The sequence below is a fragment of the Coregonus lavaretus genome (assembly GCF_964263955.1).
Source record: "Coregonus lavaretus genome assembly, chromosome: 28".
Taxonomy (NCBI): Eukaryota; Metazoa; Chordata; class Actinopteri; order Salmoniformes; family Salmonidae; genus Coregonus; species Coregonus lavaretus.
In genome coordinates this window covers 41,472,878-41,544,966 of record NC_140015.1, presented here as the reverse complement: position 1 = coordinate 41,544,966, position 72,089 = coordinate 41,472,878, and the positions used below count along the sequence as shown (strand labels likewise).

General features: G+C 44.1%; 3 protein-coding genes across 3 annotated transcripts in view; all 3 read right to left on the bottom strand.

Annotated features, from left to right (window-relative positions):
* The window catches only part of LOC311103664 (NACHT, LRR and PYD domains-containing protein 3-like), a 15,712-nt gene extending 10,458 nt beyond the window's left edge, over positions 1–5,254 (bottom strand). The window contains exon 1 of the mRNA XM_084145277.1: positions 5,080–5,254. The gene's annotated coding sequence lies outside the window, so the exon portion shown is untranslated. The remainder of the gene's footprint in view (positions 1–5,079) is intronic.
* Positions 5,255–30,944: 25,690 nt separating this feature from the next.
* Positions 30,945–43,424, bottom strand: LOC311103290 (uncharacterized protein). The gene is made up of 8 exons (XM_084144823.1): positions 43,121–43,424; positions 42,009–42,487; positions 41,747–41,909; positions 34,213–34,506; positions 33,427–34,104; positions 32,910–33,055; positions 32,064–32,238; positions 30,945–31,855 (listed from the first exon to the last, which is right to left on the bottom strand). Exons 1-8 carry the CDS (start codon positions 43,278–43,280, stop codon positions 31,572–31,574), a joined length of 2,379 nt encoding a protein of 792 aa, XP_084000949.1. The 5' UTR covers positions 43,281–43,424; the 3' UTR covers positions 30,945–31,571.
* Positions 43,425–51,536: 8,112 nt separating this feature from the next.
* On the bottom strand, positions 51,537–57,422 carry LOC311103663 (NACHT, LRR and PYD domains-containing protein 3-like). Its single transcript, XM_084145276.1, has 5 exons — positions 57,112–57,422; positions 54,964–56,821; positions 53,040–53,210; positions 52,527–52,700; positions 51,537–52,072 (listed from the first exon to the last, which is right to left on the bottom strand). Exons 1-4 carry the CDS (start codon positions 57,404–57,406, stop codon positions 52,544–52,546), a joined length of 2,481 nt encoding a protein of 826 aa, XP_084001402.1. The 5' UTR covers positions 57,407–57,422; the 3' UTR covers positions 51,537–52,072; positions 52,527–52,543.
* Between the last annotated feature and the right edge of the window lie 14,667 nt (positions 57,423–72,089).

The window sequence follows — 72,089 nt, the reverse complement described above, 5'->3', positions numbered from 1 at the left end:
AATCTCCCACTTCCGACTTCAGTGCTTTCGCGACAACTGGGAAGTCAAAGAAAACGAGCTCTGACTGGGATAAAATCATTTTGAATGGTCATCCAACTCGGTATTCCAAGTCTGGAACTCTGGCCTCTTTCAAGAGGTCCGACCTGAAGATCACTGATGTCATGATTTGACCTCGTTTTTTTCCAAGTCCCCAGTTGTCTTGAAAGCACCATGTGCAACGTGCCATGGGTCTGCCATGCCTTCATTTATCGTTTTACAGGAACGATATGCAGTACATATGAGGAGAAAGCTGAAGTCGTAACCCTTTCACTGATGTAATCCGATCTCATGTCTGATTCCCAGTTCATCCACTAGATCACGGTAGAAGATCAAATGACGTGACTTGGCCAATTGAAACCAGATGCGTCTAGTTTGATCTGGTTTGGGTAGTACCTCACTGTCCGAAAATGACTGAACGGATTTTCAAGCCTGACATCTTAAAATGACCCTAGCAATGGTTCTTTAAATAACTTTAATTATGTTTCTCGAAATCTTTACACATTAATACAAAATTAAATGTCTTGAGTCAATAAGTATTCAACCCCTTTGTTATGGCAAGCCTAAATAAGTTCAGGAGTAAAAATGTGCTTAACAAGTCACATAAGTTGCATGGACTCACTCTGTGTGCAATAATTGTGTTTACCATGATTTTTAAATGACTACCTCATCTCTGTACCCCACACATACAATTATCTATAAGATCCCTCAGTTGAGCAGTGAATTTCGAACACAGATTCAACCACGTAGACTAGGGAGTTTTTCCAATGCCTCGCAAAGAAGGTAAACAAACGATACGTGACGTCCAAGGCAGCACAACACAACATACCTTAACACGGAACAAGATCCCACAACCCACTAGTGCCAATAGGCTGCCAAAGTATGGTCCCCAATCAGAGACAACGAGCGACAGCTGCCTCTGATTGGGAACCACCCCGGCCAACATAGATCTACACATTCTAGATCTAAACATAGAAAACACAACATAGAACATACCACACAGAAAATACACACCCTGACTCAACAAATACGAGTCCCCAGAGTCAGGGCGTGACAAAAATATTTGTTTCTGGAATTTGTCTTTCAGCATCAGTAGAACACCCCTGACTCTCCTCCACCAGTCATACAAGGAGAATGGTCCTGTGCCTCCCATCAGAAAGAGAGCCGGCCCAAGCAAGAACAGGTTACACCTGAAGCACGAGGACTTGCAGCGAGTTGTGAACTTCATCAACAACTACGCAGAGGATAATGCAATAGTAGTACCAGGACGCCACCCAGGACACAAACACTTTGGTGGAAAGCTGCTGCCATCTCATGTGACAAAAGTGTGGCGTCTCTACAAGGAATCGATGACAACACTTGGTATGTAAAGCATAAACAACACGTCTTTTGATTGTTTTAATTTACCTCCAACATGATTGGCACTACTTTTATTGATCTCACATGATTTGTGTATTTTCCAGAGGTACGTGTAGTCGGGCTGTCTTCCATCGGGAATCTGTGGAGAAATTTGCTGCCCCACATCTCAAGCACTAAGCCCAGGACAGACCTGTGCTGGCAGTGCCATAGGAATGACTATTAGGTCTTCAGATCTGCCAGTCTGCCAGAAGATGTTAAATCAGCCAAGCTGAAGAAGGAAGAGAAGCATCTCCTGCTTGTTCAGAGTGAACGGTCTGTCTACCAGAAGATGGTTGCTGACTGCAAGACCACCTGTCAAGACCTGCAGTTGTCTCTGGAGGGCCCTACTGAACCAGCAAGCAAAGACATCAGGATGCATTACTGCTTTGATTTAGCTCAACAAGTAAGCAACATTTCCTCCTTCATACTGATTAAGGACATATATACACTACTGTCACATCTCCTCCTTCACATTGCCTCTTCATATCCTCAGTACTCGTCACAACTACCAGTCAAAAGTTACTCATTCCAGGGTTTTTCTTTATTTTTTGTGTTTTCTACATTGTAGAATAATAGTGAAGACGTCAAAACTATGAAATAACACATATGGAATCATGTAGTAACCAAAAAAGTGTTAAACAAATCAAAATGTATTTCAGATGTTTTCATCTAAATGTTTTATTTGAGATTCTTCAAAGTAGCCATGCCTTGATGACAACTTTGCACACTCTTGGCGTTCTCTCAACCAGCTTCATGAGGTAGTCACCTGGAATGCATTTCAATTAACAGGTGTGCCATGTTAAAAGTTAATTTGTGGAATTTCTTTCCTTCTTAATGCGTTTGAGCCAATCAGTTGTGCTGTGACAAGGTAGGGGTGGTATACAGAAGATAGCCCTATTTGGTAAAATACCAAGTCCATATTAAGGCAAGAACAGCTCAAATATGCAAAGAGAAACGACATTCCATCATTACTTTAAGACATGAAGGTCAGTCAATCCGGAAAATGTCAAGAACTTTGAACGTTTCTTCAAGTGCAGTCGCAAAAACCATCAAGCGCTATGATGAAACTGGCTCTCATGAGGACCGCCACAGGAAAGGAAGACCCAGATTTACCTCTGCAGCAGAGGATAAGTTCATTAGAGTTAACTGCACCTCAGATTGCAGCCCAAATAAATGCTTCACAGAGTTCAAGTAACAGACACATCTCAACATCAACTGTTCAGAGGAGACTGCGTGAATCAGGCCTTCATGGTCGAATTGCTGCAAAGAAACCTCTACTAAAGGACACCAATAATAAGAAGAGACCTGCTTGGGCCAAGAAACACAAGCAATGGATATTAGAACGGTGGAAATTTGAGTCCAAATTTGAGATTTCTGGTTCCAACTGCCATGTCTTTGTGAGACGCGGGTGTATTTTACGGTGTATTTCCCACCGTAAAGCATGGAGGAGGTGTTATGGTGTGGGGGTGCTTTGCTGGTGACACTGTCTGTGATTTATTTAGAATTCAAGGCACACTTAACCTGCATGGCTACCACAGCATTATGAAGCAATACGCCATCCCATCTGGTTTGGGATTTAGTGGGACTATGATTTGTTTTTCAACAGGACAATGACACAACACACCTCCAGGCTGTGTAAGGGCTATTTGACCAAGAAGGAGAGTGATGGAGTGCTGCATCAGATGACCTGGCCTCCACAATACCCCGACCTCAACCCAATTGAGATGGTTTGGGATGAGTCGAATGGCAGAGTGAAGGAAAAGCAGCCAACAAGTGCTCAGCATATGTGGGAACTCCTTCAAGACTGTTGGAAAAGCATTCCAGGTGAAGCTGGTTGAGAGAATGCCAAGAGTGTGCAAAGCTGTCATCAAGGCAAAGGGTGGCTATTTGAATAATCTCCAATATAAAATATATTTAGATTTGTTTAAAAAAATTTTGATTACTACATGATTCCATATGTGTTATTTCATAGTCTTCACTATTATTCTACAATTTAGTTTGAAAATAAAGAAAAAACCCTTGAATGAGTAGGTGTGTCCAAACTTTTGACTGGTACAGTAGATTCCCTTGTTCATGCGTGGTTTGGATGGACCAGTTCATCACCGGGGGCGAGTTCCCAGTCATCTGCAGTGCCTCTATTCACATCACTGTCTGCTAACACACACGTTGCTGCTACTATTTATTTTTGTATCCTGCTGCTCAGCCACTTCACCCCTGATTGTATGCATATAACTACCTCATCTGTCAACAGTATCACTGATATTGTTATTGATAATGTTATTGTACATACTGTATATTATTTTTGTTCTTTCTCTACTGGCATTGACACTATCTATTTTTGATATTGCTACTATGCATGTAACCATTTGGCTGTACCGTTTACACCTTCTGTAGGGACCCATCCACTTAGCGAGATGTGGCTGGGGGTTATAGCATTTCTTTAACATGACCCCATCAATTTAGACAAGGGTGTCTGGGTAAGCGTCATCTAATATTTATAAAATATTTTTTAATCTGGACACTTTCTGTTTACATGGAATTGTTCCTTATTGTAGGCTACTACTTTTACCACTTTTAGTCTTCATCTTTACTACACTACTCACTCTGTTTAGCACATGACCTCACATGTGAATCCTTAAAGAGATGGGTGGGGCTAAAGCTTAAGAGGGTGCGAACGATGATGAATGGGTTTAGACAAAGAAGAGCGTAGGTGTACCAGAACATTCCAGGGCCATTTTTACATTTACATTTTACTCATTTAGCAGACGCTCTTATCCAGAGCGACTTACAGTTAGTGAGTGCATACATTTTTCATACTGTCCCCCCCGTGGGAAACGAACCCACAGCCCTGGTGTTGCAAGCGCCATGCTCTACCAACTGAGCTACAGGGAAAATATTATTTTTTCTCAGAAGTGGGCCTACAGGTTTATCAACTTTCAAAGCAGAATTACTTTCCCATTGTTCCTTAAATGCAGTGTATGATATCCTATTTTCTAGCTCTGTGTCTCTGCTTTTATCCAATGGAAGAAAAAAAACACAATTTCAAATGTTGCTACATAAGACTGAATCAAGGCAGTCGGTCTCATTTTAGAGTGAGGCTGTAACGTAACAAAGTGTGGGAAAAGTCAAGGGGTCTGAATACTTTCCGAATGCACTGTATTTCTCAATGGAGGAGTCTATAGATGTAGTAAAGAGATCAACATAATTTGACTAAAACTATGAAAACGCCACACTCACCCGGTTGGGAAAGATTCAGAATATAGTGATTGCCGGCCATCAAAATCAACCTACATCTAGGCTGTGTATTGCACACTGTGACATTATTTTTTTTTTTATCATAGTATATGTATGGATGTCAACCCCAATATTCATCATCACCAATCAACTGCATTACACTTAAAAATGGCTTTAACTACCACCACCGATTTCTATACCAGCTCACAGTATGAGCATTTAGCAGATTTTTTTTTCTCATCTTGAAAAAGGTACACTTCTAAATGTTATGCAGCGAAAACAGCCAAATATATCCAAATCGGATTTTAGTTAACACTGTGGACCTGTTAGAACACGTAAATCATGACGTATTTAACTGTTAGATCAGATTTTTCAAACGATTTTTCAAATGTTAAAATACACATACACTACCTGTTTATAACTGGTGCAATTGGTATTCCATCGGTCTGATAGGCCTGTTCATTGGGCTAGTCACAAAGCAACACTTTGGTTGTCGGGATAAAGCTCTGTTTCAACGTATCCATAAGTATCCATTAGCTACTGACTGTTCCAACTTGTTCCAACAGTGGCAGTTCACTTGTTATGTGGGAAAGACACAGACACAGGGCAATAACCGCTCTAACCTGTTTTAACACAGATTCTCATTTAGGTGTTTTGCGTTGCACATGTTTACCTGAGCTACAACACTTCCTGAACTAATAGAAACTGGGAAGGGAAAAAACAACGTTGGAGCACAAATACCTCAACTGATGTACAGTTGTCACGCCCTGACTCAGGGGACTCGTATATGTTGAGTCAGGGTGTGTATGTTCTATGTTGTATATTTCTATGTTGAGATTCTAGTATGTCTATTTCTATGTTGGCCGGTGTGGTTCCCAATCAGAGGCAGCTGTCGCTCGTTGTCTCTGATTGGGGACCATACTTAGGCATCCTTTTGGCACTAGTTAGTTGTGGGATCTTGTTCTGTGAAAGGTATGTTGTTTGTGTCTACCTTGGACTTCACGTTTCGTTTCGTATGTTGTTTTGGCGTGGTGTTTATTCAATATAGATAAACATGTATGCATATCACGCTGCGCCTTGGTCCGTCCCGTCTGTAAGCGATCGTGACAACAGTACACCCCCTGGACAGGACACTAGTCTATATCCTGTTTCTGTAGTGAGACAGCTTGATGTACAGTACACCCCCTGGACAGGACACTAGTCTATCTCCTGTTTCTGTAGTGAGACAGCTTGATGTACAGTACACCCCCTGGACAGGACACTAGTCTATCTCCTGTTTCTGTAGTGAGACAGCTTGATGTACAGTACAACCCCTGGACAGGACACTAGTCTATCGCAGGGCCTGTGAACAAAACAGAAGGTAACAGTACCTTCATTGAAGAAACAAGGACAGTGATATAAGCCAAGTATATTCATCCAGTAGGATAACCTAATGGGACTGTACCAAATGGCACCCTATTCCCTATATAGTGCACTATGTACCAAATGGCACCCTATTCCCTATATAGTGCTCTATGTACCAAATGGCACCCTATTCCCTATATAGTGCTCTATGTACCAAATGGCACCCTATTCCCTATATAGTGCTCTATGTACCAAATGGCACCATATTCCCTATATAGTGCTCTATGTACCAAATGGCACCCTATTCCCTATATAGTGCTCTATGTACCAAATGGCACCCTATTCCCTATATAGTGCTCTATGTACCAAATTGCACCCTATTCCCTATATAGTCCTCTATGTACCAAATGGCACCCTATTCCCTATATAGTGCTCTATGTACCAAATGGCACCCTATTCCCTATATAGTGCTCTATGTACCAAATGGCACCCTATTCCCTATATAGTGCTCTATGTACCAAATGGCACCCTATTCCCTATATAGTGCTCTATGTACCAAATGGCACCCTATTCCCTATATAGAGCTCTATGTACCAAATGGCACCATATCCCCTATATAGTGCACTATGTACCAAATGGCACCCTATTCCCTATATAGTCCTCTATGTACCAAATGGCACCCTATTCCCTATATAGTGCTCTATGTACCAAATGGCACCCTATTCCCTATATAGTGCTCTGTGTACCAAATGGCACCCTATTCCCTATATAGTGCTCTATGTACCAAATGGCACCCTATTCCCTATATAGTCCTCTATGTACCAAATGGCACCCTATTCCCTATATAGTGCTCTATGTACCAAATGGCACCCTTTTCCCTATATAGTCCTCTATGTACCAAATGACACCCTATTCCCTATATAGTGCTCTATGTACCAAATGGCACCCTATTCCCTATATAGTGCTCTATGTACCAAATGGCACCCTATTCCCTATATAGTGCTCTATGTACCAAATGGCACCCTTTTCCCTATATAGTGCTCTATGTACCAAATGGCACCCTATTCCCTATATAGTGCTCTATGTACCAAATGGCACCCTTTTCCCTATATAGGCCTCTATGTACCAAATGGCACCCTATTCCCTATATAGTGCTCTATGTACCAAATGGCACCCTATTCCCTATATAGTGCTCTATGTACCAAATGGCACCCTATTCCCTATATAGTGCTCTATGTACCAAATGGCACCCTATTCCCTATATAGAGCTCTATGTACCAAATGGCACCCTATTCCCTATATAGTGCTCTATGTACCAAATGGCACCCTATTCCCTATATAGAGCTCTATGTACCAAATGGCACCCTATTCCCTATATAGTGCTCTATGTACCAAATGGCACCCTATTCCCTATATAGTGCTCTGTGTACCAAATGGCACCCTATTCCCTATATAGTGCTCTATGTACCAAATGGCACCCTATTCCCTATATAATGCTCTATGTACCAAATGGCACCCTATTCCCTATATAGTGCTCTATGTACCAAATGGCACCCTATTCCCTATATAGTGCTCTATGTACCAAATGGCACCCTATTCCCTATATAGTACTCTATGTACCAAATGGCACCCTATTCCCTATATAGTGCTCTATGTACCAAATGGCACCCTATTCCCTATATAGTGCTCTATGTACCAAATGGCACCCTATTCCCTATATAGTGCTCTATGTACCAAATGGCACCCTATTCCCTATATAGTGCTCTATGTACCAAATGGCACCCTATTCCCTATATAGTGCTCTATGTACCAAATGGCACCCTATTCCCTATATAGTGCTCTATGTACCAAATGGCACCCTATTCCCTATATAGTACTCTATGTACTAAATGGCACCCTATTCCCTATATAGTGCTCTATGTACCAAATGGCACCCTATTCCCTATATAGTGCTCTATGTACCAAATGGCACCCTATTCCCTATATAGTGCTCTATGTACCAAATGGCACCCTATTCCCTATATAGTGCTCTATGTACCAAATGGCACCCTATTCCCTATATAGTGCTCTATGTACCAAATGGCACCCTATTCCCTATATAGTGCTCTATGTACCAAATGGCACCCTATTCCCTATATAGTGCTCTATGTACCAAATGGCACCCTATTCCCTATATAGTGCTCTATGTACCAAATGGCACCCTATTCCCTATATAGTGCTCTATGTACCAAATGGCACCCTATTCCCTATATAGTGCTCTATGTACCAAATGGCACCCTATTCCCTATATAGTGCTCTATGTACCAAATGGCACCCTATTCCCTATATAGTGCTCTATGTACCAAATGGCACCCTATTCCCTATATAGTGCTCTATGTACCAAATGGCACCCTATTCCCTATATAGTACTCTATGTACTAAATGGCACCCTATTCCCTATATAGTGCTCTATGTACCAAATGGCACCCTATTCCCTATATAGTGCTCTATGTACCAAATGGCACCCTATTCCCTATATAGTGCTCTATGTACCAAATGGCACCCTATTCCCTATATAGTGCTCTATGTACCAAATGGCACCCTATTCCCTATATAGTGCTCTATGTACCAAATGGCACCCTATTCCCTATATAGTCCTCTATGTACCAAATGGCACCCTATTCCCTATATAGTCCTCTATGTACCAAATGGCACCCTATTCCCTATATAGTCCTCTATGTACCAAATGGCACCCTATTACCTATATAGTGCTCTATGTACCAAATGGCACCCTTTTCCCTATATAGTGCTCTATGTACCAAATGGCACCCTATTCCCTATATAGTCCTCTATGTACCAAATGGCACCCTATTCCCTATATAGTGCTCTATGTACCAAATGGCACCCTATTCCCTATATAGTCCTCTATGTACCAAATGGCACCCTATTCCCTATATAGTGCTCTATGTACCAAATGGCACCCTATTCCCTATATAGTGCTCTATGTACCAAATGGCACCCTATTCCCTATATAGTGCTCTATGTACCAAATGGCACCCTATTCCCTATATAGTGCTCTATGTACCAAATGGCACCCTATTCCCTATATAGTGCTCTATGTACCAAATGGCACCCTATTCCCTATATAGTGCTCTATGTACCAAATGGCACCCTTTTCCCTATATAGTGCTCTATGTACCAAATGGCACCCTATTCCCTATATAGTGCTCTATGTACCAAATGGCACCCTATTCCCTATATAGTCCTCTATGTACAAATGGCACCCTATTCCCTATATAGTGCTCTATGTACCAAATGGCACCCTATTCCCTATATAGTGCTCTATGTACCAAATGGCACCCTATTCCCTATATAGTCCTCTATGTACCAAATGGCACCCTATTCCCTATATAGTGCTCTATGTACCAAATGGCACCCTATTCCCTATATAGTCCTCTATATAGCGTGAGGCAGCTTGATGAACAAGTGCTAATTTAGTGGGACTATCATTTGTTTTTCAACAGGACAATGACCCAACACACCTCCAGGCTGTGTAAGGGCTATTTGACCAAGAAGGAGAGTGATGGAGTGCTGCATCAGATGACCTGGCCTCCACAATACCCCGACCTCAACCCAAATGAGATTGTTTGGGATGAGTCGAATGGAACAGTGAAGGAAAAGCAGCCAACAAGTGCTCAGCATATGTGGGAACTCCTTCAAGACTGTTGGAAAAGCATTCCAGGTGAAGCTGGTTGAGAGAATGCCAAGATTGTGCAAAGCTGTCATCAAGGCAAAGGGTGGCTATTTGAAGAATCTCCAATATAAAATATATTTTGATATGTTTAAAAAAAAAAATATTACTACATGATTCCATATGTGTTATTTCATAGTCTTCACTATTATTCTACAATTTAGTTTGAAAATAAAGAAAAACCCTTGAATGAGTAGGTGTGTCCAAACTTTTGACTGGTAAGCGTCATCTAATATTTATTTATTTTTAAAAATCTGGACACTTTCTGTTTACATGGAATTGTTCCTTATTGTAGGCTACTACTTTTACCACTTTTAGTCTTCATTTTTACTACACTACTCACTCTGTTTAGCACATGACCTCACATGTGAATCCTTAAAGAGATGGGTGGGGCTAACGCTTAAGAGGGTGCGAACGATGATGAATGGGTTTAGACAAAGAAGAGCGTAGGTGTACCAGAACATTCCAGGGCCATTTTTACATTTACATTTTACTCATTTAGCAGACGCTCTTATCCAGAGCGACTTACAGTTAGTGAGTGCATACATTTTTCATACTGTCCCCCCCGTGGGAAACGAACCCACAGCCCTGGTGTTGCAAGCGCCATGCTCTACCAACTGAGCTACAGGGAAAATATTATTTTTTCTCAAAAGTGGGCTTACAGATTTATCAACTTTCAAAGCAGAATTACTTTCCCATTGTTCCTTAAATGCAGTGTATGATATCCTATTTTCTAGCTCTGTGTCTCTGCTTTTATCCAATGGAAGAAAAAAAACACAATTTCAAATGTTGCTACATAAGACTGAATCAAGGCGGTCGGTCTCATTTTAGAGTGAGGCTGTAACTTAACAAAATGTGGAAAAAGTCAAGGGGTCTGAATACTTTACGAATGCACTGTATTTCTCAATGGAGGAGTCTATAGATGTAGTAAAGAGATCAACATAATTTGACTAAAACTATGAAAACGCCACACTCACCCGGTTGGGAAAGATTCAGAATATAGTGATTGCCGGCCATCCAAATCAGACTACATCTAGGCTGTGTATTGCACACTGTGACATTTTTTTTTTTTTTATCATAGTATATGTATGGATGTCAACCCCAATATTCATCATCACCAATCAACTGCATTACACTTAAAAATGGCTTTAACTACCACCACCGATTTCTATACCAGCTTACAGTATGAGCATTTAGCAGAATTTTTTTCTCATCTTGAAAAAGGTACACTTCTAAATGTTATGCAGCGAAAACAGCCAAATATATCCAAATCGGATATTAGTTAACACTGTGGGCCTGTTAGAACACGTAAATCATGACGTATTTAACTGTTAGATCAGATTTTTCAAATGATTTTTCGAATGTTAAAATACACATACACTACCTGTTTATAACTGGTGCAATTGGTATTCCATCGGTCTGATAGGCCTGTTCATTGGGCTAGTCACAAAGCAACACTTTGGTTGTCGGGATAAAGCTCTGTTTCAATGTATCCATAAGTATCCATTAGCTACTGACTGTTCATACTTGTTCCAACAGTGGCAGTTCACTTGTTATGTGGGAAAGACACAGCCACAGGGCAATAACCGCTCTAACCTGTTTTAACACAGATTCTCATTTAGGTGTTTTGCGTTGCACATGTTTACCTGAGCTACAACACTTCCTGAACTAATAGAAACTGGGAAGGGAAAAAACAACGTTGGAGCAAAAATACCTCAACTGATGTACAGTTGTCACGCCCTGACTCAGGGGACTCGTATATGTTGAGTCAGGGTGTGTATGTTCTATGTTGTATATTTCTATGTTGAGATTCTAGTATGTCTATTTCTATGTTGGCCGGTGTGGTTCCCAATCAGAGGCAGCTGTCGCTCGTTGTCTCTGATTGGGGACCATACTTAGGCATCCTTTTGGCACTAGTTAGTTGTGGGATCTTGTTCTGTGAAAGGTATGTTGTTTGTGTCTACCTTGGACTTCACGTTTCGTTTCGTATGTTGTTTTGGCGTGGTGTTTATTCAATATAGATAAACATGTATGCATATCACGCTGCGCCTTGGTCCGTCCCGTCTGTAAGCGATCGTGACAACAGTACACCCCCTGGACAGGACACTAGTCTATATCCTGTTTCTGTAGTGAGACAGCTTGATGTACAGTACACCCCCTGGACAGGACACTAGTCTATCTCCTGTTTCTGTAGTGAGACAGCTTGATGTACAGTACACCCCCTGGACAGGACACTAGTCTATCGCAGGGCCTGTGAACAAAACAGAAGGTAACAGTACCTTCATTGAAGAAACAAGGACAGTGATATAAGCCAAGTATATTCATCCAGTAGGATAACCTAATGGGACTGTACCAAATGGCACCCTATTCCCTATATAGTGCACTATGTACCAAATGGCACCCTATTCCCTATATAGTCCTCTATGTACCAAATGGCACCCTATTCCCTATATAGTGCTCTATGTACCAAATGGCACCCTATTCCCTATATAGTGCTCTATGTACCAAATGGCACCCTATTCCCTATATAGTGCTCTATGTACCAAATGGCACCCTATTCCCTATATAGTGCTCTATGTACCAAATGGCACCCTATTCCCTATATAGTGCTCTATGTACCAAATTGCACCCTATTCCCTATATAGTCCTCTATGTACCAAATGGCACCCTATTCCCTATATAGTGCTCTATGTACCAAATGGCACCCTATTCCCTATATAGTGCTCTATGTACCAAATGGCACCCTATTCCCTATATAGTGCTCTATGTACCAAATGGCACCCTATTCCCTATATAGTGCTCTATGTACCAAATGGCACCCTATTCCCTATATAGAGCTCTATGTACCAAATGGCACCATATCCCCTATATAGTGCACTATGTACCAAATGGCACCCTATTCCCTATATAGTCCTCTATGTACCAAATGGCACCCTATTCCCTATATAGTGCTCTATGTACCAAATGGCACCCTATTCCCTATATAGTGCTCTGTGTACCAAATGGCACCCTATTCCCTATATAGTGCTCTATGTACCAAATGGCACCCTATTCCCTATATAGTCCTCTATGTACCAAATGGCACCCTATTCCCTATATAGTGCTCTATGTACCAAATGGCACCCTTTTCCCTATATAGTCCTCTATGTACCAAATGACACCCTATTCCCTATATAGTGCTCTATGTACCAAATGGCACCCTATTCCCTATATAGTGCTCTATGTACCAAATGGCACCCTATTCCCTATATAGTGCTCTATGTACCAAATGGCACCCTTTTCCCTATATAGTCCTCTATGTACCAAATGGCACCCTATTCACTATATAGTGCTCTATGTACCAAATGGCACCCTTTTCCCTATATAGGCCTCTATGTACCAAATGGCACCCTATTCCCTATATAGTGCTCTATGTACCAAATGGCACCCTATTCCCTATATAGTCCTCTATGTACAAATGGCACCCTATTCCCTATATAGTGCTCTATGTACCAAATGGCACCCTATTCCCTATATGGTGCTCTATGTACCAAATGGCACCCTATTCCCTATATAGTGCTCTATGTACCAAATGGCACCCTATTCCCTATATAGTGCTCTATGTACCAAATGGCACCCTATTCCCTATATAGTCCTCTATGTACCAAATGGCACCCTATTCCCTATATAGTGCTCTATGTACCAAATGGCACCCTATTCCCTATATAGTCCTCTATGTACCAAATGGCACCCTATTCCCTATATAGTCCTCTATGTACCAAATGGCACCCTATTCCCTATATAGTCCTCTATGTACGAAATGGCACCCTATTCCCAATATAGTCCTCTATGTACCAAATGGCACCCTATTACCTATATAGTGCTCTATGTACCAAATGGCACCCTATTCCCTATATAGTGCTCTATGTACCAAATGGCACCCTATTCCCTATATAGTCCTCTATGTACCAAATGGCACCCTATTCCCTATATAGTGCTCTATGTACCAAATGGCACCCTATTCCCTATATAGTCCTCTATGTACCAAATGGCACCCTATTCCCTATATAGTGCTCTATGTACCAAATGGCACCCTTTTCCCTATATAGTCCTCTATGTACCAAATGGCACCCTATTCCCTATATAGTGCTCTATGTACCAAATGGCACCCTATTCCCTATATAGTGCTCTATGTACAAATGGCACCCTATTCCCTATATAGTCCTCTATGTACCAAATGGCACCCTATTCCCTATATAGTGCTCTATGTACCAAATGGCACCCTATTCCCTATATAGTCCTCTATGTACAAATGGCACCCTATTCCCTATATAGTGCTCTATGTACCAAATGGTACCCTATTCCCTATATTGTGCTCTATGTACCAAATGGCACCCTATTCCCTATATAGTCCTCTATGTACCAAATGGCACCCTATTCCCTATATAGTGCTCTATGTACCAAATGGCACCCTATTCCCTATATAGTCCTCTATGTACAAATGGCACCCTATTCCCTATATAGTGCTCTATGTACCAAATGGCACCCTATTCCCTATATAGTGCTCTATGTACCAAATGGCACCCTATTCCCTATATAGTGCTCTATGTACCAAATGGCACCCTATTCCCTATATAGTCCTCTATGTACCAAATGGCACCCTATTCCCAATATAGTCCTCTATGTACCAAATGGCACCCTATTACCTATATAGTGCTCTATGTACCAAATGGCACCCTATTCCCTAGATAGTCCTCTATGTACCAAATGGCACCCTATTCCCTATATAGTGCTCTATGTACCAAATGGCACCCTATTCCCTATATAGTGCTCTATGTACCAAATGGCACCCTATTCCCTATATAGTCCTCTATGTACCAAATGGCACCCTATTCCCTATATAGTGCTCTATGTACCAAATGGCACCCTTTTCCCTATATAGTCCTCTATGTACCAAATGGCACCCTATTCCCTATATAGTGCTCTATGTACCAAATGGCACCCTATTCCCTATATAGTCCTCTATGTACCAAATGGCACCCTATTCCCTATATAGTCCTCTATGTACCAAATGGCACCCTATTCCCTATATAGTCCTCTATGTACCAAATGGCACCCTATTCCCAATATAGTCCTCTATGTACCAAATGGCACCCTATTACCTATATAGTGCTCTATGTACCAAATGGCACCCTATTCCCTAGATAGTCCTCTATGTACCAAATGGCACCCTATTCCCTATATAGTGCTCTATGTACCAAATGGCACCCTATTCCCTATATAGTGCTCTATGTACCAAATGGCACCCTATTCCCTATATAGTCCTCTATGTACCAAATGGCACCCTATTCCCTATATAGTGCTCTATGTACCAAATGGCACCCTTTTCCCTATATAGTCCTCTATGTACCAAATGGCACCCTATTCCCTATATAGTGCTCTATGTACCAAATGGCACCCTATTCCCTATATAGTGCTCTATGTACCAAATGGCACCCTATTCCCTATATAGTGCTCTATGTACCAAATGGCACCCTATTCCCTATATAGTGATCTATGTACCAAATGGCACCATATTCGCTATATAGTCCTCTATGCACCAAATGGCACCCTATTCCCTATATAGTCCTCTATGTACCAAATGGCACCCTATTCCCTATATAGTCCTCTATGTACCAAATGGCACCCTATTCCCTATATAGTCCTCTATGTACCAAATGGCACCCTATTCCCTATATAGTGCTCTATGTACCAAATGGCACCCTTTTCCCTATATAGTCCTCTATGTACCAAATGGCACCCTATTCCCTATATAGTGCTCTATGTACCAAATGGCACCCTATTCCCTATATAGTGCTCTATGTACCAAATGGCACCCTATTCCCTATATAGTGCTCTATGTACCAAATGGCACCCTATTCCCTATATAGTCCTCTATATAGCGTGAGGCAGCTTGATGAACAAGTGCTAATTTTAACCAATTCAAAAATGTATATTGGGGCCTCCCGAGTGGTGCAGCGGTCTAAGGTACTGCATCGGAGTTCTGGAGGCGTCACTACAGACCCGGGTTCAATCCCGGCCTGTATCACAACCGGCCGTGATCGGGATTCCCATAGGGTGGCCCAGCGTCGTCTGGGTTAGGGGAGGGTTTGGCTGGGGAGGGGCTTTACTTGGCTCTTCGCGCTCTAGCGACCCCTTGTGGCGGGCCGGGTGCATGCAGGCTGACCTCGTCGTCAGGTGAACGGTGTTTCCTCAGACACATTGGTGCGGCTGGTTTCTGGGTTAAGCGGGCGGGTGTTAAGAAGCGCGGTTTGGCGGGTCATGACTCGCATGACTCGACCTTTGCCTCCCGAGCGTGTTGCAGCGATGATTCAAGATCGAAATTGGGGAGAAAAAAAGGGGATACATAAAAAAAAAAAAAAAAAAAAAAATTGGTTTGCATGTCAGATCCACTTATGGTAGTGTGGACTGTGAGAGTGTGGACTCCTGTAGCCTAATAACAGAGCCTGGCTGTCCTCCTGTAGCATAATAACAGAGCCTGGCTGTCCTCCTGTAGCCTAATTGCAGAGCCTGGCTTTCCTCCTGTAGCCTAATAGCAGAGCCTGGCTGTCCTCCTGTAGCCTAATAGCAGAGTCTGGCTGTCCTCCTGTAGCCTAATAGCAGAGCCTGGCTGTCCTCCTGTAGCCTAATAGCAGAGTCTGGCTGTCCTCCTGTAGCCTAATAACAGAGCCTGGCTGTCCTCCTGTAGCCTAATAGCAGAGTCTGGCTGTCCTCCTGTAGCCTAATAACAGAGCCTGGCTGTCCTCCTGTAGCCTAATAACAGAGTCTGGCTGTCCTCCTGTAGCCTAATAACAGAGCCTGGCTGTCCTCCTGTAGCCTAATAACAGAGCCTGGCTGTCCTCCTGTAGCCTAATAGCAGAGTCTGGCTGTCCTCCTGTAGCCTAATAACAGAGCCTGGCTGTCCTCCTGTAGCCTAATAACAGAGTCTGGCTGTCCTCCTGTAGCCTAATAACAGAGCCTGGCTGTCCTCCTGTAGCCTAATAGCAGAGCCTGGCTGTCCTCCTGTAGCCTAATAGCAGAGCCTGGCTGTCCTCCTAAATCAGATCAGTCTAGACGCAGTTGTGAAGGCTGAGTTTCTGTTGTTGTTCAACACTTTTTATAAGAATTAATATAAAGTTGATGGATGAGAGAGAGGACATTCTCTCTCTCTCTCTCTCTCTATTCTCTGTCGCCCTCTCTTTCATTCTCTCTCTCTCTCTCTCTCTATTCTCTGTCGCCCTCTCTTTCATTCTCTCTCTCTCGCTCTCTCTCTATTCTCTGTCGCCCTCTCTTTCATTCTCTCTCTCTCTCTCTCTCTCTCTCTATTCTCTGTCGCCCTCTCTTTCATTCTCTCTCTCTCTCTCTCTCTATTCTCTGTCGCCCTCTCTTTCATTCTCTCTCTCTCTCTCTCTTTATTCTCTGTCGCCCTCTCTTTCATTCTCTCTCTCTCGCTCTCTAAATTCAATTTCAATTTAAGGGCTTTATTGGCATGGGAAACGTATGTTAACATTGCCAAAGCAAGTGAAGTAGATAGTAAACAAAAGTGAAATAAACAATAAATAATAACAGTAAACATTACACTCAGAAGTTTCAAAAGAATAAAGACATTTCAAATGTCATATTATGTCTATATACAGTGTTGGAACAATGTGCAAATAGTTAAAGTACAAATGGGAAAATAAATAAACATAAATATGGGTTGTATTTACAATGGTGTTTGTTCTTCACTGGTTGCCCTTTCTCTCTCTCTCTCTCTGTCCCTCTCTCTCTCTCTCTCTGTCTCTCCATCTCTCTCTCCATCCCTCCCTCTCTCTCCATCTCTCTCTCTCTCTCTCTCTCTCTCTCATTCTCTCTCTCTCTCTCTCATTCTCTCTCTCCATCTCTCTCTCTCTCTTTATTTTTCTCCAGTCTGCTATTCTACCCATCACAGGAGCGGTGGTATTCAGTGTCTGACTCTGCATTCAGCCACCATTTCTCCCCAAAGGACAATGTACCGATAAAGTTGGATTGAATCAATCTTTCAGGGCTGTCGAAGTTACTCTGAAGGGAGGGTGGGAACTCATTGTGTCAAATCATTGTGTGCTATAAAACATTGTTTCTTTCCAAATCAAGGCTCAGACGGTGGTGAAACCTTAATGACTGATAGTGCTGACATATTACTATGAGCCATCTAACACATTTCTCCTGCATCCCAAATGGTGCCCTGTTCCCTGTTTAGTGCACTACATTTTGATCAGGGACAATGTGCACAATATAGGGAATATGGTGCCATTTGGGATGCAACCAGAGCTGTGCCCCTCCAGGACAGGATGTAAATATTAATGATTACTCATATTGGAAATATGGAGAAAAAAAAGTCATCATTTTAATGAATAAAAGTGTAATTTAAACCATTTAAATTGTTTTTTTATTAGATTTTGTTTTCATATTAATGCTGTTTCATTCTCATCAATGGACGGTCTGGAGAACCCTGTCTATGAATGAGGACTGGGAGTGTGTGAAGTCATGTGGGTAATAATGATTAGATATTTACTAACGGTTTCATGCGTAGCTGACTGCTTGAATAAAAGTGATTGTGTAAATGAATCCATTGGCTGTTTAATTAAACCCTGAAACATTGTAATAAACTATATTGAACGTAACGGAGCGAGAACACATCAGATCTGGCCAATGAGATTCATGTAATATTTGTGCACAGCCTGTAGGAAGAAACTGGAGGAGAAGAATATATATTTTTTCATACTGTGGCGTTTGGGTCATGGTGGACCGAAAGAGCTCTGTCTGATGAAGATCCACCATGACTGAAACATCCCAGTATTTTAGATTCATTCATAATAAAGTAGAGTTTTTTTATGGAGAAGAGTGTCGTCCACCACTTTCTTGAGATTCTGTTAAGATTTAAAGATGGAGTCCGATTTGGGGAAACAGCCCCACTGTGGTAAAAAAAAAAAAGATTGCACGTGTAAAAAACTGTGTTCGTTGTTTTCAGTAACTTCTTTGTTGTTGTAATATCTCAAACGGACGAGGCAGTTTCACCGTGAAGAAACATTTCACCATTAAGGATTCCAGATTAAAGGTAGCACCTCTTCACTTGTTGTTCAAGCACAAACCCTTATTTATTCTACAACAGCCTGTAGGAAATCTAGTGTGGAATAAACAGTCCACCTTTAGTGAGGAAATGAAATGCACAGGGATGTTCTGGATAGGGACTGGAGATTATCCTGCTTAGGTCACCTGTTTAGGAGAAACTCAGGGCCCTGCAGACAGACCAACCAGACTTTTGGCTGTCTGCAGTAGATCATGGTCAGGAGAAACTCAGGGCCCTGAAGACTGACCAACCAGATCATTAGCTGTCTGCAGAAGATCATGGTCAGGAGAAACTCAGGGCCCTGCAGAGAGACCAACCAGACGTTTGGCTGTCTACAGTAGAATATCTCACCTGCTGGGTGTTGACGAACGGTGGTGATTAAACATGTAGAATCGTCGGGAAATGAATAGAAAATGAAGGCCGATGTTCTGTGGCCCACTAGCCTTAAAATCCTTCATCTGCAGTTATGGACCGCCCTCTTCAATTCAAACCACAGGTTTTCAATGGGTTTCAAGTCCGGAGACTGAGATGGCCATTGCAAAATGTTGAATTTGTGACCAATTAACCATTCCTTTGTGGATTTTGATGTATGCTTGGGGTTATTGTCTTGCTGGATGATCCACTTATGGCCAAGTTTCAGCCTCCAGGCAGAGGCAACCATGTTTTTGGCAAAAACATACTGGTACTTGGTAAAGTTCATGATGCTGTTGACCTTAACAAGGGCCCCAGGACCAGTGGAAGCAAAATAGCCCCATAACATCAAAGATCCACCACCATATTTTACAGTAACTATGGGGTTTTATTCTGCTCATGCATTCTCATTTTGACGCTAAACCCACCACTGGTGTGCATGGACAAAGAGCTCTATCTTCTTGTCATCTGGCCTTAGCACCGGTTCCAATCCAACGCCGTTTAGCAAAACTCCAGGGGCCTCATGTATCAACACGGCGTACGCCAGCTTTCACGTTCACGGTCAGATGTACTAACAGTGAAATTAACGTAAGAATGTGCGTTCTTCCACGTAAACTTCAGGCCTGGCGTACGTACATTTTTGTGATGTTTGTCCGTTGGCGACTCATAGAGGCAATAAAGTGAAGTGGCAAACATTACACTACGAACTGTTCTATCGCACCTGCCAGATATTGCTTATAATTTGTAATTGATAAATGATTTGCCATATTATTGTCACACGAGTCTTATTAGAATATTCTATTAATTATGCAATTAAGTAAGAACATATATAAAGGATGTGAAAATTGATACAACCCGTCTAGCAATGGCAGCTTTGGCTTTATTAGAAGACATTTTCAATGGACAAATCCGGAGAGAACGAGTTTTTAGGGACCACGGTGATTTTCTGGCCCACGACGATGACTGGCTCATCAGCCTTTTCAGATTTCCAAGGGCTATACTCTTGGAGCTCTGCGCTGAGTTGGGTCCGAATTTGGAAAGAGAGACAGTGAGGAGCCACGCATTACCCGTTCCTTTACAGGTGCTTACTACACTTGGTTTCCTAGCAACCGGTTCTTTCCAAAGAGAACTGGCAGACCGCTCAGGAATAAGCCAGTCGTGTTTGAGCCGTGCAATGCCACCTGTATGGGACGGCATCATCCGCTTGTCTACCAGGTATATAACGTTCCCATACGATGCAGGTGACCAGCCAAACATCAAAGCGCAATTTGCAGCGATAGCCGGTTTTCCTAATGTAATCGGAGCGATCGACTGCACACATATTGCTATAAAGGCGCCATCTGAAGACGAATTTGCATATGTGAATCGGAAACATTTCCATTCAATAAATGTGCAGATTATATGTGATGCACAAATGCGCCTAACAAATATTGTGGCAAGGTAGCCTGGGTCAACCCATGATTCATATATCCTTACAAACAGCATGGTTGGGATGAGACTCCAAGCTGGCAGGGTGCGCGATGGGTGGCTACTTGGTAAGTTATGCATTTAAATGTATGGTTCTATCTAAAAGTAAAATGTTTGTGTCTGTAATTATTATTACTGCCCATCAGGAGACAGTGGTTATCCACTAAAGACGTGGCTGTTAACCCCCCTCACCAACCCACAAACTGACCGAGAGCGCAGATACAATGATGCCCATTCCCGCACTCGGTCAGTTGTGGAGCAGGCGATTGGGCAGCTGAAATGTCGGTGGCGCTGCCTTGACAGGACCGGGGGGATGCTGTTATACCGCCCTGACAAGGTTTGCCGCATCATACTGGCCTGTGGAGGGCTGCACAATGTCGCGCACAGGCATGGCATACCCCTTGGTGAGGTGGGGGCACCGCCAGATGACCCTGACCCAGGACCAGTATATGTGCAGCACAATCAACAAGCCATTCAGGCCCGTCAACGTGTAATTGCGACAATATAAATGGTACTCAGACACAAAGTTCATTTTTTGACCAATTCTTTTAATGAATGGCTTATTTCTGTGAGTGCGTCAGTGACATTTTTAAGGTGACTGTTCATTTCTTCAATGGCCCTAACAATTTGTTGTTGTGACTCCAGAACAGCATGCGTCAAGACACGGCCAGATGGACGGGCTTCAGCACTGGGGGGAACATTAGAGACACGGGAGACGCTGGACTGAATGGGCTCTGGCTGCTCAGGTGGTGCGGACTCTGAGTGCGTGCCAGTGGACGTTCCTGCGGTTCCTAAGTCCAATTAAACACAGGCACATCTTAACAGTAATTTGAGTCTGTTCCTTATTAATGGGTACACGCATTTGCAATAAAAGCAGTGGATACGTGAAATCTCTGGTGTACCTTTTGCTATATTGCATGCATTTTAAAATTAAACGGTGGCTGGCTATGTATATCAAAGTTAAGGAAATAAATCTGAGTCACCTTGCTGGCAGTCCTGTAGTATATCCGAGTCTCCTACATCAGCGGATACGATTCCAGAGATTAACGTGTCTCCTACAATAGAGGCAACTCTCTGATCAAAGGGTGCAAGTTCATCGGTCCCTGTACCACCGCCTGTTCTGCCCACACTTTGTCGGTGCGCAGCAGTTCTCCGCTTAACTTCCACCTTTATGTCTGACCATTTCTTCTTCAGTTCATTTACGGTGTGACTCTCAGATCCCACCGCGTTGACGGCATCAGACAAACTCGCCCACTCTTTTTTCTTTCTTTTGTTATTAATTCCAGAGGACAGATTTCCAAATAAAATATTTTTTCTTGTTTCTACCTCTGATAGTAGCACCTCTAATTCGTTTTCAGTGAAATTTCGTTTCTTGCTTGCTTTAGCCATGTTCTTGCAGGTTTCTTTTGCCAAATTGGACTAATTACCATATTTAAATTGATTTAATTGAGGGAGGAGACAGGGTGTGGTGTGGTGCTCGTGCATGTGCGCTCAATTTCGCGTTGATTGGGATGTACAAAGAGAATGTATGTGGAATGCTGCGTACGCAGAGATTCATACATCAGATTTTTTTGGTGCGTACGCACATTTATGGCTTTGTCCGTACGCAATGTTTTAGTATGAATTCAACGCAAGTCTTTGTACATGAGGCCCCAGGCGTTTACATTTGTTGGATGACATGAAGATAAAGCTCTTTGTCCATGCACACCAGTGGTGGGTTTGCATAAGCAGAAAATACCCTAACCCAGAATATTCAGCAACATCACAATCTTACCCCGAGTTAGGATGATGTCACTGTCTCGTCTACGGACATCGATCTAAGGTCAGTTTTGTGCTTCCCCACCGATGGATAAGGTTAGGATTTGGGGAGAATAAACTGACCCTAGATCTGTGCAACTTGTACTCAGAGCCTCTGACCCTGTCACGATCGTTGAGAGACGGGTCAGACCAAGGTGCAGCGTGGTATGTGAACATGTTTATTAAACTCAATAAACAAAACAAGAAACAACATAACGTGACGTGACGTCCTCAGGCTATACACATACAAGCCTAAACACAGAACAAGATCCCACAAACATAGTAGGCAACTGGGCTACCTAAGTATGATCCCCAATCAGAGACAACGAGCGACAGCTGCCTCTGATTGGGAATCACACCCGGCCAAACCTAGAAATACAATTCTAGAATCTAAACATAGAAAACATCACATAGATTCACACACCCTGACTCCACAAACAAGAGTTCCATACGTCAGGGCGTGACAGTACCCCCCCCCCAAAGGTGCGGACTCCGACCGCACAAACCTGACCTAACCGGGGTGGGTCCGGGTGGGCTTTCAACCTCGGAGGCGGATCCGACTCCGGTCGTGACGACCTCTCCCTCCCCGTTGCGCCCCTGGTCTGGTCCTCGACGCGATGCTTCCCCTCTCCTTCCTCCCACGATGCACCAAGCCCTGTCTGGACCCTGGTGGAGACCCCGAACCTGGAGAGGGGCTGACGTCTGGGTCTGGACTGGAGCCGCTGACCGGAGCTGAACTGGACCCCGGTGGAGCGGACTGCTCTGGCTCCGGAGTGGAACCGCTGACCGGAGCTGGACTGGAAACCGGTGGAGCGGACTGCTCTGGCTCCGGAACGGATCCGCTGACCAGGGCTGGACTAGAAACTGGTGGAGCGGACTGCTCTGGCTCCGGAATGGATCCGCTGACCGGGTGTGGATTGGGCACTGGTGGAGTGGACTGCTCTGCTCCGGAGTGGAGCCGCTGACCGGAGCCGAACTAGACCCCGGTGGAGCGGACTGCTCTGGCTCCGGAGTGGAGCAGCTGACCGGAGCTGGACTGGACCCCGGTGGAGTGGACTGCTCTGGCTCCGGAGTGGAGCAGCTGACCGGTGTTGGACCAGGCACCGGTGGAACGGGCATGGGCCGTGCCGGACTGGGAACACGCACCATTGGCTTGGTGTGAGGAGCAGGCACGGGCCGGACTGGGAACACGCACCACAAGTCTGGTGCGAGGAGCAGGAACGGGCCGGGCCGGACTGGGGACGCGCACCACTGGTCTGGTGCGAGGAGCAGGCACGGGCCATACCGGACTGGGAACACGTACCGGGCTGGCAACACGCACCACTGGTTTGGTGCGAGGAGTAAGGGATGGGCCGTACTGGACTGGGAACACGCACCACTGTTCTGGTGCGGGGAGCAGGTATGGGGCGTACCGGGCTGGCGACACGTACCACTGGTTTGGTGCGAGGAGCAGGCACGAGGCGTACCGGACTGGGAACCGGCACCGGAGGTCTACGACTGTACCAGTCCTTTACTCTCCGCGCCCGGTCCTCCTCCAGTGAGGACCCCTCCTTGAGCCGCCACGAGTTCAGTGGTCGGGGCTCTTCTCTATCGATCCCCGACCACCCTTTTAGCCCCCCAAAAATGTTTTATTGGGGCTGTCTCTCGGGCTTCCTCCTTGGGCCGACGCCTTCTGTGATCCTCTCCTGCCTGGGCCTCCTCCTTCGCCCAGGGTCCTTTTCCTGCCGAAAATCTCCTCCCATGTCCAAAAACTCTTCCCCACCTGTGTCCAGGGTGTCTGCTGCTCCTGGGCACGCTGCTTGGTCCTCGTTTGGTGGGATCTTCTGTCACGATCGTTGAGAGACGGGTCAGACCAAGGTGCAGCGTGGTATGCGAACATGTTTATTAAACTCAATAAACAAAACAAGAACCAACATAACGTGACGTGACGTCCTCAGGCTATACACATACAAGCCGAAACACGGAACAAGATCCCACAAACATAGTAGGCAACTGGGCTACCTAAGTATGATCCCTAATCAGAGACAACGAGCGACAGCTGCCTCTGATTGGGAATCACACCCGGCCAAACCTAGAAATACAATTCTAGATTCTAAACATAGAAAACATCACATAGATTCACACACCCTGACTCCTCAAACAAGAGTTCCATACGTCAGGGCGTGACAGACCCACTCTCAAGATTCGAGATTCAAGTTTATTAGAAACATCATTGCATGGAAATATAAAATGAAATGTCAAGTAGAGTAGAAGAAAATATATATATATCACAAAAATAATCCACTCTCTGTGGGAAGCCAACTCCCTGCCTCTTCCAGGCTGATTTGGGATCAGTCGTTACAACCCCGTCTAATATTAATGATGGAGAGCAGACCATTAAACTGACTCTGGAACATGGGTTAATAGCTTTGCTTTACAGCGCGCACACACAAGCACACACACACACACAAGCACACACACACACACACACAAGCACACACACACACAGAAGCACACACAAGCACACACACACAATGACACACACACACTCTTAAAGCACCTGACTGTCGATGGCCTTGTTGACTCAAGGTGAAAGCTGTAATGTTGAGTTACTACCTTTAACCGTAGCCCTGACAGGTGTGTGTGCGTGTGTGTGCGTGTGTGTGTGTGCGTGTGTGTGCGTCTGTGCGTGTGTGTGCGCGTGTATGTGTGCATGTGCGTGCGTGCATGTGCATGTATGTGTGTGTGTGCGTGTGTGTGTGTGTAGTTTAGAGTGGAGGTTGTTCTGCTGACGAGAGTGAGATGCCCCCATAAACCCGGATTGCGTCACAAACAGCACCCTAATTCAACCCAGGTTGCACCTTATTCCCTATAGTGCACTACACTTGACCTTTGACTTGACGGATGTGTTGGACAATAACAGTGTTTAACATAATTTTTTTATGACTACCCCATCTTTGTACTCCACACATACAATTATCTGTAAGGTCCCACAGTAGAACAGTGCATTTCAAGTACAGATTCAACCACAAAGACCAGGGAGGTTTTCCAATGCCTCGCAAAGAAGGGTACCTTTTGGTAGATTAGTGTCCTGTTCAGGGAATAAGGCCCTGTGGTAGACTAGTGTCCTATTCAGGGGATAAGGCCCTGTGGTAGACTAGTGTCCTGTTCAGGGGATAAGGCCCTGTGGTAGACTAGTGTCCTGTTCAGGGGATAAGGCCCTGTGGTAGACTAGTGTCCTGTTCAGGGGATAAGGCACTGTGGTAGACTAGTGCCCTGTTCAGGGGATAAGGCACTGTGGTAGACTAGTGTCCTGTTCAGGGGATAAGGCCCTGTGGTAGACTAGTGCCTTGTTCAGGGGATAAGGCCCTGTGGTAGACTAGTGTCCTGTTCAGGGGATAAGGCCCTGTGGTAGACTAGTGCCTTGCTCAGGGGATAAGGCCCTGTGGTAGACTAGTGTCCTGTTCAGGGGATAAGGCCCTGTGGTAGACTAGTGCCCTGTTCAGTGGATAAAGCCCTGTGGTAGACTAGTGTCCTGTTCAGGGGATAAGGCCCTGTGGTAGACTAGTGTCCTGTTCAGGGGATAAGGCCCTGTGGTAGACTAGTGTCCTGTTCAGGGGATAAGGCCCTGTGGTAGACTAGTGCCTTGTTCAGGGGATAAGGCCCTGTGGTAGACTAGTGTCCTGTTCAGGGGATAAGGCCCTGTGGTAGACTAGTGCCCTGTTCAGGGGATAAGGCCCTGTGGTAGACTAGTGTCCTGTTCAGGGGATAAGGCCCTGTGGTAGACTAGTGTCCTGTTCAGGGGATAAGGCCCTGTGGTAGACTAGTGCCCTGTTCAGGGGATAAAGCCCTGTGGTAGACTAGTGTCCTGTTCAGGGGATAAAGCCCTGTGGTAGACTAGTGTCCTGTTCAGGGGATAAGGCCCTGTGGTAGACTAGTGTCCTGTTCAGGGGATAAGGCCCTGTGGTAGACTAGTGTCCTGTTCAGGGGATAAGGCCCTGTAGTAGACTAGTGCCTTGTTCAGGGGATAAGGCCCTGTGGTAGACTAGTGTCCTGTTCAGGGGATAAGGCCCTGTGGTAGACTAGTGCCCTGTTCAGGGGATAAAGCCCTGTGGTAGACTAGTGTCCTGTTCAGGGGATAAGGCCCTGTGGTAGACTAGTGCCCTGTTCAGGGGATAAGGCCCTGTGGTAGACTAGTGTCCTGTTCAGGGGATAAGGCCCTGTGGTAGACCACAGCCAATCGCATGAAAGAAACAACACTAGTCTAGTTGGCTTGTCTAGCCAAGTTAGCGGCGTTGTTCCTTGCATGCGATTGGCTGTGGTCTTGTGGGCGGCACACAGCCTGGGAGACAGCACTGCCTGTCAGGCATCATTCAGGGCTTAATACCCCACGAGCGCGCAGCAAGCCTGTTTCCTCCTCGTTGCTTGGCAGAGATCTCAGAAAAGGCCAAATTGTGAACACGTGACCAAAATGTATCACATACAATGTATATGTTATATCTCACAATTGATTGGGCTTCCCGAATTTAGCATGTTCGCTGTGACAGAATGTTTATTTTTTTGTTTGATTTGCTGTATTCCACAAAGTTCTATCTAGCGCTGCATAGAGGGGCAGTGAGGGGCAGTGAGGGGCAGTGAGGGGCAGTGAGGGGCAGTGAGAGGCAGTGAGGGGGAGTGAGGGGCAGTGAGAGGCAGTGAGGGGCAGTGAGGGGCAGTGAGAGGCAGTGAGGGGCAGTGAGAGGCAGTGAGGGGCAGTGAGAGGCAGTGAGGGGCAGTGAGGGGCAGTGAGGGGCAGTGAGAGGCAGTGAGGGGCAGTGAGGGGCAGTGAGGGGCAGTGAGGGGCAGTGAGAGGCAGTGAGGGGCAGTGAGGGGCAGTGAGGGGCAGTGAGGGGCAGTGAGGGGCAGTGAGGGGCAGTGAGAGGCAGTGAGGGGCAGTGAGGGGCAGTGAGGGGCAGTGAGGGGCAGTGAGAGGCAGTGAGGGGCAGTGAGGGGCAGTGAGGGGCAGTGAGAGGCAGTGAGGGGCAGTGAGAGGCAGTGAGGGGCAGTGAGGGGCAGTGAGGGGCAGTGAGGGGCAGTGAGGGGCAGTGAGGGGCAGTGAGAGGCAGTGAGGGGCAGTGAGGGGCAGTGAGGGGCAGTGAGGGGCAGTGAGAGGCAGTGAGGGGCAGTGAGGGGCAGTGAGGGGCAGTGAGAGGCAGTGAGGGGCAGTGAGGGGCAGTGAGGGGCAGTGAGAGGCAGTGAGAGGCAGTGAGGGGCAGTGAGGGGCAGTGAGGGGCAGTGAGAGGCAGTGAGGGGCAGTGAGGGGCAGTGAGGGGGAGTGAGGGGCAGTGAGGGGCAGTGAGGGGCAGTGAGGGGCAGTGAGGGGGAGTGAGGGGCAGTGAGGGGCAGTGAGGGGCAGTGAGGGGCAGTGAGGGGGAGTGAGGGGCAGTGAGGGGGAGTGAGGGGCAGTGAGGGGCAGTGAGGGGCAGTGAGGGGCAGTGAGGGGGAGAGGGGCAGTGAGGGGGAGAGGGGCAGTGAGGGGCAGTGAGGGGCAGTGAGAGGCAGTGAGGGGCAGTGAGGGGCAGTGAGGGGCAGTGAGGGGCAGTGAGAGGCAGTGAGGGGCAGTGAGGGGCAGTGAGAGGCAGTGAGGGGCAGTGAGGGGCAGTGAGGGGCAGTGAGGGGCAGTGAGGGGCAGTGAGGGGCAGTGAGGGGCAGTGAGGGGGAGTGAGGGGCAGTGAGGGGGAGTGAGGGGCAGTGAGGGGCAGTGAGGGGCAGTGAGGGGCAGTGAGGGGCAGTGAGGGGCAGTGAGGGGCAGTGAGGGGCAGTGAGGGGGAGAGGGACATAACCCCTCTCGCTCTAGCTAACCCACTCTCCCTGAGTGAGAGAGGTGCACACTTTGACAAACAGTTCAATGCTAAATCGGAGAAGTTCAGGCACTTAAACAATTTCAGAAATGTGCAGTTGTTCCTCTTTAAAATGCACTCCGAAATAGCTTTACCGTTTCAAACACCTTTAAAGCTGGTTTTAGTTCCTGAATACATTTCAAATGTATAGAAACCAGGTTATCAAGCAATTTGACATGCCATGTCAGAATTGAAAACAGAACGTGTTAATCTTGTGTCAAATTTCCGCTAGTGATAGGGTGCATTTGGGACTAAGGGTTAGGGGTTTGGTTAAGGGTTTTGGTTAAGGTTAGTGTTCAAGTGAGGGTCTGTTTTAGGTTTTGGCTAGTTGGGCTATAAATATGGATTGGAAAAGTCCCCTTAGTCTCTCAATCTAGTAATCTACTTTTGACCAGAGTTAGTCCCTCAGTCCCAACTGCCTCATTGATGAACAACAGGGTTGTATTTTGACCAGAGTCAGTCCCTCAGTCCCAACTGCCTCACTGATGAGCAACAGGGTTGTCTTTTGACCAGAGTCAGTCCCTCAGTCCCAACTGCCTCACTGATGAACAACAGGGTTGTCTTTTGACCAGAGTCAGTCCCTCAGTCCCAACTGCCTCATTGATGAACAACAGGGTTGTCTTTTGACCAGAGTCAGTCCCTCAGTCCCAACTGCCTCATTGATGAACAACAGGGTTATGTATTTTGACCAGAGTCAGTCCCTCAGTCCCAACTGCCTCATTGATGAACAACAGGGTTATGTATTTTTGTGGCAAAAGATAAACAAACTCTTAGATACTATCATTCTTCTCACTCATCGGCAACGTCTCCTTATGGCAGTTTGGACTGTGAGAGCCACGTCAACACAAACTACTGTCTCCCCCATGTGGATTTACATAGCAACTACAACCTCTGCAGCTGTAGAGTTACCAGGGAAGGGGGTGCAGGGTTTAGTTCCATACTAGCCAGTGCTTGACTAGGACTGAAATAGGTGCCGGTACTCATGTTGTATGCAGGAACTCCTCAATACTGTTGAGTTAATATTCTATAAGAGGTGCCGGAACTCCTCAATACTGTTGAGCTAATATTCTATAAGAGGTGCAGGAACTCCTCAATACTGTTGAGCTAATATTCTATAAGAGGTGCAGGAACTCCTCAATACTGTTGAGCTAATATTCTATAAGAGGTGCCGGAACTCCTCAATACTGTTGAGTTAATATTCTATAAGAGGTGCCGGAACTCCTCAATACTGTTGAGTTAGTATTCTATAAGAGGTGTAGGAACTCCTCAATACTGTTGAGTTAATATTCTATAAGAGGTGCAGGAACTCCTCAATACTGTTGAGCTAATATTCTATAAGAGGTGCAGGAACTCCTGAATACTGTTGAGCTAATATTCTATAAGAGGTGCAGGAACTCCTCAATACTGTTGAGCTAATATTCTATAAGAGGTGCAGGAACTCCTCAATACTGTTGAGTTAATATTATATAAGAGGTGCAGGAACTCCTCAATACTGTTGAGTTAATATTCTATAAGAGGTGTAGGAACTCCTCAATACTGTTGAGCTAATATTCTATAAGAGGTGCAGGAACTCCTCAATACTGTTGAGTTAATATTCTATAAGAGGTGCAGGAACTCCTCAATACTGTTGAGCTAATATTCTATAAGAGGTGCAGGAACTCCTCAATACTGTTGAGCTAATATTCTATAAGAGGTGCAGGAACTCCTCAATACTGTTGAGCTAATATTCTATAAGAGGTGCAGGAACTCCTCAATACTGTTGAGTTAATATTCTATAAGAGGTGCAGGAACTCCTCAATACTGTTGAGCTAATATTCTATAAGAGGTGCAGGAACAACAACAAATGTAGGTGTCGGTACTCAAGTCAAGCACTGATACCAGCACTAACACACCTGATTCAAAAAACCAACCAATCATCATCAAGACCATGATTATTTTTATTTAACCTTTATTTTATCAGGGAGTCATACTGAGCCCAAGGTCTCTTTTACAGGTGAGCCCTGAATTACATAAATTACAGAAAATAAACGCATCAGAAAAACACGCTCATAAAAAAACAAACACATTCATCAGTAATAAGGTCCTCAATCAGCTTTCTAAATTGCCCTAGAGGCCCCAAAACATCAAATTTGAGAACATAAAAATTAGCTGGATAGTGTTTTTTAGTGCTGTGCTGGAACAAAATCCTGCCCTGCACAGACTCTACTAGGATTTTGCTAGAGCCATGGATTGTTAGGGAGGATGTAGACATTGAAATTATGCAAACAAACTACATATTTATTTACTTTCATAAATGTATACAGAAGAATTAGCTTTAATTGTAGCTTATTTCATTCAATACACCATTATAAGACCACCTCTCTCTCTCTCTCTCTCTCTCTCTCTCTCTCACTTGCTTTCGCTCGCTCGCTCTCTTTCTCTGCAGTCAGGTGAGTTCAGAATAAATGTTTTTTTTATCACACCAAGTTTTGTCCAATAAAAGCCTAATCTCATTTATAGAATTGAGAATGAATCCCCAGAATGTCAGAGCTGAGGGCTAAACTGTTTATACAGTTACAAATGATAGGGTAGAGTGGGGTAGGATAGGGTAGGGTGGGGTAGGGTAAGGCTGCAGGAATAGGGTTGGATGTGGTTTGGGTTAGGGTTATGGTTGAAGTGGGCCGTAGACATTAAATTAAGGTTAGGGTTGTGGTTCAGGTTAGGGTTAGGGTTAGGGTTAGGGTTAGGGTTCAGGTTAGGGTTAGGGTTGTGGTTGTGGTTCAGGCTAGGGTTAGGGTTAGGGTTAGGGTTAGGGTTGTGGTTGTGGTTCAGGTTAGGGTTAGGGTTGTGGTTCAGGTTAGGGTTAGGGTTGTGGTTCAGGTTAGGGTTAGGGTTCAGGTTAGGGTTAGGGTTGTGGTTCAGGTTAGGGTTAGGGTTGTGGTTGTGGTTCAGGCTAGGGTTAGGGTTGTGGTTGTGGTTCAGGTTAGGGTTAGGGTTGTGGTTCAGGTTAGGGTTAGGGTTAGGGTTAGGGTTCAGGCTAGGGTTAGATTGAAACGGGTTACATTATAACCTGTAATGGTTACACTATTCAAATTAGGTCTTTTCCATGCAAAAGTGACATCAGTAATAACAATTTATAAGGCAGATAGTCCTAATCATAAGAAAGCCTTTTGACAGTTTACTCAGTAAACATTGCTTTTCTCTGCAGGGTCTAGAAGAAAGTGATCAAGTACTCGGGATATGCCTGATTGTCATGGAAAATGACAAACATAGATGGCCCTGATGGGTTGTCTGTCACGCTGTTGTAGAGTTCAACAGTTGTAGTGCTTTTAGTTGGAGGCACTTTCATCCCATGTCGTCCTACTGTGAAATCTCCAGTCAGAACCCGACATAGGTACATATACTTCTGCCCTTTGGGATCCGGTCTTGAGTATGTGTTACTGGCTGAGTAGCTGGCACCAACAGCAAAGTATGTTCCATTTCCATATGCTGCAGCTGAACAAAAATTATACATTGCTTAGGTTTTAGACTATTGCAGAGACTGAGTAAATGTCAAGCACAGGCTAAGTATACGATTTCTTAAAATCAAGAAAAACAGAATATTACATATAACTTTTTACCAATAACCATAGGAGTTGGCAGGACAGTAAAAAAAAATCTGGGACCAGGCGACTTGTCCATGGAACATACGTATCTATCTTACCGTTTTTCCCAGCGTAGCTCCGATTGAAGCCATGGTTGTTAATGTGATCGATGGTTGTGTGGCATGTTCCATGGAAGAGCCTCTTCTCATTCTTCTGGTGACCGTTCCTGAGCTCCATGTCCAGCTTCTTGATCTGGAGAGTCCTCCACAGGGTGGGGTTCTGGATCCTCTCAATCTGAGAACACACACACACACACTAACGGGCTAGACCGACACTAATCGAAGTACTCTTTTCACACTATGGGTTCTGGATCCTCTCAAACTGAAATAAATTTAGGGAAAATACTTTATAGGAGTAATTAATAGAATCTAAAATGTATCCTGAATACCTTCCATACATCTTAGATTATTATTGTGAGCTGAAAAAGATCCAGACAAACAAATATCTGGCTAGCTGACCCCTAGCTGACCCCTAGCTGAGCTGCGGTGCCTCATCATTATTTCAAGGCACCGCAGCTCAGCCAGGGGTCAGCTAGGGGTCAGCTTAACTAAATACTAACACACAAAGCCTCTAATAAACAAACCATTTAAAATGGCTGATCTCAAATCAAATTCAAATCAAATGTATTTATAAAGCCCTTTTTTTACATCAGCAGGTGTCACAAAGTGCTTATACAGAAACCCAGCCTGAAACCCCAAACAGTAAGCAATGCAGATGTAGAAGCACGCTGGCTAGGAAAAAAACTCCCCAGAAAGGCAGGAACCTAGTCAGAAACCTAGAGACCAACAGCTGAGTCTAAACTAATCAGCCCATTAGACACACACCCATGCAGAGAACGTCCAGAACATCCGAAGACATAAAAATAACTACAATGGGAAGTATCTTTTGGAAAACAGGTAGCCTACCTTTATAACGTTGTTGGGGCAGGTGGCTCGGAACAGGTTTAAGACTTCATTGTGCTCTGGGCTTCCTGTCTGGATGAGGCAGGACAGGCAGGAGGTGTTGGCTGGCACGGCGTCCCAATGCTGAGGGAGACTCTCAATGGGTTGACCTAGAGCAAACACGGTTATCACTAAGATGGTGAACAGTTAGCATTTCCCCATAAGAAACCATGTCACACTTAGCCATCATGCTAACACTAGCTGGGCATGTGTAGCTGTATACAGGATATGATAGTCAAGCAATCAATCAAACACATTTTATTTATAACGCCCTTTTTACATCAGCAGATGTCACAAAGTGCTATACAGAAACCCAGCCTAAAACCCCTAACAGCAAGCAATGCAGATGTAGAAGCACGGTGGCTAGGGAAAACTCCCTAGTTGCTAACAGACTTCCGGCTAATGGACATGTTGAACTTGAACTTGGCTTATTCCCTTGTTAACTAAGGTTAAAATAACAAATTAACTCTGTTTTGAGTACCTGCTAACTGGTCGATGCATCTGCTTTTTAGTCTGTTTCCACAGGTGTTGGTAGCAGCCCCGTCAGGCAGGATGACCTTGTGCATTTGCCCCCGGACAGAGACCTCCACACGGGGCTGCTTCATCTCCAGCGCCTGCTGCAGATGGATGTTAAGGATGTGGCGGAAGCTCTGGTACTGCCCCCCTGGCTGCCGTGGAAGCTCTGGTACTGCCCCCCTGGCTGCCGTGGAAGCTCTGGTACTGCCCCCCTGGCTGCCGTGGAAGCTCTGGTACTGCCCCCCTGGCTGCCGTGGAAGCTCTGGTACTGCCCCCCTGGCTGCCGTGGAAGCTCTGGTACTGCCCCCCTGGCTGCCGTGGAAGCTCTGGTACTGCCTCCCTGGCTGCCGTGGAAGCTCTGGTACTGCCCCCCTGGCTGCCGTGGAAGCTCTGGTACTGCCCCCCTGGCTGCCGTGGAAGCTCTGGAACTGCCCCCCTGGCTGCTGCTGATACTGCCAATCCACCATGTTGCTGGCCACTTTAATATTCCTGTCTGGATCTTTTAGGGTCAGGTCCTTGATCAGACGATTTACTTGACCCACTCTGGAAGAAATGTGGAAGACAGCCGGATCCACTTCCCGGTCCTCGATGGCAAAGTCCTCATTCTTTTGTGGCTTGTTAGCGATGCCCCAGTTGAACAATGCTGTGTGAACATGGGACACAAAACATTGTGTTTATGAAATAAATATATTTCTATATTCTAATAGGGTATTCTATAGAATGTCATATAGAATCAGTCTCTCCCTCTTACCGTGAGGTTTTACGTATGTAGGCTTTTTGCAGGTGATCAGATATTCAGGTAGAGCCTGGTGACCATTGAAGATGACCCAGGTGTCTCTGCCTCCTTTCACACTATGATACAGGGTGAGTGGGTCTCTGGCAAAGGGAGGTGGCACAATGAGACCAGGACAGCCAACAGTTGACTTGCCAGTCAGCACCTGTGCCTCAATGAAGTACAGGTACTCCTCGTCAGGTGAGCCCTTCCACAGTGTCTCTGCCCCATGCACGCTGCCACTGAAGTAGATCCCCTCTCCAAGCTTTGGCTCTGTGGATGAAACATATTATTGCACTATTGTAATACAATGTAAGAGAAAGTGGACTCCATTGCAACATAAAACCGTTTTGTGATGGTTGTGTGTTATTTTAGCTACACACCAGTAATAGGTATGTGCTTTGATTGAAAACGACTTGTGAAAGTTGCCAACCTGCATTTTATGATTTCGGTAGTTCCACGGATAGAGTAAATGTTGGCTAGCGTAACTATTAATTTCAACTAATTTTAACATTCTGTCATAAAAAGCACATGCTCAACTTCATAAAAAACATGTCTTCCCATCTCAAAGTTTTTAAATAATAAAACAACTAAAGTGCCATTAAAGTAACATGGTTGAGGTCATCATCTTAAATCAGCCATAAATATCTGTCAGGGTGTCAATGTGATGCGGTAGGACGAAGTCAGGCGCAGGACACAGAGCTAATCGAAAACGTACTTTACTCGTAGGTAACGTAAATAACATAACCTCCACGCAGGGAGGAAACAAACCCGCTCACCAGACGACAACCAAACAAGAACAAACATGCACAAAATACAGTGGGAGCCAGACGGTTAAATAGGGAAGTAATCAATACATAATGGGAACCAGGTGTGAACAATAAAGACAAGACAAGTAGAACACAGAAACATAGATCGGTAGCAGCTAGTACTCCGGCGACGACGAACGCCGAAGCCTGCCCGAGCAAGGAGGAGGAGCAGCCTCGGCTGAATCCGTGACAGTACCCCCCCTTGACGCGCGGTCCAGCCATGCGCCGACACCGGCCTCGGGGACGGCCAGGAGGATGCGGCGCAGGGCGAGTCGGATGACGACGGTGGAAATCCCTCAACATGGAGGGATCGAGGATGTCCCTCCTAGGGACCCAGCACCGTTCCTCTGGACCGTACCCCTCCCACTCCACGAGATACTGCAGCCCCCCCACCCGACACCTCGAATCCAGGATGGAACGGACCGAGTACGCCGGTGCCCCCTCGATGTCCAGTGGAGGTGGAGGAACCTCCCGTACCTCAGACTCCTTGAGTGGACCAGCTACCACCGGCCTGAGGAGAGACACATGGAACGAGGGGTTAATACGATACTCAGGAGGAAGCTGTAACCTATAACAAACCACGTTCAATCTCCTCAGGACTTTAAATGGCCCCACAAACTGCCGACCCAGCTTCCGGCAGGGCAGGTGAAGGGGCAGGTTTCGGGTCAAGAGCCAGACACCGGGGCCTCACTGCGGAGGCGGTCGGCGCTCGCCTTTTGTCGCCTGATGGCCCGTTGCAAGCGTACATGGGCAGCATTCCAGGTCTCCTCCGGGCGCCAAAACCATTCATCCACCGCAGGTGCCTCGATCTGGCTCTGATACCATGGTGCCAGGACCGGCTGATAACCTAATACACACTGAAACGGAGACAGGTTAGTGGAGGAGTGGCGGAGGGAGTTTTGGGCCATCTCTGCCCAGGGGATGAAAACCGACCACCCAGACGTTCCATGAACGCCCTCCAGACCCTTGAGGTGAACTGGGGACCCCGATCAGATACAATATCCTCAGGTACCCCGTAGTGCCGGAAGACGTGTGTAAATAGGGCCTCCGCAGTCTGTAGGGCCGTAGGGAGACCGGGCATAGGAATGAGACGGCAGGACATAGAAAACCGATCCACAACGACCAGGATCGTGGTGTTTCCTTGTGACGGTGGAAGGTCCGTATCGAAATCCACCGATAGGATTGTGGAACGGGGAGGGGTTGTAATTTCCCTCTGGGCAGGTGTCTAGCTGCCTTACACTGAGCGCACACCGAGCAGGAGGAAACATAAACCCTCACGTCCTTGGCTAAAGTGGGCCACCAGTATTTCCCACTAAGACAGTGCACTGTCTGACCGATGCCAGGATGACCAGAGGAGGGTGACGTGTGAGCCCAATAGATCAATCGATCGCGGACCTCTAACGGCACGTACATACGACCCTCTGGACACTGGGGGGGGGGAGTGGGCTCTGTACGTAACGCCCGCTCGATGTCCGCATCAAGCTCCCACACCACCGGTGCCACCAGACATGACGCCGGAAGTATGGGAGTGGGCTCAATGGACCTCTCCTCTGTGTCATACAGTCGGGACAGGGCGTCTGCCTTTGCGTTCTGGGAACCTGGTCTGTAAGAAAGTGTGAACACAAAACGAGTGAAAAACATGGCCCACCTTGCCTGGCGAGGGTTCAATCTCCTCGCCGCCCGGATGTACGCCAGATTGCGGTGGTCAGTCAAAATGAGAAAAGGGTGTTTAGCCCCCTCAAGCCAATGCCTCCACACTTTCAGAGCTTTAACCACAGCTAACAGCTCCCGGTCCCCCACATCATAGTTGCGCTCCGCCGGGCTGAGCTTCTTCGAAAAGAAAGCACAGGGGCAGAGTTTTGGTGGCGTACCCGAGCGCTGACACAGTAGAGCTCCTATCCCAGCCTCGGACGCGTCCATCTCTACTGTGAATGCTAAGGAGGGATCCGGATGAGCCAGCACCGGAGCCGAGGTAAACAGTTCCTTCAGGTGACCAAACGCCCTGTCCGCCTCAGCTGACCACTGCAGGCGCACCGGTCCCCCTTCAGCAAGGAGGTAATGGGAGCCGCTACCTGACCAAAGCCCCAGATAAACCTCCGGTAGGAGTTGGAAAACCCTAAAAATCGCTGCACCTCCTTAACCGTGGTTGGAGTCGGCCAATTACGCACGGCCGAAATGCGGTCAATCTCCATCTCCACCCCTGATGCAGACAGGCGGTGACCTAGGAAGGAGACAGACTTTTGAAAGAACAGACATTTCTCCGCCTTGACGTACAGGTCATGTTCCAATAGTCGACCAAGCACCTTGCGCACCAGGGACACATACTCGGCTCGTGTAGCGGAGTATATGAGAATATCATCTATATACACCACTACACCCTGTCCATGCAGGTCCCTGAAAATCTAATCTACAAAGGATTGGAAGACTGATGGAGCGTTCATCAACCCGTACGGCATGACGAGGTACTCATAGTGCCCAGATGTGGTACTAAATGCCGTCTTCCACTCATCTCCCTCCCGGATATGCACCAGGTTGTACGCGCTCCTGAGATCCAATTTTGCGAAGAAGCGTGCCCCGTGCAATGACTCCGTCATACTAGCAATGAGCGGTAGTGGATAACTGTACTTGACAGTGATCTGATTGAGACCCCGGTAGTCAATGCACGGGCGTAAACCTCCATCCTTCTTCTTCACAAAAAAGAAACTTGAGGAGACAGGTGAAGTGGATGGCCGAATGTATCCCTGCCCCAGAGATTCTGAGACATATGTCTCCATAGCCGCTGTCTCTTCCTGTGACAGGGGATACACATGACTCCGGGGAAGTGCAGCACCTACCTGGAGATTTATCGCATATTCCCCTGTCGATGGGGTGGTAATTGAGTCGCCTTCTTTTTACAGAAGACGAGAGACAAATCGGCATATTCGGGGGGAATGTGCATGGTGGAGACATGGTTTGGACTTTCCACCGTAGTTGCACCTATGGAAACACCTACACACCTCCCCAAGCACTGACTTGACCATCCCTTGAGAGCCCTCTGTTGCCATGAAATCGTGGGGTCATGAGAAGTTAACCAGGGAAGCCCCAACACCACTGGAACGCAGGAGAATCAATCAGATAGAGACTAATTTTCTCCTCATGACCCTCCTGCCTCTTCATCCAGAGTGGAGCTGTGACAGCCCTAATCAGGCCTGACCCTAAAGGGCGACTATCTAAGGCATGTACAGGGAAGGGCACATCAACAGGAACAATAGGAATCAGCAACTATGGGAAAACTGACGATCAATAAAGTTCCCAGCTGCGCCTGAATCTACGAGCGCCTTATGCTGGGAATGAGGGGAAAACTCTAGAAATACAATATCAACACACATATGCGCAACAGGGAGCTCTGGGTGAGTCGGGGGCCTACTCACCTGAGACGGTCCACCAGTGCTCTGGCTACTGCCTCGACTCCTTAAAGACCCTCCCCAGCACCGACCAGCAGTGTGTCCTCCGCGGCCACAGTTGGTGCAGGAGATGGCCCTTCTTCCGGTCTCCCTAAGCGCAGCACCTTCGAGCTCCATAGGGGGTAGGGTCGGAGGTGCTGGGGGATGGAATGGACGGCCCCTGATCCGGACGTCTGCGGGTTGCCAACAGGTTATCCAGCCTTATCGACATGTCCACCAGTTGGTCCAGGTTAAGGTTGGTGTCCCTGCAGGCCAGTTCCCGACGAACGTCCTCCCGTAGGCTGCATCGGTAGTGGTCGATCAGGGCCTTCTCATTCCATCCTCCGCTGGCAGCCAGAGTCCTGAAGTCCAGTGCAAAGTCCTGTGCGCTCCTCTTCCCCTGTCTGAGGTGGAATAGACGTTCCCCCGCTCTCCCCTCCGGTGGATGATTGAATACCGCCCGAAAGCGGCGGGTGAAATCTTCATAGCGTACTGACGCTGCGTCTATTCCTCCCCAGTCTGCGTTGGCCCACTCGAGCGCTCTTCCCGACAGACAGGAGATGAGGGCGGACACGCTCTCGTATCCCGAGGGAGCCAGGTGGATGGTAGCCAGGTAGAGCTCAACCTGGAGCAGAAAACCCTGGCACCCGGCAGCTGTACCATCGTATGCCCTCGGGAGCGAGAGCCGAATCCCACTGGACCCAGGTGACGAAGGGGTGGACAGCGGTGTGGGTGGTTGTGTAGTTGGAGGAGGTGTAGGATAACCACCTCTCTCCCATCGCTTCATAGTGTTCAACACGCGCTCTATTGCGGTGCCGAGAGTCTGGATCATGGTCGCCTGCTGTTGGACACGTTCCTCCATTGATCCGGACGAAATGAATGTACCTGCTGACTCCATTTACGGTGCGTGTTTCTGTCAGGGTGTCAATGTGATGCGGTAGGACGAAGTCAGGCGCAGGACACAGAGCTAATCGAAAACGTACTTTACTAATAGGTAACGTAAATAACATAACCTCCACGCAGGGAGGAAACAAACCCGCTCACCAGACGACAACCAAACAAGAACAAACACGCACAAAATACAGTGGGAGCCAGAGGGTTAAATAGGGAAGTAATCAATACATAATGGGAACCAGGTGTGAACAATAAAGACAAGACAAGTAGAACACAGAAACACAGATCGGTAGCAGCTAGTACTCAAGGCGACGACGTACGCCGAAGCCTGCCCGAGCAAGGAGGAGGAGCAGCCTCGGCTGAATCCGTGACAATATCCTTCACTACATTTCTAAAGACAATAATGTACGTTTTACTCCATACATTTTTCCTGACACCCAAAAGTACTCGGTACATTTTGAATGCTTAGCAGGAGAGGAAAAGGGTCCAATTCAGGCACTTATCAATAGAACATCCCTGGTCATCCTTATTGCCTCTGATCCGGCGGACTCACTAAACACACATGCTTCATTTGTAAATTATGTTTGAGCGTTGGAGTGTGCCCCTGGCTTTCCGTAAATAACAAAAACAAGAAAGTGGCGCCATCTGGTTTGCTTATTATAAGGAATTTGAAATGATTTGTACTTTTACATTTACTTTTGATACTTAAGTATAATTAAAACCAAATACTTTTAGACATTAACTCAAGTAGTATTTTACTGGGTGACTGACTTTTACTTGAGTCATTTTTTATTAAGTATCTTTACTTTTACTCAAGTATGAAAATTGGGTACTTTTTCCACCACTGGTGCAAACTCTGAATCTCTCTTACCATCAGGTGGTGTGAACTCCATCTGAATCTCTCTTACCGTCAGGTGGTGCAAACTCCATCTGAATCTCTCTTACCGTCAGGTGGTGCAAACTCCATCTGAATCTCTCTTACCGTCAGGTGGTGCAAACTCCATCTGAATCTCTCTTACCGTCAGGTGGTGCAAACTCCATCTGAATCTCTCTTACCGTCATGTGGTGCAAACTCCAACTGAATCTCTCTTACCGTCATGTGGTGCAAACTCCATCTGAATCTCTCTTACCGTCAGGTGGTGCAAACTCCATCTGAATCTCTCTTACCGTCAGGTGGTGCAAACTCCATCTGAATCTCTCTTACCGTCATGTGGTGCAAACTCCATCTGAATCTCTCTTACCGTCATGTGGTGCAAACTCCATCTGAATCTCTCTTACCGTCAGGTGGTGCAAACTCCATCTGAATCTCTCTTACCGTCAGGTGGTATAAACTCCATCTGAATCTCTCTTACCGTCAGGTGGTGCAAACTCCATCTGAATCTCTCTTACCGTCAGGTGGTGCAAACTCCATCTGAATCTCTCTTACCGTCAGGTGGTGCAAACTCCATCTGAATCTCTCTTACCGTCAGGTGGTGCAAACTCCATCTGAATCTCTCTTACCATCAGGTGGTGTAAACTCCATCTGAATCTCTCTTACCGTCAGGTGGTGTAAACTCCATCTGAATCTCTCTTACCGTCAGGTGGTGCAAACTCCATCTGAATCTCTCTTACCGTCAGGTGGTGCAAACTCCATCTGAATCTCTCTTACCGTCAGGTGGTGCAAACTCCATCTGAATCTCTCTTACCGTCAGGTGGTGCAAACTCCATCTGAATCTCTCTTACCGTCAGGTGGTGCAAACTCCATCTGAATCTCTCTTACCGTCAGGTGGTGCAAACTCCATCTGAATCTCTCTTACCGTCATGTGGTGCAAACTCCATCTGAATCTCTCTTACCATCATGTGGTGCAAACTCCATCTGAATCTCTCTTACCGTCAGGTGGTGCAAACTCCATCTGAATCTCTCTTACCGTCAGGTTGTGCAAACTCCATCTGAATCTCTCTTACCGTCATGTGGTGCAAACTCCATCTGAATCTCTCTTACCGTCATGTGGTGCAAACTCCATCTGAATCTCTCTTACCGTCAGGTGGTGCAAACTCCATCTGAATCTCTCTTACCGTCAGGTGGTATAAACTCCATCTGAATCTCTCTTACCGTCAGGTGGTGCAAACTCCATCTGAATCTCTCTTACCGTCAGGTGGTATAAACTCCATCTGAATCTCTCTTACCGTCAGGTGGTGCAAACTCCATCTGAATCTCTCTTACCGTCAGGTGGTGCAAACTCCATCTGAATCTCTCTTACCGTCAGGTGGTGCAAACTCCATCTGAATCTCTCTTACCGTCAGGTGGTGCAAACTCCATCTGAATCTCTCTTACCATCAGGTGGTGTAAACTCCATCTGAATCTCTCTTACCGTCAGGTGGTGTAAACTCCATCTGAATCTCTCTTACCGTCAGGTGGTGCAAACTCCATCTGAAAGCCCACTCTGCTGAGCAGGTCACAGAATTGCGCAGGCAAGCGCTGGTACATTCGCTGAGAAGAGCTAGACACCTGCAACTGCCTCTTCATGAGGTCAAAGACCTGCTTCAGAGCTTTGTTCTCCACCTTCTCAACCTGTAACGCATCAGCCATGGACATATTTGATGAATTATCAGGCAGTAAATATCACAGATTGCACCTTTAATGTTATTTGTTGTTTCTTGTGACACTCACCCTGACAATTTGAAGCCCGGGAAAATGTTGTTGTCTTTCTTTATAGTCAGAACTGTTGTCATCCACAGGCTTCCTTGGGGAACTGGTGGGAGATTGCGTGCCCATGAAACTCAACTCTTCTTTTGCAAAATCCTCTTGGACTTTGCAGCACAGGGCTTCCACCTCTAACACAGCAGCTTTTAACCATCTAGAAGCCCCCTTGATGGTCATTCCAAAGCGGCCATCTTTAAAGTTCTCCTCGATGGAAACTTCCCTCTTGGTCTGAAGAGAAAGAAGCTCTTCAAACTCCCTCTGGCCAAAGTGCTGGATGAAATTGTTGTGAATGGTGATTATGTTCTTCGAGGCAGGGTTCAAAACATCAAAATACCAGCGTCTGGCCTCCCTCAATGTCTCATGATAGGCACTGCAGAGCTTGATAAACGGTTGAATACTTTTCCTTGCATCTCTGGAGTCGGAATGGACCGTTGCATGCTTAAATCCTTAAAGATGAGACATAGAAGAATAATTGAATTCAAAATACTGTAAGAAACACTAAGAAACACTGTAAGAAATACTGTAAGAAATACTGTAAGAAATACTGTAAGAAATACTGTAAGAAATACTTTAAGAAATACTAATAATCCCGATCATGGTACTCTTGTTTTAACAACTCTCAGTGTTTTAACAATGACGTCTGCACAGAGAGGCAAGGGAAAGTTGAACAGGCCAGAACTGATGGCCACAGACTGCAGCTTCTCTTGATTTACCATCTTTAGAATGCTCATTGCAGTCTTTGTGAGTTCTGGCACAGCATCATCAATATGATATTGCATTGGTTTGTATGGAAAGCATGGACCCACAGCATGAATTATCTTCTTGCACGGTAAGCGTCCAGGTTCGGCAACGATGGCATCTCCCGTTGACAACTTTCCGTAAAAGCTTTGTGTACTGGTCACTCTCTCGCTGGATATCTGGGCCACCGGCATCACACAGCGCCCTGGCGAGACCTCCCGCATGGTGGAGATTCACATTGGCAGAATTGACCACAGCATCTGCTTTATGAGTGGTAAAGTCATATTTCCATACTGATACTTTGAGGCCCTTTGACAGCTGGGCAGAAAACCTTTCCTCACCTGGCATCTTGAACTTCCTTGCACCTGCACCGGCATCAACACCATGGAGCACAGCAGTACATCCGAACTTGCTTTGCAGGACATATGTCAGAGCTGGCCCGCATTGGTCCAGGATGCTCACCATCTCCTCCTCCAGAGGAATAGTCTCCGACCTGGCCATTGCTCACACAGAAAAGGGAATATTGATCTGAGGAATGAGGAGAACATTTCAGATCGATTAAAGATGGACGCTGCGCCACTGTGGTTGTTTTTGTTATTGTTTTGTTGACCAAGCGGAGGTGAGGAGGTGAGGAGGTGAGGAGGTGAGGAGGTGAGGAGGTGAGGAGTGTGAGGAGGTGAGGAGGTGAGGAGCGTGAGGAGGTGAGGAGGTGAGGAGGTGAGGAGCGTGAGGAGGTGAGGAGGTGAGGAGGTGAGGAGGTGAGGAGGTGAGGAGCGTGAGGAGGTGAAGAGGTGAGGAGGTGAGGAGATGAGGAGCGTGAGGAGGTGAGGAGGTGAGGAGGTGAGGAGCGTGAGGAGGTGAGGAGGTGAGGAGGTGAGGAGGTGAGGAGCGTGAGGAGGTGAGGAGGTGAGGAGCATGAGGAGGTGAGGAGGTGAGGAGGTGAGGAGCGTGAGGAGGTGAGGAGGTGAGGAGGTGAGGAGGTGAGGAGGTGAGGAGGTGAGGAGGTGAGGAGCGTCGTGCAACGTGGTGAAAGAAAAACATGTCCCATGATGCAATGATGTCTGAGGGGGGGAAAACACAGCGTTGGTTGTTTGAAGTAACTTTCTTTGTAGTTGTTATACCACAAACGGACGTGGCAGTTTCACCATTAAAGTATTCTAATAAAATAAAATAAAATGTTATTTGTCACATGCGCCGAATACAACAGGTGTAGACCTTACAGTGAAATGCTTACTTACAAGCCCTTAACCAACAATGCAGTTTTAAGAAAAATAAGTGTTAAGTAAAAAATAGATAAGTACAACTTTTTTTAACTAAAATAACAAAGTTTATAATTAAAGAGCAGCAGTAAAATAACACTAGGGGGGCTATATACAGTGGGGAAAAAAAGTATTTAGTCAGCCACCAATTGTGCAAGTTCTCCCACTTAAAAAGATGAGAGAGGCCTGTAATTTTCATCATAGGTACACGTCAACTATGACAGATAAATTGAGAAAAAAAAATCCAGAAAATCACATTGTAGGATTTTTAATGAATTTATTTGCAAATTATGGTGGAAAATAAGTATTTGGTCACCTACAAACAAGCAAGATTTCTGGCTCTCACAGACCTGTAACTTCTTCTTTAAGAGGCTCCTCTGTCCTCCACTCGTTACCTGTATTAATGGCACCTGTTTGAACTTGTTATCAGTATAAAAGACACCTGTCCACAACCTCAAACAGTCACACTCCAAACTCCACTATGGCCAAGACCAAAGAGCTGTCAAAGGACACCAGAAACAAAATTGTAGACCTGCACCAGGCTGGGAAGACTGAATCTGCAATAGGTAAGCAGCTTGGTTTGAAGAAATCAACTGTGGGAGCAATTATTAGGAAATGGAAGACATACAAGACCACTGATAATCTTCCTCGATCTGGGGCTCCACGCAAGATCTCACCCCGTGGGGTCAAAATGATCACAAGAATGGTGAGCAAAAATCCCAGAACCACACAGGGGGACCTAGTGAATGACCTGCAGAGAGCTGGGACCAAAGTAACAAAGCCTACCATCAGTAACACACTACGCCGCCAGGGACTCAAATCCTGCAGTGCAGACGTGTCCCCCTGCTTAAGCCAGTACATGTCCAGGCCCGTCTGAAGTTTGCTAGAGTGCATTTGGATGATCCAGAAGAGGATTGGGAGAATGTCATATGGTCAGATGAAACCAAAATATAACTTTTTGGTAAAAACTCAACTCGTCTTGTTTGGAGGACAAAGAATGCTGAGTTGCATCCAAAGAACACCATACCTACTGTGACGCATGGGGGTGGAAACATCATGCTTTGGGGCTGTTTTTCTGCAAAGGGACCAGGACGACTGATCCGTGTAAAGGAAAGAATGAATGGGGCCATGTATCGTGAGATTTTGAGTGAAAACTTCCTTCCATCAGCAAGGGCATAAGTTAAGATAAGATAAGTACAACTTTTTTAAACTAAAATAACAAAGTTTATAATTAAAGAGCAGCAGTAAAATAACACTAGGGGGGCTATATACAGTGGGGAAAAAAAGTATTTAGTCAGCCACCAATTGTGCAAGTTCTCCCACTTAAAAAGATGAGAGAGGCCTGTAATTGTCATCATAGGTACATGTCAACTATGACAGACAAATTGAGATTTTTTTTCCCAGAAAATCACATTGTAGGATTTTTAATGAATTTATTTGCAAATTATGGTGGAAAATAAGTATTTGGTCACCTACAAACATGCAAGATTTTTGGCTCTCACAGACCTATAACTTCTTCGTTAAGAGGCTCCTCTGTACTCCACTCGTTACCTGTATTAATGGCACCTGTTTGAACTTGTTATCAGTATAAAAGACACCTGTCCACAACCTCAAACAGTCACACTCCAAACAGATGTGGAGGGTTAACATCTTTAGTTGTTTTGAAAGATGTGGAGGGTTAACATCTTTAGTTGTTTTTGAGAGATGTGGAGGGTTAACATCTTTAGTTGTCTTGAGAGATGTGGAGGGTTAACATCTTTAGTTGTCTTGAGAGATGTGGAGGGTTAACATCTTTAGTTGTCTTGAGAGATGTGGAGGGTTAACATCTTTAGTTGTTTTGAGAGATGTGGAGGGTTAACATATTTAGTTGTTTTTGAGAGATGTGGAGGGTTAACATCTTTAGTTGTCTTGAGAGATGTGGAGGGTTAACATCTTTAGTTGTTTGAGAGATGTGGAGGGTTAACATCTTTAGTTGTCTTGAGAGATGTGGAGGGTTAACATCTTTAGTTGTCTTGAGAGATGTGGAGGGTTAACATCTTTAGTTGTCTTGAGAGATGTGGAGGGTTAACATCTTTAGTTGTCTTGAGAGGTGTGGAGGGTTAACATCTTTAGTTGTTTTGAGAGATGTGGAGGGTTAACATCTTTAGTTGTTTTTGAGAGATGTGGAGGGTTAACATCTTTAGTTGTCTTGAGAGATGTGGAGGGTTAAAATCTTTAGTTGTTTGAGAGATATGGAGGGTTAACGTCTTTAGTTGTCTTGAGAGATGTGGAGGGTTAACATCTTTAGTTGTCTTGAGAGATGTGGAGGGTTAACATCTTTAGTTGTCTTGAGAGATGTGGAGGGTTAACATCTTTAGTTGTCTTGAGAGATGTGGAGGGTTAACATCTTTAGTTGTCTCTCCCTATTTTCATTTGTAGACTAAATCCTTTATCTGATAGTTCCTGGTTACATTTTGCTCCACTTTGTGGTTTGCTTCCTGTCTTTCAGTTTGGGGTTTTTCTTTTGTTTTCCTCCTCTTGGGCAGATTTAGTGGGTCTCATAGTGGGTCTCATAGTGTGTCTCATAGTGGGTCTCATAGTGTGTCTCATAGTGGGTCTCATAGTGTGTCTCATAGTGGGTCTCATAGTGGGTCTCATAGTGTGTCTCATAGTGGGTCTCATAGTGTGTCTCATAGTGGGTCTCATAGTGGGTCTCATAGTGGGTCTCATAGTGGGTCTCATAGTGGGTCTCATAGTGGGTCTTTTAGGTCCCAGTTGTTGTTGCTAGTCCTCTTCCTGTGGACACCCCCATGAGTGTCTTTCAGAACCCCTCCTAAAACCACCTGTTTCGTTTTGGTTGTTGTCAGTGACTCTTTGTTAGTTCCCCTTTCTGTTTGAGCAACACTTTTAGGGGTTTTCTTGCTGTGGAATGTGACAATAGGACAGTTGTTATCATTGGCCTTAAAATAGCTGTGGTTACCTAGTAACGTTAGCAGTCCTGACGATTATCATTAAACGTCATCAACATGAACAGCCCAGCAGGTTTGAACACATTTTCACTCACAAGAATTTGGCAGCACAGCATCTAGAGACAATACACTGTAAATGAGTCCCAAATGGCACCCCATTCCCTATATAGTGCACTTCTTTTGAACAGGGCCCCATAGGGAATAGGGTGTAATTTGGGACAAAGCCTGGACGATACAAGTGTTAGTTTGAAAATACAATATCCTAAAGGATCCAGGAACATGAAACTTCAGGGAAATAAAATAATTTACAACCTAACAATGAATGTGAGGTTTAAACAGTTACAAAAAAGTATGTTATAAACAGAGGGGAAATCTGTCACTCTTACTGTACCATGTTTTAATGTAGAAAAAGGGTTGATATATATTTTCAACCTAAATCTGTTAGGCTTCCAATTATGTCAAGTTATTAAAGTATAATACATTTTGATAATAATGCTTTATTATTCTGAAAAACGTAATATAAAAAATTATATAAATGTTCACTGAGTGAACAAAGCATTAGGAACACCTGCTCATTCCATGATATAGACGGACCAGGTGAATCCAGGTAAAAGCTATGATCCCTTATTAATGTCACTTGTTAAATCCACTTCGATCAGTGTACATGAAGGGGAGGAGACAGGTTAAAGAAGGATTGTTAAGCCTTGAGACAATTGAGACATGGATTGTGTATGTGTGCCATTCAGAGGGTGAATTGGCAAGACAAAATATTTAAGTGCCTTTGAATGTGGTATGGTAGTAGGTGCCAGGCGCACCGGTTTGAGTGTGTCACAAACTGCAATGCTTCTGGGGTTTTCACACACCAAGAATGGTCTACCACCCAAAGGACATCCAGCCAACTTGACACAACTGTGGGAAGCATTGGAGTCAACATGGGCCAGCATCCCTGTGGAACGCTTTCAACACCTTGTAGAGTCCATGCCCCGACGAATTGAGGCTGTTCTGAGGCCAAAATTATTTTTTTTGGGGGGGGTCAACTCAATATTAGGAAGGTGTTCCTAATGGTTTGTACACTCAGTGTATATTATATATATATATATATATAATTGATTTTGAATCACGTCCCTTAGCTAGTTAGATTATAACTGTTGTTGTATCTGATAAACAATAAGACTGGAGATCAGACCTAGATGAACTCAGATTAGATCAGACCTAGATGAACTCAGATTAGATCAAATAAAGTATCAAGTTGTTAATTGTGAGTTAGATTCAGGCATATTCCTTCCAAGAGAGTCAGACCTACAAAAATATACATCACAGACTAGATCTAACTTGTTTAGTAAAGACAGACTAGATCTAACTTGTTTAGTAAGGACAGACTAGATCTAACTTGTTTAGTAAGGACAGACTAGATCTAACTTGTTTAGTAAAGACAGACTAGATCTAACTTGTTTAGTAAGGACAGACAAGATTACAAAAAAGCACATCATTAAAAAAACTGTACAATACCTGGTGTCTTAAAATAAATGTAATTTTTTCTGGTGCTCGATGTCCGTCTAGATCTGTATAATGCCGTGTGAGAGGTTGATTGGATGATCTGCAAGCTCTGTCACCTGTGTGAGTATGTGTGTGTGTGAGTGTGTGTGTGTGTGTGTGTGTGTGTGTGTGTGTGTGTGTGTGTGTGTGTGTGTGTGTGTATGTGTGTGTGTGTGTGTGTGTGTGTGTGTGTGTGTGTGTGTGTGTGTGTGTGTGTGTGTGTGTGTGTGTGTGTGTGTGTGTGTGTGTGTGTGTGTGTGTGTGTGTGTGTGTGTGTGTGTGTGTGTGTGTGTGTGTGTGTGTGTGTGTGTGTGTGTGTGTGTGTCATCATATACTCTGGGGGCAGGACTAACCATGAAGATCCCAGAGTATTCAGGAAATGAAACTGAAAGTAATCCAGTCCTGGGCTGAGCTGGGCTGGGCTGTGTTTCTGCCTCTTCGATTCATAAAGAGCAGAACATGATCTAGGATCAGTTTTAATCCTTATAATCATAATGAATAAGATTACATGGACAGGGGGACCTGATCCTAGACCAGCCAAGGGCTCCGGTGAGCTATGGTTTCTCCTCCTTGGGGGACTGCTTACATTAAAACTAGCACTGTAGAACTGACTACATTAGTGTCAGTGAATCATCTCAGGGAGTGGCCAGCAACATCCCACTGACTGGCGCAGGTCCACGGAACAGAGGTTGAGAAACACCGTACTAAATCTCTTGCGACGCTTTAATGGTAGAAAAGTTGTGTGTGAAAAAGATGTTGAGTGACTCCATCCACACTGTGTTGCCATGGACACAGAACCCTTAAAACATGTCAGCTGTTCTTAACTAATAATACTGACAATCTCAGATGGGCAGTAGGCCTATTTCTGTTACATGTATTTCAAATATATTACTGCTGAGTATTTAGTAATTTGTATTACACTGGGCTGAACTAGTAACACGATATTTTAGAGAGCTGTAATTTGTATTACACTGGGCTGAACTACACTCCAATGTATTTAGTAAAAATATACTTTAGAGAGCTGTAATTTGTATTACACTGGGCTGAACTACATTCCAATGTATTTAGGAACAAGATACTTTAGAGAGCTGTAATTTGTATTATACTGGGCTGAACTACACTCCAATGTATTTATTGCAGTTCATTTTGGTATGTTAATTTTCACTAATACATTTTGGTCATTTAGCAGACACTCTTATCCAGAGTGACTTCAGTACACTAAACTAAGGTAGATAAACAACAACAGACTGTATCAGTCATAGCAAGTAAAACGTTTCTGTAACCGTTACTGAGAATGTTGTTGCTGTTGGGGCCGGCTACTTGCAAATGTATTTCTGTATTTTAAGATTTGTTAATTGAATAATACATCTAATTGACAGATGTTGTGGAAAATTCATCCTTATACTTATTAAAAAACCAAAGTACTTTCAGAGTTTTTGTAGAATCAAGATAGACTTTATTACACAAGCAACAGAGCCGAGGTGGTCTGCAGAGCATCTAATTTTCCACCTCTCAGCACTCAGCTTATATAGTCATTTTACATACATTTTAGCTTAATTCCTCCCTCTTTGGTTCCTCCACCACTGTCTCCAGTTTTTCACCTCTTGACCGCTCCGCCCACTTCTTTATTTGATTACAGTGCCGATATCTGACTTCTCTCCCCTCTATATTCAGTGTCTGGAAACAATAGTGGTGGGACCAAGCCCTGTCATGCAAAAATAACAGCCCTGTCACGTAAAAATAACAGTGCCCTTTCCTGGCTCCGTTCCGACCCCCTAATTGATTCCCAAACCTATCAATCGATACTTAACATGGCTTAAAACATGGCAGGTCCATAATCAATTTCTCAATCATATTCAAGCTCCCCCCTCTGTCCCATTCAATCCCAATGCCAGTCATGCTGTGATTAACCATGTTTAGTTTGAACTCTGTTCAACCCTGGCTCCGTTCCAGGTATTTGCCTAAGGATAGAGGCAACGGGCAACAGTCTGGTTTCAGTCACTGATAAGGTAGGACAGCCGTGGATTAGGGAGGAGCGAGGAATTTGACCCGAAGACAGGTCAGATAACAAGAGAACAAACAGCTCTATTTCACACACATGTAACCCAGTGAGAGGAACCAATTAAGTTCTTGCCTAGCAACAGAGATGTACCCATGTTTAACCCTGGCTCTGTGTTTCATGTTGTGATTAACTATGTTTATCTTATAGTCTACTGAGTGTGAAGAGATGTAACTATAGTCTACTGAAAAATCATCATCACAGACTGCACTGGATGGAATTAAATAATTAAATATTGATGAAATATTGAGTATATTGAATATGTACTGTACTGACACAATAAAAAGCAGTTAAAAAGAAAAGAAAAGAGAGAATACTTGTAAATAATGTTTTTTAGTGTTTCAGTTAAAAAGAAAAGAGAGAATACAGTGGGGGGGGGGGGGAAGTATTTAGTCAGCCACCAATTGTGCAAGTTCTCCCACTTAAAAAGATGAGAGAGGCCTGTAATTTTCATCATAGGTACACGTCAACTATGACAGACAAAAAAATCCAGAAAATCACATTGTAGGATTTTTTATGAATTTATTTGCAAATTATGGTGGAAAATAAGTATTTGGTCACCTACAAACAAGCAAGATTTCTGGCTCTCACAGACGTGTAACTTCTTCTTTAAGATGAAAATTACAGGCCTCGCTCATCTTTTTAAGTGGGAGAACTTGCACAATTGGTGGCTGACTAAATACTTTTTTCCCCCACTGTATGTATGTATGTATGTATGTATGTATGTATGTATGTATGTATATATATATATATATATATTTGTATATATGTATGTATATGTGTATGTATATATATATATGCATATATATATATGCGAGAAGAAAAAACATATGGGGGATTGGAAGTGATGCAGACAATTACACTGATGGAAGTTACAATCTATCTGCAATATTAAAGCTGATCTACCCAAAAAAAAAAAAAAAAAAGAGAATACTTGCAAATAATATGTTTTTTTGTATTTCATTTATCGTCTTTTAATCTAAATTCTAAACTTTATATGACCTTTGTATTCAAGCTTATACAGTACATTCCACTGGGCAAAAACTGGTTGAATCAACATTGTTTCCATGTCATAAAAAAAACAAATGTCTGTGATGACATTGAATCAATGTGGAAAACAGTTTGGATTTGCAAAAAGTCATCGACGTAAGGGAAGTTTGTATTTTTTCACCTAACTTTGAACCTAAATCCAATGACAGGGTGACATTTTTTGTTGAATTCAGTTTGAATTCAGGTTAGTAGCTCAACCAAATGTAAATCAAACAAGACGTTGAACTGATGTCTGTGCCCAGTGCCCAGTGGGAATAGTGTCTGATTCTACTTCCTTAAAATGGTAGCTTATATTTAATTTGACCAGTTGAGTAACTTGACAAAGACTCTTAGTGAGGTTATGCTATTTCCTGTTTCATCACTAATAACACATTTCACATTTCTTCACAGCAGTCAACATTACATTTTTTCAGCTGCCAGTACTCTCCACAGTGGTCAACACTGTAAGAGAAGCAGAACAGTGATTCAGTAAAACACACACATACACACACTGATATCAGTTCAAATATTGTTTGTTGGATATTAAATGCAAGGGAGCAACTTTGGTTTTAGAAGTGGGGGGGGGCAATTTAAAAAAAAAATCCCAGTTGGATAAACACTCCAAAGAGCCTACCCGACCGCTCGGAGGCATCTGCATGGTCCTAAAGCACACCGTTTTGTATACCGTTTTGTATACACCGTTGCCTCATTTTGTATCACATTCCAATTATAAATCGGGGGGGGGGGGGGGGGGGCACAAAATGCCATTTCAGAATGTGGCTGGGACATGTCCCCCCAGTCCCCAGTGAAAGTTGCGCCCCTGATTAAATGGTTAGAACTAACCCAGGAAACCTGAACCAAAATTGTCCATGTCACACATGCATTGACACAAACTCCACAAACCCTCACCACATACTTGAGTTTCTCCAATCTCTAGTGTGGATCCTCCAGTCCAACAGAGAGCTGCTTCGCTCCGGACTCTCCTGGGATATTGTAGCTCAGGTCCAGCTCTCTCAGGTAGGAGGGGTTTGACCTCAGAGCTGAGGCCAGAGAAGCACAGCCTTTCTTTGTGACCAGACAGCGTGACAACCTGCAGATTTTATCACATATTTACACCCTCTAGTGGTGAAAAGGGAAATGGCAGGTGACATTTGCATGTAAAAATGACCTCATAACAATAATACTACAATCACATAATTCTATAACTAAAAACATTTGACTTCAATAAGTAAAGCATCTTGAAAATAAAAATAAACAATATCAAAAGATTGTGTATTTCTTCCTCTTCCAAACATTAATTTGCAGTTAGGTAACTATGACATTTAAATTCAGCTGAGACCAAACTCATTAGTCTGATATTGTCCTCTATAAATACTTGTAGATCACATAATTAACTATCCCCTTTAGTGAACTAATACAGACTACTGACCTCAGTGTCTGCAGTTTGCAGTGTGGATTCTCCAGTCCAGCACAGAGCAGCTCCACTCCTGAATCCTGCAGGTTGTTGTCACTTAAGTCCAACTCTCTTAGGTTTGAGGTTGAGTTGAAAGCTGAGGCCAAGGCTTCACAGCATTTCACAGTGAGGTTACACCCATTAAGCCTTTGAAAAGTAAAACACAATGAACATGAATTTAGACAACTGTGTGTACATGTAGCAGAACATTTGAGAATCAACAATGAATATGTAATTTGCTCATGTGGATTCTAACTGATGATATATACAGTACCAGTCAAAAGTTTGGACACACCTACTCATTCAAGGGTTTTTCTTTATTTTTACTATTTAATAGAATAATAGTGAAGACATCAAAACTATGAAATAACACATACGGAATCATGTAGTAACCAAAAAAGTGTTAAACAAATCGAAATATATTTTATATTTGAGATTCTTCAAAGTAGCCACCCTTTGCCTTGATGACAGCTATGCACGCTCTTGGCATTCTCTCAACCAGCTTCATGAGGTAGTCACTTGGAATGCATTTCAATTAACAGGTGTGCCTTCTTAAAAGTTAATTTGTGGGATTTATTTCCTTCTTAATGCGTTTGAGCCAATCAGGTGTGTTGTGACAAAGTAGGGGTGGTATACAGAAGATAGACGTATTTGGTAAAAGACCAAGTCCATATTATGGCAAGAACAGCTCAAATAAGCAAAGAGAAACGACAGTTCATTACTACTTTAAGACATTTACATTTACATTTTAGTCATTTAGCAGACGCTCTTATCCAGAGCGACTTAAGACATGAAGGTCAGTCAATACGGAACATTTCAAGAACTTTCAAAGTTTCTTCAAGTGCAGTCGCAAAAACCATCAAGCGCAATGATGAAACTGGATCTAATGAAGACCCAGAGTTTTCTCTGCTGCAGAGGAAAGTTCATTGGAGTTACCAGCCTCAGAAATTGCAACCCAAATAAATGCTTCACAGAGTTCAAGTAACGGACACATCTCAACATCAACTGTTCAGAGGAGACTGCGTGAATAAGGCCTTCATGGTCGAAATGCTGTAAAGAAACCACTACTAAGGGACACCAATAATAAGAAGAGTCTTGCTTGGGCCAAGAAACACGAGCAATGGACATTACACTGGTGGAAATCTGTCCTTTGGTCTGATGAGTCCAAATTTTAGATTTTTGGTTCCAACCACCGTGTCTTTGTAAGACGCAGAGTAGGTGAACGGATTATCTCTGCATGTGTAGTTCCCACGGTGAAGCATGGAGGAGGAGGTGTGATGGTGCTTTGCTGGTGACACTGTCAGTGATTTATTTAGAATTCAAGGCACACTTAATCAGCATGGCTACCACAGCATTTTGCAGCAATACGCCATCACATCTGGTTTGCGCTTAGTGGGACTATCATTTGTTTTTCAACAGGACAATGACCCAACACACCTCCAGGCTGTGTAAGGGCTATTTGACCAAGAAGGAGAGTGATGGAGTGCTGCATCAGATGACCTGGCCTCCACAATCACCCGACCTCAACCCAATTAAGATGGATTGGGATGAGTCGGACCGCAGAGTGAAGGAAAAGAAGCCAACAAGTGCTCAGCATATGTGGGAACTCCTTCGAGACTGTTGGAAAAGCATTCCAAGTGAAGCTGGTTGAGAGAATGCCAAGAGTGGGCAAAGCAAAAACATTTAGATGAAAACATCTGAAATATATTTTCATTTGTTTAACACTTTTTTGGTTACTACATGATTCCATATGTGTTATTTCATAGTTTTGATGTCTTCATTATTATTCTACAATGTAAAAAATAGTAAAAATAAAGAAAAACCCTTGAATGAGTAGGTGTGTCCAAACTTTTGACTGGTACTGTATATATATATATATTTTTTTTAAACATGTATTTACAGAACAGTTGTGGAGGCTTTGACCACTTGCAGCAGCCTCAGAAGACCTTCCTCTGATCTGGAGTATTTCTTCAGGTCAAACACATCCAGCTCCTCTTCTGAAGTCAGCAACACAAAGACCAGAGCTGACCACTGTGCAGGTGACAGTTTGGTTTTGGACAGATTTCCTGAATGCAGGTATCTTTGGATCTCCTCCACTAGAGAATGGTCATTCAGTTCATTCAGGCAGTGGAACAGATTGATGCACCTCTCTGGAGAGGGAGTGTTCCTGATCTTCTTCTTGATGTACTTGATTGTTTCCTCATGGCACAGTGAGCTGCTTCTGGTGCTTCTTGTCTTTGTCAGTAGACCTTGTAAGTGCTTCTGATTGGACTCCAGTGAGAGGCCCAGAAGGAAACGGAGGAACAGGTCCAGGTGTCCATTCTCACTCTGTAAGGCTTTATCCACTGCAATCTGGTGGAAGGTGAAAGCAGGGTTCAACGTGAACTTCATTTTAATATTTCTGATGAAGAATTGGTCTTTGGTCATTGGGTTTTCATTGCTGTTGTTGAAGGAGAGGAAAACGTATAACGCAGCCAGAAACTCCTGAACGCTCAGATGCACGAAGCAGTACACCTTGTCCTGGAACGGCCCATAGTCCTCCCTAAAGATCTGTGTGCACAGTCCTGAGTACACTGAAGCTTCAGTGACATCAATACCACACTTTTTCAGGTCTGCCTCATAGAAAATGAGGTTGCCATTTTCTAGCTGGTTAAAAGCAAGTTTCCCCAGTGCCATGAAGCTCTCTTTATACAAGTGTGGATCTCGCTCACCTTTCTTGTGATATTTCTCATTCTTCTGTTTGATCTGAAATACCAGTAACCCAATAAATAATTGAGTCAGAGTCTTGGGCATCTCCTCATTCTTATCTGTACTCAACACATGCTCCAGAACTGAAGCTAAGATCCAACAGAAGACTGGTATGTGACACATGATGTGGAGGCTCCTTGATGTCTTTATGTGTGAGAGGATTCTGTTGGCCAGGTCCTCATCCCTGTATCTGTTCCTGAAGTACTCCTCCTTCTGTGGCTCATTGAACCCTCGTACCTCTGTCACCTGGTCAACACACTCAGGAGGGATGTGATTGGTTGCTGCAGGTCTGGAGGTTATCCAGAGGAGAGCAGGTGGAAGCAGATTCCCATTGATGAGGTTTGTCAGCAGCACGTCCACGGAGGTTGGCTCTGTGACATCACACCAGCTCTGACAGTTGTCGTAGTCGAGTGTCAGTCGGCACTCATCCAGACCATCAAGGACAAACAAAACTTTGTACTCGCTCTCATTGTAGTTTCTTGGTTTTTGCAATTTTGTTAAAATGTGATTCAAAAAGTCCCTCTCAATCACTCTAGTCTCTCTGACACATTTATGTAGAAGTTCCACTAAACTGTACTTTTTCCCCCTCAGCAAATTCAGCTCCCGAAAAGGGAGTGAAATTATGAATTGGATATCCTGATTGGCTTTCCCTTCAGCCCAATCCAGAATGAACTTCTGCACAGCAACTGTTTTTCCAATGCCAGCGACTCCCTTTGTCAGCACAGTTCTGATAGGTTTGTCTTTTCCAGGTGATTGTTTGAAGATGTCATTGCAGATGATTTTAGCCTCTGGTCTTGCTGGATTCTTGGATGTCATCTCAATCTGTCTCACCTCATGTTCATTATTGACCCCTCCACTTCCTCCCTCTGTGATGTAGAGCTCTGTGTAGATCTCATTGAGAAGTTGCTTATCGCCCTGCTTTGCCACCCCGTTGAATACATGCTGAAACTTCTCTTTTAGTTTCAGTTTGAGTTCTTGTTGGTACTTCTCAACAACTTCATCCGAAGGACCTGACAATGGTTATAGAATAGTTAGCAAGTAGGCAAGCATATGCTGTTCTCTAGATGCTCAACAATACACAATAAACAAATATATTTTTAGTTTATTTTACATTATATCTGGTTATTGGAAAAATCTAAGCACATGAAATTAATGCACATTTAAAAGAAAGGGGTAGTTTTACAGGGTTAGCCAATAACAAACTGTATATAACTTATTTTAGAATGTATATAGAATTTCTTATTTCAACAATACAGTATAATGTATATTTATTTGCTCAAAACCTTAGAGACACACGCACCTATGAATTCTGAGTTTCCTGTTGGACAGTCTCTTTTTAGCTTCTCAGCGAGATCGTTACGGCTCATCTTCTTCAGGACCTCCAGTGTGATCTTCACAGCCCCATTTTCCCTGTATTTCTGCACCATCTGATCCACTGTGTCCTGTCTGTCAGATTTCTCCAGCTGGCCCATCTTGGAATGAAGGAAGCCATCCAGCAGGTTATCTATAGTTAGATGCCACTTAAAGTTCTTCAGCTCCTCAGAGCCAAGATCATCCAGAATGGCCAGGAGCCGCTCTTTAATAGATGGGGTCATTGTAGGTCAGTGGAAACTGTTAAACAACAGAGCATGTAGCATCATAATCTACACCCCCAGACCAAGGCCCCAACATCTGCACTATTGTGAGAAACAGTACTATTATTATTTGCTATGACTTACATTACTACTATTTTCCACTTAATATTTAGTAAAACATTTAGATCTACCCCAGTAGAAAATAGGACAAACCATTTAAAACTCAGATGTCCTCTGGTGGCATTTACACATATTGTAAACTACCATTAGATACATTTTGATTTCAAACACATACTTAGTCCTGTTAAAAAAAGGTAAGAACCGTGGGATTCTGGTACAACAACGTGACTATGACAGAGCAACAGCCGGTAAAGAAAAGCTATTAAAAAAAATAAGTGTTTACTGTATTTTTGGAATTGGTTCCAAAATTGTCCCCATGTTGGGGAATAAGAGGTTTGAAAGTCTAGGTTTGAAATAAAATACGTGTTACCAATTACCATTCCAAAAGGATATAAAAAATATATAAATAAATAATTGTCATATCTTTTATCTAATGGTGGTGTTCTAAACATGTGTAAAAGCCTTTTTAACCCCTGTAGGTCTGAGCCTTTAGATCGCAATATCTACTAAGCTAACATATGGATTTGTATTAAGATGGTCATAAAATTGATCATTTAGCTATTTGATTTTGAATTTTAGGATCCCTGTAGGTACATTTTTTTTATAAAACAATTTGATGAAACATTGAATTTGGCCTTTACTGCTATAGCCCATAGAAGCGCATTGAATAACACATTCATAAATGGCAAAACAGACAGTCAAAAAATAAATCATAAGTGTCTGTCCGGAAGATGGCGGCCGTTTTATGGACTCTTAACCAACCGTGCTATTTTGTGTGTTTTTTCGCACTGTTTGTAACTTATTTTGTACATAATGTTGCTGCTACCGTCTCTTATGACCGAAAAGAGCTTCTGGACATCAGAACAGCGATTACTCACCTTGAACTGGACAAATAATTTTTCTTTAATGAGTCGGACGAGAGGGATTTTCTCCAGACACCCGACAGGGCTCTCATCCCCGTCATTCGCAGTAGAAAGAAAAGGAGATATTGCGGAAGGAGATTGGGGTGCCTGGTAAGGAGCCGGTGACGAGTGGCTAATCTGCCTTTGCCATCAATACTATTGTCCAATTTACAATCACCTGATAATAAAGTGGACGAATTACAGGCACGAATATCCTACCAACGGGACATTAAAAACTGTAATATCTTATGTTTCACCGAGTTGTGGCTGAACGACGACATGGATAACATACAGCTGGCGGGTTATACACTGTATCGGCAGGATAGAACAGCAGCCTCTGGTAAGACAAGGGGTGGCGGTCTATGCAAAGGAAATCTCAAGGTTTTGCTCGCCTGAGGAAGAGTATCTCATGATAAGCTGTAGACCACACTATCTACCAAGAGAGTTTTCATCCATTGTCTTCGTAGCTGTCTATATACCACCACAAACCGATGCTGGCACTAAGACCGCACTCAATTAACTGTATACGGCCATAAGCAAACAGGAAAACGCTCATCAAGAGGCGGCACTCCTAGTGGCCGGGGACTTTAATACAGGGAAACTTAAATCAGTATAACCTCATTTCTACCAGCATGTTAAATGTGCAACCAGAGGGAAAAAAACCTCCAGACCACCTTTACTCCACACACAGAGACCCGTACAAATCTCTCCCTCGCCCTCCATTTGGCAAATTTGACCATAATTCTATCCTTCTGATTCCTGCTTATAAGCAAAAACGAAAGCAGGAAGCACCAATGACTCGTCAATAAAAAAAGTGGTCAGATGACGCAGATGCTAAGCTACAGGACTGTTTTGCTAGCACAGACTGGAATATGTTCCGGGATTCTTCAGATGGCATTGAGGAGTTTACCACATCAGTCACTGGGTTCATCAATAAGCGCATCGATGACGTTGTCCCCACAGTGACTGTACGTACATACCCCAACCAGAAGCCATGGATTACAGGCAACATCCACACTGAGCTAAAGGGTAGAGCCTTCGCTTTCAAGGAGCGGGACTCTAACCCGGAAGCTTATAGGAAATCCCGCTATGGCCTCCGACGAACCATCAAACAGGCGAATCGTCAATACAGGACTACGATTGAATCGTACTACACCGGCTCCGATGCTCGTCGGCTGTGGCAGGGCTTGCGAACTATTACAGACTACAAAGGGAAGCACAGCCGCGAGCTTCGAAGCAAGTAACACTGAAACATTACATTTACATTTAAGTCATTTAGCAGACGCTCTTATCCAGAGCGACTTACAAATTGGTGCATTCAACTTAGGATAGCCAGTGGGACAACCACATCTCGATCACATGCATGAGAGCATCAGCTGTTCCGGACGACTGTGTAATCACGCTCTCCATAGCCGATGTGAGTAAGACCTTTAAACAGGTCAACATTCACAAGACCGCAGGGCCAGACGGATTACCAGGACGTGTCTTCACTGACATTTTCAACCTCTCCCTGTCTGAGTCTGTAATACCAACATGTTTCAAGCAGACCACCATAGTCCCAATGCCCAAGAACACTAAGGTAACCTGCCTAAATGACTATCGACCCGTAGCACTCACGTCTGTAGCCATGAAGTGCTTTGAAAGGCTGGTCAAGGCTCTCATAATCACCATTATCCCAGAAACCCTAGACCCACTCCAATTTGCATACCGCCCAAACAGATCCACAGATGATGCAATCGCTATTGCACTCCACACTGCCCTTTCACGCCTGGACAAAAGGAACACCTATGTGAGAATCCTATTCATTGACTACAGCTCATTGTTCAACACAGGGGATGTAGCTCAGTTGGTAGAGCATGGCGTTTGCAACGCCAGGGTTGTGGGTTCGATAAAATAATGTATGCGCTAACTGTAAGTCGCTCTGGATAAGAGCGTCTGCTAAATGACTAAAATGTAAAAAATAGTGTTCCTCATCACTAGGCTAAGGACCCTGGGACTAAACACCTCCCTCTGCAACTGGATCCTGGACTTCCTGACGGGCCGCCCCCAGGTGGTAAGGGTAGGTAACAACACATCAGCAAAGCTGATCCTCAACACGGGTTCCGTCAGGGGTGCGTGCTCAGTCCCCTCCTGTACTTCCTGTTCACCCATGACTGCATGGCCAGGCACGACTCCAACACCATCATTAAGTTTGCCGATGACACAACAGTGGTAGGCCTGATCACCGACAACGACGAGACAGCCTTTAGGGAGGAGGTCAGAGACCTGGCATGTGGTGCCAGGACAACAACCTCTCCCTCAACATGATCAAGACAAAGGAGATGATTGTGGACTACAGGAAAAAGAAGAGGACCGAGCACGCCCCCATTCTCATCGACAGGGCTGTAGTGGAGCAGGTTGAGAGCTTCAAGTTCCTTGGTGTCCACATCACCAACAAACTAACATGGTCCAAGCACACCAAGACAGTCGTGAAGAGGGCACGACAAAACCTATTCCCTCTAAGGAGACTGAAAAGATTTGGCATGGATCCTCAGATCCTCAAAAGGTTCTACAGCTGCACCATCGAGAGCATCCTGACTGGTTGCTTCACTGCCTGGTATGACAACTGCTCGGCCTCTGACCGCAAGGCACTACAGAGGGTAGTGCGTAAGGCCCAGTACATCAATTGGGCCAATTTTCCTGCCATCCAGGACCTCTATACCAGGCGGTGTCAGAGGAAGGCCCTAGTCATAGACTGTTCTCTCTGCTACCGCACGTCAAGACGTACCGGAGCACCAAGTCTAGGTCCAAGAGGCTTCTAAACAGCTTCTACCCCCAAGCCATAAGACTCCTGAACATCTAATCAAATGGCTACCCAGACTATTTGCATTGCCCCCCCCCCCCTCTTTTACGCTGCTGCTACTCTGTTTATTATCTATGCATAGTCACTTCAATAACTCTACCTACATGTACATATTACCTCAATTACCTTGACTAACCGGTGCCCCCGCATATTGACTCGGTTAGGGTTAGGGTTAGTGTTAGGGTTAGGGTTAGGGTTAACCCTGTATATAGCCTCGCTATTGTTGTTTTTACTGCTGCTCTTTAATTATTTGTTACTTTTATTTCGTATTATTTCATATTGTATTTTTTGTGATTTTTTTTGGTATTCTTTCTAAAAACTGCATTGTTGTTTAAGGGCTTGTAAATAAGCATTTCACTGTAAGGTCTACACCTGTTGTATTCGGCGCATGTGATCAATACAATTTGATTCGATTTGATTTTTATATCTAGGAGACATAGTCTAAGAAAACTCAGGGGGAAAAAAAGATTTCGATTTTGGTCACGTTATTTTTGGCACATTTGACCCCCTATGCACGTTTTGCCTGAGGCTTGCAGATGTCATAGAGCCAAACAACTGTCATGTTCATGAGAGTCTCCCCTTTCGATATTGGTGACATTCGTTTGTAGCTCACACGGTTCGGGTTTTACTCTCTCATGTGTAGAAAAAATATCAGTTACACAAGCCCCATGTTCTAGAATAGGCGCAAAACTTCACATCGGCGGAAAGAGGGGATTGAGCTGAAGCCACCACACATACCGGTAAATCTCTAGTATAAACACACGGGGAGCTATTCAATATTCAAAATGACAGTGCAGGGCTTTCAAAAACAACTGGGAACTCTGAAATCTCCCACTTCCGACTTCAGTGCTTTCGCGACAACTGGGAAGTCAAAGAAAATGAGCTCTGACTGGGATAAAATCATTTTGAATGGTCATCCTACTCGGAATTCCAAGTCTGGAACTCTGGCCTCTTTCAAGAGGTCCGACCTGAAGATCACTGATGTCATGATTTGACCTCGTTTTTTTCCAAGTCCCCAGTTGTCTTGAAAGCACCATGTGCAACGTGCCATGGGTCTGCCATGCCTTCATTTATCGTTTTACAGGAACGATATGCAGTACGTATGAGGAGAAAGCTGAAGTCGTAACCCTTTCACTGATGTAATCCGATCTCATGTCTGATTCCCAGTTCATCCACTAGATCACGGTAGAAGATCAAATGACGTGACTTGGCCAATTGAAACCAGATGCGTCTAGTTTGATCTGGTTTGGGTAGTACCTCACTGTCCGAAAATGACTGAACGGATTTTCAAGCCTGACATCTTAAAATGACCCTAGCAATGGTTCTTTATATAACTTTAATGATGTTTCTCGAAATCTTTACACATTAATACAAAATTTAATGTCTTGAGTCAATAAGTATTCAACCCCTTTGTTATGGTAAGCCTAAATAAGTTCAGGAGTAAAAATGTGCTTAACAAGTCACATAAGTTGCATGGACTCACTCTGTGTGCAATAATAGTGTTTACCATGATTTTTAAATGACTACCTCATCTCTGTACCCCACACATACAATTATCTATAAGATCCCTCAGTTGAGCAGTGAATTTCAAACACAGATCCAACCACGTAGACCAGGGAGGTTTTCCAATGCCTCGCAAAGAAGGGCACCTATTGGTAAACAAACGATACGTGACGTCCAAGGCAGCACAACACAACATACCTTAACACGGAACAAGATCCCACAACCCACTAGTGCCAATAGGCTGCCAAAGTATGGTCCCCAATCAGAGACAACGAGCTACAGCTGCCTCTGATTGGGAACCACCCAGGCCAACATAGATCTACACGATCTAGATCTAAACATAGAAAATCAACATAGCAAAACACAACACAGAAAATACACACCCTGACTCAACAAATACGAGTCCCCAGAGTCAGGGCGTGACAAAAATATTTGTTTACTGGAATTTGTCTTTCAGCATCAGTAGAACACACCTGACTGTCCTCCACCAGTCATACAAGGAGAATGGTCCTGTGCCTCCCATCAGAAAGAGAGCCGGCCCAAGCAAGAACAGGTTACACCTGAAGCACGAGGACTTGCAGCGAGTTGTGAACTTCATCAACAACTACGCAGAGGATAATGCAATAGTATTACCAGGACGCCACCCAGGACACAAACCCTTTGGTGGAAAGCTGCTGCCATCTCATGTGACAGAAGCAGCGGTGTGGCATCTCTACAAGGAATCGATGACAACACTTGGTATGTAAAGCATAAACAACACGTCTTTTGATTATTTTAATTTACCTCCAACATGATTGGCACTACTTTTATTGATCTCACATTATTTGTGTATTTTCCAGAGGTTCGTGTAGTCGGGCTGTCTTCCATCGGGAATCTGTGGAGAAAATTGCTGCCCCACATCTCAAGCACTAAGCCCAGGACAGACCTGTGCTGGCAGTGCCATAGGAATAACTATTAGGTCTTCAGATCTGCCAGTCTGCCAGAAGATGTTAAATCAGCCAAGCTGAAGAAGCAAGAGAAGCATCTCCTGCTTGTTCAGAGTGAACGGTCTGTCTACCAGAAGATGGTTGCTGACTGCAAGACCACCTGTCAAGACCTGCAGTTGTCTCTGGAGGGCCCTACTGAACCAGCAAGCAAAGACATCAGGATGCATTACTGCTTTGATTTAGCTCAACAAGTAAGCAACATTTCCTCCTTCATACTGATTAAGGACATATATACACTACTGTCACATCTCCTCCTTCACATTGCCTCTTCATATCCTCAGTACTCGTCACAACTACCAGTCAAAAGTTACTCATTCCAGGGTTTTTCTTTATTTTTAGTGTTTTCTACATTGTAGAATAATAGTGAAGACGTCAAAACTATGAAATAACACATATGGAATCATGTAGTAACCAAAAAAGTGTTAAACAAATCAAAATATATTTCAGATGTTTTCATCTAAATGTTTTATTTGAGATTCTTCAAAGTAGCTGTCATGATCATCGTTACAGGAAGCGGACCAAGGCGCAGCGTGTGATACAAACATGACTTTATTTTAATTAACGAACAAACCAAAACACGACTCGTGAAGTCCAACGGTTAAACATACCGAAACGGAACAAAAACCCACAACACCCACAGGAAAACATACAGATTAAATATGGCTCCCAATCAGAGATAACGAGCCGACAGCTGACACTCGTTACCTCCGATTGGGAGTCATTGACCAAACATAGAAATAAACCCAACAGAAATACAAACATAGAAATACACCCAACGAATGAACACACCCTGGCTCAAATTACAGAGTCCCGGAGCCAGAGCGTGACAGTACCCCCCCCCTAAAGGCGCGGACTGCGACCGCGCCTCAATACGGGCTAAACAAGGGAGGGCTGGGTGGGCATACCTCCTCGGCGGTGGCTCTGGCTCTGGCCTTGATCCCCACCTCCTCTCCCACCCCCCAAAGTACCCCTGGTCCTGTCTAGCCCCGCTGGCCGGAGCCGGACTGACGACACGCGCCCCTGGCTTGGTGCGTGGAGGACGAACGGGCCTTACCAGGCTGACGACGCGCACCACTGCCTTGGCGCGGGGAGCAGGAATGGGCCGGACCGGGCTGACGAAGCGCACCCCTGACTTGGTGCGGAGAGCGGAACCGGGCCGGACAGGGCTGACGAAACGCACCACAGACTTGGTGCGGGGAGCAGGACTGGGCCGGATAGGGCTGACGAAGCGCACCACAGACCTGGTGCGGGGAGCAGGAACGGGCAGAGCCGGGCTGACGAGACGCACCACAGACTTGATGCGGGGAGCAGGGACAGGCCGGGCTGAACTGGCGACGTGCACCACAGACCTGGTGCGGAGAGCAGGAACGGGCAGAGCCGGGCTGACGAGACGCACCACAGACTTGATGCGGGGAGCAGGAATGGGCCGGACTGGACTGACGACGCACACCACTGGCTTGGTGCGGGAAGCTTGGATGGGCCGGACTGTACTGGGGACACACACCACTGGCCCTACACCGGGATCTGGAACGGGCCGGACCGGACTGGCAACACACGCCAGTACCTCTCGCCGTGCCTCTACTTCCTCCATCCCCTCTTTGACCAGTGGCCCCCGTAACCCGGCGGCCTTCTCCGGCAACCCACTGGACCGCTCTATCGCGGCCTCCTGCTGGTCCGCCGTCGTGAGCCCCCCCCTAAAAATTTTCGGGGCGTCTCTCCTACCCGTGGCCCAGGTCTCCATGTCCCTCGCCAGCTTCTCGCCCTTCTGCCATAATGTCAAGCCCCTCTCTTCCTCACTCGGCTTGACCCAGTCCAGGAGGCGAAGGAGATCTGTGAGGGATCTCCCCGGCGATGGCTCCTGGACACGCTGCTTGGTCCCATCTTGGTGGGTTTTTCTGTCACGATCGTCGTTACAGGAAGCGGACCAAGGCGCAGCGTGTGATACAAACATGACTTTATTTTAATTAACGAACAAACCAAAACACGACTCGTGAAGTCCAACGGTTAAACATACCGAAACGGAACAAAAACCCACAACACCCACAGGAAAACATACAGATTAAATATGGCTCCCAATCAGAGATAACGAGCCGACAGCTGACACTCGTTACCTCCGATTGGGAGTCATTGACCAAACATAGAAATAAACCCAACAGAAATACAAACATAGAAATACACCCAACGAATGAACACACCCTGGCTCAAATTACAGAGTCCCGGAGCCAGAGCGTGACAGTAGCCATGCCTTGATGACAACTTTGCACACTCTTGGCGTTCTCTCAACCAGCTTCATGAGGTAGTCACCTGGAATGCATTTCAATTAACAGGTGTGCCATGTTAAAAGTTAATTTGTGGAATTTCTTTCCTTCTTAATGCGTTTGAGCCAATCAGTTGTGCTGTGACAAGGTAGGGGTGGTATACAGAATATAGCCCTATTTGGTAAAATACCAAGTCCATATTATGGCAAGAACAGCTCAAATATGCAAAGAGAAACGACATTCCATCATTACTTTAAGACATGAAGGTCAGTCAATCCGGAAAATGTCAAGAACTTTGAACGTTTCTTCAAGTGCAGTCGCAAAAACCATCAAGCGCTATGATGAAACTGGCTCTCATGAGGACCGCCACAGGAAAGGAAGACCCAGATTTACCTCTGCAGCAGAGGATAAGTTCATTAGAGTTAACTGCACCTCAGATTGCAGCCCAAATAAATTCTTCACAGAGTTCAAGTAACAGACACATCTCAACATCAACTGTTCAGAGGAGACTGCGTGAATCAGGCCTTCATGGTCGAATTGCTGCAAAGAAACCTCTACTAAAGGACACCAATAATAAGAAGAGACCTGCTTGGGCCAAGAAACACAAGCAATGGATATTAGAACGGTGGAAATTTGAGTCCAAATTTGAGATTTCTGGTTCCAACTGCCATGTCTTTGCGAGACGCGGGTTTATTTTACGGTGTATTTCCCACCGTAAAGCATGGAGGAGGTGTTATGGTGTGGGGGTGTGGGGGTGCTTTGCTGGTGACACTGTCTGTGATTTATTTAGAATTCAAGGCACACTTAACCAGCATGGCTACCACAGCATTATGAAGCAATACGCCATCCCATCTGGTTTGGGATTTAGTGGGACTATGATTTGTTTTTCAACAGGACAATGACCCAACACACCTCCAGGCTGTGTAAGGGCTATTTGACCAAGAAGGAGAGTGATGGAGTGCTGCATCAGATTACCTGGCCTCCACAATACCCCGACCTCAACCCAATTGAGATGGTTTGGGATGAGTCGAATGGCAGAGTGAAGGAAAAGCAGCCAACAAGTGCTCAGCATATGTGGGAACTCCTTCAAGACTGTTGGAAAAGCATTCCAGGTGAAGCTGGTTGAGAGAATGCCAAGAGTGTGCAAAGCTGTCATCAAGGCAAAGGGTGGCTATTTGAAGAATCTCCAATATAAAATATATTTAGATTTGTTTAACATTTTTTTGATTACTACATGATTCCATATGTGTTATTTCATAGTCTTCACTATTATTCTACAATTTAGTTTGAAAATAAAGAAAAAACCATTGAATGAGTAGGTGTGTCCAAACTTTTGACTGGTACAGTAGATTCCCTTGTTCATGCGTGGTTTGGATGGACCAGTTCATCACCGGGGGCGAGTTCCCAGTCATCAGCACTATCTGCAGTGCCTCTATTCACATCACTGTCTCCTAACACACACGTCAGACGTTGCTGCTACTATTTATTTGTTTATCCTGCTGCTCAGCCACTTTACCCCTGATTGTATGCATGTAACTACCTCATCTGTCAACAGTATCACTGATATTGTTATTGATAATGTTCTTGTACATACTGTATATTATTTATTAATATATTATTATTATTTATTACTGTATATTATTTCTCTACTGGCATTGACACTATCTATTTTTGATATTGCTACTATGCATGTAACCATTTGGCTGTACCGTTTACACCTTCTGTAGGGACCCATCCACTTAGCGAGATGTGGCTGGGGGTTATAGCATTTCTTTAACATGACCCCATCAATTTAGACAAGTGTGTCTGGGTAAGCGTCATCTAATATTTATACAATATTTTTTAATCTGGACACTTTCTGTTTACATGGAATTGTTCCTTATTTTAGGCTACTACTTTTACCACTTTTAGTCTTCATCTTTACTACACTACTCACTCTGTTTAGCACATGACCTCACATGTGAATCCTTAAAGAGATGGGTGGGGCTAAAGCTTAAGAGGGTGTGAACGATGATGAATGGGTTTAGACAAAGAAGAGCGTAGGTTTCTTTGTCTAACATAACATAGGTACAGCGAATCCCCTTATTGTATGGGACACCTTTAAATGTGCCTTTAGAGGCCATGCAATTCAGTACTCATCTCGAAAACAAAAGCAATTTAGGTCAAAAGAGTTTATACTAAGAAAGGAAATAGAAAGTCTAACAGAACAGATAGATGGCAATAAAAACTGTAACATAGAGGCTCAGAATAAATTAGAGGAAAAACAAAAAGAAATGGAAAAACTTATTCAAGAAAGATCAAGTGTAATATATTATAAAAATAAAGCAAACTGGATGGAATATGGGGAAAAATGCACAAAATTCTTTTTTAATCTTCAACATAGGAATGCTACCAAAAAGAACTTAATGAAACTGGTTACAATTGACGGAGTCACCCATAATTCACCTAATGATATTTTGAAGGAAGAAACAAAGTACTTTAAGCATATGTTTTCTTTTCAGTCGCCTCCATCTCCTCTAACTGAAGCTAATTGTAGAGATTTTTTTTCTATTGATAATGTCAAATTAACAGCCACACAGAAAGACTCATGTGAAGGTGAAATTACAGAGGAGGAACTTCTGGATGCAATTAAAGACTTTAAGTCCGGGAAAACTCCAGGGTTGGATGGCATACCAATCGAGGTATACCAAACCTTTTTTGATATACTAAGAGGACCGTTATTAGCATGTTTTAACCACTCCTATGTAAATGGTAGATTATCTGACACTCAAGAAGAAGGTCTGATCTCATTATTACTGAAACAGGATACAAGTGGAAAATATAAAGATCCAGTCCATTTACAAAATTGGAGGCCCCTTACACTTCAGTGTTGTGATGCAAAAATCCTAGCAAAATGTATAGCGCATAGAATTAAAAAGGTATTGTCGGATATTATTCATTCTAATCAGACAGGGTTTTTACATGGAAGATACATTGGAGATAATATAAGGCAAGTATTGGAAACAATAGAACACTATGGAAAATATGGGAAACCAGGCCTGCTATTCATAGCAGACTTCGAAAAGGCATTTGATAAAGTTCGACTGGGATTTATATATAAATGCCTGGAGCATTTCAATTTTGGAGAATCTCTTATAAAATGGGTCAAAATCATGTATAGTAACCCTAGGTGTAAAATAGTAAATAATGGCTATTTCTCAGAAAGTTTTAAACTGTCAAGAGGAGTGAAACAAGGTTGTCCACTATCGGCATATCTATTTATAGTGGCCATCGAGATGTTAGCTATTAAAATCAGATCCAATAATAATATCAGAGGATTAGAAATACAGGGCTTAAAAACAAAGGTGTCATTGTACGCAGATGATTCATGTTTTCTTTTAGATCCACAACTAGAATCCCTCCACAGCCTCATAGAGGATCTAGATACATTTTCTAACCTCTCTGGATTAAAACCAAATTATGACAAATGTACTATATTACGTATTGGATCACTAAAAAATACAATTTTTACATTACCATGTAGTTTACCAATAAAATGGTCTGATGGTGATGTGGATATACTCGGAATACATATCCCAAAGGAAATAAATGATCTCACTTCAATACATTTTAATAGAAAGTTAGCAAAAATAGATAAGATCTTACTACCATGGAAAGGAAAATACCTGTCAATTTGTGGAAAAATCACCCTGATTAACTCTTTAGTATTATCCCAGTTTACCTATTTGCTTATGGTCTTGCCTACGCCTAGCAAACAGTTTTTTAAATTATATGAGAAAAAAATATTCAATTTTATTTGGAACGGCAAGCCAGACAAAATTAAAAGAGCATATTTATATAATGAATATGAATTCGGAGGACAGAAATTATTAAATATTAAAGCATTAGACCTATCACTAAAATCTTCAGTCATCCAAAAGTTATACTTAAATCCGAACTGGTTCTCAAGCAAATTTGTAAGACTGTCTCACCCACTGTTCAAGAAAGGCCTTTTTCCCTTTATTCAGATTACAACCTCTCACTTTCAGTTATTTGAAAAGGAAATAATCTCCCAAATGTCACTATTTCTAAAACAAGCCATAGAAAGTTGGTTGCAATTTCAATTTAATCCTCCAGAAACGACAGAACAAATAATGCAACAAATATTGTGGTTAAATTCAAATATACTAATTGACAAAAAACCTTTATTTTTTGACAGAATGTTTAAAAAATTTATAATCTTCGTAAATGATATCATCGGTAGGACTGGTGGAGTTATGTCGCACATGCAGCTAACAAAAACATATGGAAATGTCTGCTCTACCCAAAATTACAACCAAATAATTGCAGCCTTACCGCAAAAGTGGAAGAGGAAAGTTGAAGGGGGAGAAAGTAAGGAACTTGGCTGTCGGCCTTGCATTAAAGAACATAATTTGTTAAGGAAAACTGTGATAAATAAAAAAGTATATCAGTTTCACTTAAGGACCAAAGGATTGACAGCCGTCCCATATAGATTGCAAAATAGTTGGGAAGAGATCTTTGACGTACCGATCCCATGGCATAGTGTTTATGAACTGACACGCAAAACGACACCGGATTCAAAAATTAGAATCTTTCAATTTAAATTATTATATAAAATTCTTGCTACCAATAGAATGTTATTTATATGGGGGATACAATCTTCCCAGCTCTGCAGATTTTGCTGTGAAGAGATAGAATCATTAGATCATTTGTTTTGGTTCTGTCCATTTGTAGCTTGTTTTTGGACACAGGTCCAGGAATGGCTAAAGGATTGCAATATTTACCTGGAACTAACCTTGCAGATAGCATTACTGGGTGATCTGAAAAGTCATAGTCAATCAATCAATAATATAATAATACTTTTAGCAAAAATGTTTATTTTTAATTCACAATCTGTAGAAGCAATGAGAATAGAAAGGTTCAGAACTTTTGTAAAACATCACAGTACGGTTGAAATATATATGGCAAATAGAAATCCTATATGGATGGTGTTAAGAGATAGATGGGAGGTATTGAATAGAGTTGAAGGATGGGACTAATAACAAATAACAACAAATAATAACAAAGATAGCTAATAATGTAAGCCTACTGTGTCCATAATAAGTATATAGGTTGTATGTTGGGAGCTTTTGGGAAAGAGCACAGTTAGAAAGATATGGCATTTAGAAGCAAACCGGATGGACATCATGAAAATGATCGGAGTGGTTGAGAGTAGAAGAAGTTCAGGAGCAAAAAAATAAATAAATATATATATATATATATATATAGAATTATTGTAAAATTAACTCTGTCCATAAGGTGTAGATAGTAAGTATAGACCGGAAGTAGAGGCCTGGGCGTTGTTGTTCACTAATTTACTCCAAGTAGGGAAAGGATGGTGGGGTTGAAAAGTAATAAAGGGGAATATATATATAAAAAATAAAATAAAACATGGGGATTTGAAGTGATGCAGACAATTACATTGATAGAAGATACAATCTATCTGCAATATTAAGCTGATCCATTCCCCCCCCCCCCAAAAAAAAAAAAAAAAAAAGAGATTGTATCTTCTATCAATGTAATTGTCTGCAATTCTTCTTTTCTCAGAAGTGGGCCTACAGGTTTATCAACTTTCAAAGCATAATTACTTTCCCATTGTTCCTTAAATGCAGTGTACGATGTCCCATTTTCTAGCTCTGTGTCTCTGCTTTTATCCAATGGAGAAAAAAAAAAACACAATTTCAAATGTTGCTACATAAGACTGAATCAAGGCGGTCGGTCTCATTTTAGAGTAAAACTATGAAAACGCCACACTCACCCGGTTGGGAAAGATCCAGAATATAGTGATTGCCGGCCATCAAAATCAGCCTACATCTAGCCTATGTATTGCACACTGTGACATTTTATTTTTTATTTTTTTTATCATAGTATATGTATGGATGTCAACCCCAATATTCATCATCACCAATCAACTGCATTACACTTAAAAATGGCTTTAACTACCACCACCGATTTCTATACCAGCTTACAGTATGAGCATTTAGCAGAATTTTTTTCTCATCTTGAAAAAGGTAAACTTCTAAATGTTACGCAGCGAAAACAGCCAAATATATC

Excerpts from the sequence above, each read along its gene's own strand:
- LOC311103290 (XM_084144823.1), bottom strand. The coding sequence starts at position 43,280 with ATGGCCAGGTCGGAGACTATTCCTCTGGAGGAGGAGATGGTGAGCATC. Across the intron at positions 34,507-41,746 it reads GGAGTTTGCACCACCTGACG|AGCCAAAGCTTGGAGAGGGG; the intron begins GTAAGAGAGATT and ends TTTCATCCACAG. Across the intron at positions 32,239-32,909 it reads GCCCCAACAACGTTATAAAG|ATTGAGAGGATCCAGAACCC; the intron begins GTAGGCTACCTG and ends GTGTGTTCTCAG.
- LOC311103663 (XM_084145276.1), bottom strand. The coding sequence starts at position 57,406 with ATGACCCCATCTATTAAAGAGCGGCTCCTGGCCATTCTGGATGATCTT. Across the intron at positions 56,822-57,111 it reads AGGAAACTCAGAATTCATAG|GTCCTTCGGATGAAGTTGTT; the intron begins GTGCGTGTGTCT and ends AACCATTGTCAG. Across the intron at positions 52,701-53,039 it reads TGCAAACTGCAGACACTGAG|GTTGTCACGCTGTCTGGTCA; the intron begins GTCAGTAGTCTG and ends TAAAATCTGCAG.